The 72,089-nt window shown below is 40.7% G+C and overlaps 4 protein-coding genes across 4 annotated transcripts in view; 3 read left to right on the top strand and 1 right to left on the bottom strand.

The window, feature by feature from the left end:
- LOC103176569 (TGF-beta receptor type-1) overlaps positions 1–10,348 on the top strand; it is a 14,878-nt gene extending 4,530 nt beyond the window's left edge. The window contains exons 2-9 of the mRNA XM_042336144.1: positions 1,260–1,505; positions 2,387–2,626; positions 3,377–3,607; positions 5,473–5,640; positions 6,306–6,462; positions 7,433–7,557; positions 8,544–8,674; positions 10,217–10,348. Of these exons, the coding sequence (XP_042192078.1) occupies positions 1,260–1,505; positions 2,387–2,626; positions 3,377–3,607; positions 5,473–5,640; positions 6,306–6,462; positions 7,433–7,557; positions 8,544–8,674; positions 10,217–10,345 (1,427 nt within the window). The 3' untranslated portion in view covers positions 10,346–10,348. The remainder of the gene's footprint in view (positions 1–1,259; positions 1,506–2,386; positions 2,627–3,376; positions 3,608–5,472; positions 5,641–6,305; positions 6,463–7,432; positions 7,558–8,543; positions 8,675–10,216) is intronic.
- A 10,997-nt stretch (positions 10,349–21,345) lies between these two features.
- On the top strand, positions 21,346–26,886 carry LOC103176406 (cytohesin 1 interacting protein). Its single transcript, XM_007889915.2, has 8 exons — positions 21,346–21,622; positions 22,283–22,332; positions 22,757–22,811; positions 22,914–23,016; positions 23,128–23,221; positions 24,001–24,067; positions 24,516–24,582; positions 25,923–26,886. Exons 1-8 carry the CDS (start codon positions 21,440–21,442, stop codon positions 26,378–26,380), a joined length of 1,077 nt encoding a protein of 358 aa, XP_007888106.1. The 5' UTR covers positions 21,346–21,439; the 3' UTR covers positions 26,381–26,886.
- Positions 26,887–41,863: 14,977 nt separating this feature from the next.
- On the top strand, positions 41,864–44,498 carry LOC103176407 (ermin). Its single transcript, XM_007889916.2, has 2 exons — positions 41,864–42,851; positions 44,155–44,498. The coding sequence occupies exons 1-2, from the start codon at positions 42,083–42,085 to the stop codon at positions 44,496–44,498; spliced, it is 1,113 nt and encodes a 370-aa protein (XP_007888107.2). The 5' UTR covers positions 41,864–42,082.
- Positions 44,499–47,142: 2,644 nt separating this feature from the next.
- On the bottom strand, positions 47,143–60,546 carry LOC103176570 (polypeptide N-acetylgalactosaminyltransferase 5). The gene is given in 11 exon segments (XM_042336537.1): positions 47,143–47,172; positions 48,180–48,527; positions 49,829–49,909; positions 50,265–50,600; positions 51,259–51,376; positions 51,834–51,953; positions 52,878–53,013; positions 53,383–53,433; positions 53,436–53,501; positions 57,254–57,420; positions 59,777–60,546. Coding segments are annotated over 10 exon segments (1,767 nt in total). The 5' UTR covers positions 60,217–60,546; the 3' UTR covers positions 47,143–47,172; positions 48,180–48,275.
- Positions 60,547–72,089: the final 11,543 nt, after the last annotated feature.

Here is a 72,089-nt window from a genome sequence, read left to right as displayed (position 1 = left end):
AATATAAAGGCAGTAAATTGAGCTCACAAGTTTCTAAGAGAGGTTTACATGACTAAAACTATTGATCTGACCCTGCAGAATATCAATTTTACTGTCTTCACATTACAAGATCATGTTGTTTCTACCCATTATCCTGCCCTCGACTAAATTGTGAATAACCTGATCTGGCAGATGATGGCTTGCAGAAATACACCATGATATTTTTGTACACTGATAATAGTTTAGGTAGTTTGATTCATATTAATGTAATAATCCTTGCATTTGACATAGCGCCTTATCACGTCTTCGAGATGTTTCAAAGCACTTCACAGAATATACTGTGAACTGAATGAATTGGCTGTATTTTGTTGGCGAGACGCCACAGCCAGTGGCGCACAGCAGTGTCCATAAAGTGACAGTATGAAATTATTATGTAAGTGGATTTGGTGATGTTTGAGACATTGTTCGTGCGCAAAACATCTAGAAGTTTATTTTCCTCATTATTACAACCAAAATAATGTCAGCGACAATATTAAGGAGTCTAAAGGGAAGTGGTTGAATCTCGAGAGCTTTTCAATAATTTCATTATTGTTACGAAATTCAAAGCCGTGTTTATAGCCCTGCAAGGCTATAAGACCATATGACATAGGCCCCTCGAAACTGCCCCGCCATTTAATAAGATCATGGCTGATCTTCCAACCTAATTCTATTTACCTACCCTATACCCTTATCCCTTAATCCCTCGATCCTTTAGAACACGCTGCGGTAATGTTCCTGATTCAAGCCCTTTGCTCAACAACAACTGCCATTTATATAGCTCCCCTCACACAGTGGAATGCCTCAAAGCGCTTTGTAGTGGCTGGGTTGGACATCAAGCGAGGAGGAAAGTGGGGTGGGGGCCAGGTCAGAATTTCATGGAAAATGAATATACATTCTTTGTCCATTGACACAATATTGGTGCCTTTGGTATGAAAATGTTTTCTACATCCTTTGCTTGTTCTTCTCTCTTATCCGTTCAGGTGACCATGAAGTTTGACAGTACAATGTCTTGTCATTGCATGTCTTTCCTAGGATCATTAAAAACCCTCTTTTAGAGAAGAGAACTGGAAAACCTATGAAGACTATCTTGATTAACAATGGTGGTGGATCAGATTCTTATATACTCAGCTTTGAATTCCTATATACTCAGCTTTGAATTGTCCCACTTTTGAGGTATACTGAGAAATCTGCGTAGAATTTAACATTCTAACTCAGTCTGTTGTTACTTTCCGTTCCTTTAGGCCTGAAGTGTTTCTGTATAAGCTGTGTGAGCACCAACTACACATGTGAGACGGACGGCATTTGCCTGGCTTCTGCCACCCTTTTTGGTGGAATAGTAGAGCAGTGGAAGACCTGTGTGTTCCAGCGAGATATGATGCCTCCAGGGAAACCTTTCTCCTGTGCTAATTCCAAAAACGTGTCGAAAACATTCTGCTGTAACACTGACTATTGCAATAACATTGACATCACGTTGCCCATTCCCAAAGGTAAGGACTACAGTCAGACTGGATTCTGCAAAGTGCTTTGAGATGTCTTGAAGATGTGATAAGGCGCTAAATCAAATGCAAGGATTATTATTATTACCATAGTGACCTAGGCTAGAAAGTGTGCTTAATAATAATAATAATTTGTAAACGCTTTGATATTGATGTAAAGACCAACTGTTATGAGCATGAACCAGCTAAACTGACATCTAAAGGTAATGTCACAATAAACTGGGACTCACAAGTGCATATGGATAGAGCAGTAATGTATAATAAACCAGATACCATCATTAAAAAAAATAGATTGATGTAGTCGTTCCAAGTGACGAGGTACAAAATAAGGTATCGAAATAACTAGTGAAGATCAGGAAGTGTGTTGACCTACAAATTGAATACAGACGCATGTGGCAGTACAAGATGATCATAATTCCTTGAATTACTGGTGCAACTGGGACCTTTAATAAGACAATTCAGAAATGGCCTGACAAGATACTTGGTGCACAAAATATCCACGTTTTACACCTAAAAACGTAGTTATTTTGGGAAGCTGAAATACTATCTACTAACCTGGCAGTGTTATCGGTCTGGCTGATCCATCACTGAAAAACACTTTGAAGCTATCTCTACAACAACAATAAAACAAAATTACATTTGTAAAGCAATCACTATTAATAATAATCCTTGTATTTGGTATGTCGCCATTCACATCAGGAAGATGTTCCCAAAGCATTTCATGGTTCTCTTTTCAGCATTTCATACAGTTGTTAAGTGATTTGGTTCCAATAAAAATTGATTTGTTTGTTCTCCAGTAATAGCTACTTCCAGAATTGTTTCCCCAACACCCTGCTACCATCCTTTAAACTACTGACCCTGTTTTTCAATAGAAAACCATCTTGGTGGATCAGGTTGGGGAAACATAGAATTGGCAGCTGCGATAACTGTGCCAATGTGTCTCCTGTGTCTGGCTATGTTAGTGACTGTCTATGCATTTTATGGACGACCGTGTGCCTATGGCAAAGCAAAAAGGCAAAGAGGTAATGTTGAGGAACCTGTTTGTAGCGATATTACAGAGAGAAAAACACTGAAGCATCTCATCACTGATATGACCACAGGCTCTGGCTCTGGTAAGTCTAGTGTTGTGTGTGCGTCTGTCTGTCTGTCTGTCCCTCTCTCCTTCTTTTCCCCACCATCATATTTGTGTTGAAGCTTTTCACAACATTAATGTCTCAATTGCAAAGCTATTCTGAAAATTATCATCTAATCAGCTGAACAAAAGTATACTTAATTGTGAGCATTCCCTGTACTGGCATGATTTAATCATTCTGCCTGATCATTTTCAATTCAAATGGTTCCAAATTCAATTCCTGATTGAAGAATCTCCACAAAGCTTCCACCACTCTTTCAAGGGGTTCCTAATGACTATTGGCAAGAATCAACTACAGTATTTCTGTATACTCTCTACGAGTGCCAAAAATGATCCATAGTACTGCTGATATTCTTTACAGAAATAATGATTAAAAATACTTCCTTGCCTACAGCTTAGTGGTTAGAGCACTCACCTCGCAAGTGAGAGGACCTGGGTTTGACTCCCGGGCAGAGCGAAACATTGGGCAAGTTTCCTTACTCCACACTCCTCGGTTTACCAGCAGTAAGTAGGAACACGGTTGTTTTGTCGATTTTCCGGGGATAATAATTCCTTAAAAAAATCCATGACTGTTTGTAGGACACTGCTTTGTGCAATTGGCTGCCGTGTTTTTCACACAAAATACCTAGTCGATCCATTTCAGTGTATTTTGTGAAGAGCTTTGAGACGTCGCAAAGATGTGATAAAGCGCTATATCAAATGCAAATATTATTGTTATTATTATTGCCAGGTTTGCCACTCCTTGTCCAGAGGACAATCGCCAGGACAATTGTTCTCCAAGAGATTGTGGGGAAGGGACGGTTTGGCGAGGTCTGGCACGGAAAATGGCACGGGGAAGAGGTAGCGGTTAAAATCTTCTCCTCGAGTGAAGAACAATCCTGGTTCAGAGAAGCCGAAATCTATCAAACTGTGATGTTACGACATGAAAATATCCTGGGATTTATCGCGGCTGACAACAAAGGTAATGACAGTTCCTCATGTTTTAACCCGAGACATTTTTCGAAAGGAAAGTGTAATTACTTGAATATATAGAAAATATACTGGGATCTGTTCATGAAATTGTCATACATAGAATTTTATTTCATAGAATATTACAACACCGAAGGAGGCCATTCGGTCCATCATGCCAATGGTCTCCTTTTGTGCTGCACTATTCTATGAAGGGCTCTTTGGAAGGGCTACTCAATTAGTCTCACACTCCCGCTCTTTCCCCATACCCCTGCAAATCTTATATAAAATGTGTGAAATATCAAAGGAGGGGAAAAAGCATGCCTGTTACAGTACCTTTATTTTCATAGAGATGTCACACCTCTCTAGTGCTTCACAAGCAAGTGCTTTCAAGTGTGCTGACTCTTTTGGGGGTGAATTGTTGTAGGCCTGTTTATGTTCAAGGACAGCAAAGTCCCATTGCGGGTCAAGTTAGTGGTATATAAGACCTGTGTGCAAACAATCTCCTTTATGGATCTGAGCTTCTGAGGAACCTGTTTGGTTTGGATGCTCTTTGAGTATGGTGATGGGTTTGTGTCAGACACCCGACTGATCAAAAAGGAAACTGGAATCAAACCTGAATGGTAACATTCAGATGGGGCAATTATTTGCTAGTTTCTCTCCATGGCAATGCCAAATAATAGGTTGTTGAAACCTGTGCAGAAAGGCTGAAGTCATGGTAAGTACTGTAAATGACCACTTTTCTATTTCAATAATTTTCTCTTTTAAGTTATTCAATTTGTAGACCACATCTATACTTCTGTGGTTTGGCCCAACTGGAAGACACATTTAAGAGATACTAATAATAATAACAACAAAAATAGCAATCCTTACATTTGATATAGAGCTCAGCATGTTGTTGAGACGTCTCAAAGCCCTTCATAAAACTTACTATAAAGTGGATTGACTGTGTATTTTGTGGGTGAAAAGCGGCAGCCAATTTTATTCTCTCCCCCCCACCCCATGGCAACATGCAATTTATTACAAGTCATTTGGGAATTGACAACACGCTTTTGCCAAAGCTTTGTCGAGTTGAATTCGGATTACTGATTGGACGTGAGGAAACGGAATTAAATTGAAATATTTCTGATATCCATGTTCTTCAATAATCTGTTTGGTAAAAGAAAGCAAAGCAAAAATGTCTAAGGTATTGTAGTCAATTGTATTTTGGGATAAAATTTGCTTAATTTGGATTATGATTTTCTTCTGTTAAAGAATATTATAGCTAATAACAAGCCTTCTGAATACTTGTCATCCAAATTATTTTGGAAATCTGAATGATTGTGTTAAATGAATGAATGGTTAAATAAATGCTTTTCAAGTGGAGTTATATGGAACTCAAAATCGTATGTGAAATATTGAAAAACCACTATGTAAAGCTTTGAGAAATGAAACTGAGTTGGTACATTAAAGTCAAATTTTTCATAAAACTCAGAGTGTAAACCTAATCTTGCTTTTGTGCTTTATTTTTTGAATAGGTCACCATAATAATAATAATAATGATGAAATGTTCATTAGCAAAAAGAAAAAATCCAAGTCGGCATTGCTAGATTGTGAAATTGGAATACTGTAACCTCCACTGTTTGGGAATCTGAGATTTGGATATTTCACCAATTCTTTAAAGAAATTAGCTCACGTAACTCAAAAAATGGAAGACAACACGTTAATAAAAATTAAGGACTTATAGGTTTACCTTATGATTTAACTTCCAGTGATCTTTTAGCAAATAAATGTATATTCTTACTATGTGTGCCATGTAAGACACATGATATTAAATTGTGTTATCGGAGATTATCTGTGTTTAACATAATATAATTTTTTCTACTTTTTTTCTGTCAGATAATGGGACGTGGACTGAGCTTTGGCTGGTGTCAGATTACCATGAACATGGTTCATTGTTTGAGTACTTAAATAAATACACAGTGACAGAAAGTGGCATGATAAAGCTCGCCCTCTCTGCAGCTAGTGGACTAGCACATCTCCACATGGAAATAGTTGGTACACAAGGTAAAACATTCACTCTTCATGTCATGTTCATTATTTAAATCAGGATCGAATCTGTGTTGCGGAGAATTGGACCCCGCTGTGAGATAATTAAATTCTACAAATCATTCTTCATTTGCTCATCGTTCCCTTACGTTAACGTCAAGTGGGAAAAACAACTTCCAAATTAAGACCTGAGTTTGGAAATTTTTCCACAATTTTTGCACCACCTTAAATTTTAAGACAAAAATATTCTGCGGCTAGGTGTTATTTAAAGCCTCTGGTTGTAAAAGGATGGACTATTACCTGTATTGGGAATAGTATTACCGCCTGTCCCCCTACATCCTCTCTTTTAGATCACGACTGACAATCTTCCTCTTCGACCGTGCTTACGGTCACCTCCTCCCTCGCCCCTCCGTTGATGTTAAGTGCTCTGAGACGCTAACCCACGTGAAGGGCGCTATGCAAATGCAAGTTGTTGTTACCTGTATTATTATTGAAAGTGCTTGTTGCTGACACTCAACTAGCCAGCACCGACAATCCTACGTCTATGATAATTACAAAAAAAATAGATTTAACACTGATAAGAGTATTGACTTTTAAAATTGTCAAACAATTTCTGAGATTCAATACAATGTACGCGCCTGTGATGGGGATACGACCTTTTAATAAGTTATTTCTTCTAACAGGTAAACCTGCTATTGCTCACCGGGATCTCAAGTCGAAAAATATTCTAGTGAAAAAGAATGGAACGTGTGCTATTGCTGATTTAGGCTTGGCAATTCGGCATGATTCAGTCACTGACTCCATTGACATTGCAAATAATCACAGAGTAGGAACTAAGAGGTATTGTGAAAATCATATCAAATATATAGTATATATTTATATGTGGAGTCCTGTAAAAAACTATATATGTGGAGTCCTGTAGCTCAGTGGTTAGAGAACTCGCCTCACAGGCGAGAGACCTGGGTTCGATTCCCGGCATGGCGTAATCTTGGGCAAGTTTCCTTACTCCACACGCCTGATAATAATCCTTCAAGAAAAAAAAACGAATAAATTGGTCACTTCAATCCACGACTGTTTGTGGGACGCTGCTGTGCGAAATTGGCTGCTGTATTTCGCCCACAAATATACAGTCAATTCACTTTACAGTATATTCTGTGAAGCTCTTTGAGAGGTCTAAAAGACGTGATAAGGCGCTATATCAAATGCAAGGATTATTATTATATAATCGTATGCATGAGTGGTGGTTTTGTATGCCTTTAATTTGCTATTCTTTCTGTATTATTTTGGAATTCCTTGCCAAACTAGAAACAACTATTATAATAATAATAACATTAGTTGCATTTTTATTATAAAGTGGGTTAGCATTGGAAAGAGAAGTTGTAAATTCAATCCAGGTTTCAAGTAACATGAAGAAATGGAAATTTGTTTTGTGATCAAGCGAAGCAGTGACCCATGGAATCGTATCTGAACGGATATGAGAAGCGATGTTATTGGGGGATGAATTGAGGGCTGAGTCTTTCTGAGTATGCACAAAGTGTTTTGGGGAGCTCTTTACTGCTTGTGGCATTTGCTAGCTTTCTCCAAAAAAATGCTTCCTTACTTCCATAGTGGAAGGTGAAGGCATTCCACCTGCTGCTCCCGAGGCAATTACACCCTGCGTGGAGCATGCTATATAAGTGCAAGTTGTTGTTGTTGTTGCTGCTGCTACATTTTGAGTAGCTCCATCGAAGTGCATTGCTGTTTTCAATATGTTTACTTGGAGAAAATAGCCTCTTAACTTACATAAAGTTCACATATTGTTGTATTTCAGGTACATGGCACCAGAGATTCTTGACGACGCTATGGAAATGAAGAATTTTGACTCGTGCAAACGTGTGGATGTCTACGCCTTAGGCTTGGTACTCTGGGAGATAGCACGCAGATGTTCCATTGGAGGTAAAAGACAGAGAGATACTTCATTCATAGAAATGTTCATTCCAATGTGAACTATATACCCATATCAGAGTTGTTGTGCATGGGCTTATGTCAGGTCCTTGACTGTGTAAACGTTATATCTGTAAAATGTGAACTATAAATCTCGAGCCATTTCATATCATCTTTTGAAACATAATTGTGAACTTGCTATTTTGTTAATCCTTTGGTCTGTAAATCTTCCAGTTTGTAGGCCTGAAGTTTATGACAAACTTCATATGTTTGCAACTGGACAAATCTATCATTGGCAATCATGTGAAAGTATCATTTTTTTGTACTGATTGCCCAGCGCCTTGGGACATCCTCCTGACATGAAAGGCATTATTAAAATATAATTTTATTGTTGTGTTTTCAGTGTTCTTGATCATTGCAGCAGTAGAACAGGAAATAGGATGTGGCAGTGGTTTTAACGTAAGATTAAAATTACATTTTATCTGGCCTATCAGTGTACTATGATTTCTGCTCAGAATGATGTCTGTGAGGAGGAAGGTTGCTATAGGAAGCAAGCCAGGTCTGATGAAGCTTCATTCATCTTGTAGAGCCTGATAGTGGCAACAATGCCAGTAAAACTTACTTAAAACTTACTGGATATTGATGGATACTATGTACATTACATTTATTTGTAAGAATCTGTAAATGGCATGTTATTTATTATCGATATCTGGTTCTAGGGGGTTGGAAAATGGGCTTGTTAAAATAATAATAATAATAATAATCCTTGCATTTGATATAGTGCCTTACCACGTCGTTGAGATGTCTCAAAGCGCTTCATGAAGTGGATTGATTGTGTATCTTGTGGGCGAAACCCGGCAGCCGATTCCTCAGAATAGCTATATTAGAATTTCTGTGTTTGATAAAATTAATATGATGTGAACATGAAGTGTTTATAAGAAAGCAGTATTTTGTGGCAATGGCATTATTAGTAATGAATATGCTTGCATTTGACCTAGAAATCCACGATGAGTACCAGTTGCCTTATTATGATCTGGTTCCTCCTGACCCCTCCATAGATGACATGAGAAAAGTAGTCTGTGATCAAAACCTTAGACCAAGGGTTCAAAATCAATGGGAAAGCTATGAGGTAAGACATACTCTATTTTATCAGTTAAATGTTTGTAACTTAAGTAGTTTAATGATGTACGCTGCTACAGTTTTTAGTTAAGTCCTATTCTGCAACATATTCTAAAGCATAGTTTGAATGATCTACAAACATTTGCAATCGTGCAAAATGTCTGTCTCTTCTTGTTCACAGTTCGGATGCTGTGGCCTTGTATAAAGTTCACACACAGCCTTTCTGATCCCTTGCCTAAAACACTAGTTTTAAACACACTGTCTGTAATACCAGTAACCTGCTTAGAAGAGCCTTGGGTAACCTTACCTTGATGTCAAACAAACGTTACGTGCAGTAAGTAGAAACCCGGTTGTTAGTCGATTGACGGATCCCTTTCCGGAGGTAATAATCCCTCCTTAAAATGAATAAAGAAATAAATTTGGATTACTCAATCCACGACTGTTTGTGGGACGCTGCTGCATGCAATTGGCTGCCATGTTTCACCCATAAAATATGCAGTCAATTCACTTTACAAGTATATTCTGTGAAGCGCTTTGAGACGTCTCGAAGATGTGATGAGGCGCTGTATCAAATGCAAGGATTACTATTATTGTCTATACATGACTCAAACTGGAGCAATGCTTCATCCTCTATGTTATTAATCATTATATTAAGGTTACATTTCATGCTCTTCTAGTTAGCTGACTAAGAATCCTAGATACTGTATTATAACATTTTAGACCAGTTAATAATAGGGTCTCACACAGTGGGAGGACATCTCAAAGTACTTCAGTGTAAAGAGTGACTGTATTTTGTAGGTGAATGCAACAGCCAACTTACACACCGCATTGCCCCACAAACAGTAAATGACTAATTTTATTTGGGGGGGTGCAGGATCATGGGAAATACTCCCTTCTCTTTTTGACTTGTGAATAGGCAGATGGGACCTCGGTTTAACATCTCATCGCTCTTTCCCTTCTCCCACTCCAACGCTGCAATGGAATGTCGACCTAGACCATATGATTTACAAGTGCTGGCCTGGGGTTTGAAACCCACAACCTCATCACAAAGATAGCTGAAATATCTTCAACGCACAATCACCAATATGTTAAATTTGTTCAATCACTGAATTCTCTGGTCATTTGTTTCCTATTCCTAATGTACGTGTTAGAGAAACTGCTTTCAGGTCAAATGGGGTGATGTTCGGTGAATATGATCTTCCAAGGTTCTTTTTAAAGCTCGATTTCTCAATTTAATCCATGTGACGAATTAAATTGAGATTATTATTATTATTATGTGCTGGGTAGTACTGTATTATCAGCTGAATGCACTTCCTTTGTGGCAGAGAATACTGGGAGATTTTTATTAGACCTTTTATACCAGTCTGATTTGTTTCTGTAGTACCCAAACCAGGTTACCTTCAAGGCTAGCTTTTGCAAAGAACATACAGATTATTTTCCATTGAAACCAAATAGCTCAAATTATCCCCAATGCAATTTAGTGGCACCAGTAAACCCCGGCTGTATATTATATGAAACCAAGTTGGACTTTTGTTTTGTTTTGTCTTTAAAGGCATTACGGGTAATGAGTAAAATCATCCAGGAATGCTGGTATGCTAACGCAGCAGCTCGACTCACTGCACTTCGGATCAAGAAAACCCTTTCTCAATTAAGAATGGAAGACGTCAAAATTCAGTTGTGAACCTTTTTGACCCAAGGCAAGGACCAATGGATATTTTTGTATAACCTCATGACAATCTCCAAGTGCCCCAAACCTCTGAATTGATGAGTTTTTTTTTTACAAACATGTAAAATCCTTACAAAATGTAAAAAGAATTATCATAATTATTACCGTTGAGAGGCAGCTGTTATGCAGGGTTCTTATTTATAAAGGTGTGTCAATGTTTAATCTGATCGTAGAACATTTTCAAAGATATCACACACTATTCTAATGTAACCGGCATAATATTCAGTGGTCGAGAGTAACTCTTACAAGTGAAGTGACCCTTGGGTTAGCTCTAATAATTGGAGGAATGGTTCGACCAAACTCTAGGTGTATTACAGCCATTACTTGTGTTTTTGTCCATGACATGGCAAGTTGACACGTTATGTTACATGCTACAGTTCAGTGTTACTTTATTTAAACTATTAAATTATTTTTATTAGAATTATTGCTGGGATGTGTGACGGTTTTAATGTGCAAAATTATGGATGCGTACTGTTTGAATGAACACCACCTAATTTATTATAGTGTATGTATAAACCCATAATATTGTTTGTGTGATTAGCATCCTTTATTTGTTTGATACTGTATAATTGAAGCATGGAACGATATGGAAGTGGAAACATTGAGTGGGATATTTCTCTGTGAGAGAATGCTGCTGTCTTTTTCAAACCTTCAGTATTTTAAAGTAACTTTTTCTCTTGTGGTTTTCTTTGCAAAAACCTGGGTTATTCGGGTTTGTCATGTGACAATTAGTGAGCTTTTCATTATGTGTTTAAAATGCGATTCCATTAATGTATAAATTATATATCAAGTTTAACTCATCATATGAATATTTATTTTTTGTGAAATAATATATTTAGATAAAATATATTTGTATTGAAATGACAGGTGTAGCAGTGAATGACTATCAACATATTTTTCTGAACTTAGAGTGAATTATTAATCAGTGCATTGTCTTATAATTGCATAGAATTGGGTCCATTGCTTACTGATCACTTAAAAATATCCCATTATAAAAAGTGTAACAAAAAACTGCCATTTTTAGTGATCAGTATATGATAGACCCCAATGAATTCAGATTCAGAAAACTGGCCCAAATTATATCCGTTCATATCTGGTTTCTTTAAAAAAAAGGGTACATTTATCTCATAATAAATAATAATAATATTAAATTGGTCATTCAATCCACAACTGATTGTGGGATACCGCGGTGTGCAATTGGCTGCCGCATTTCGCCCTCAAATGTACAGTCAATTCACTTTACAGTATATTCTATGAAGGGTTTTGAGATATCTCGATGATGTGGTCATCATCAAATGCACTTAGAATTATTATTATTATTATTATATTTACGTTCCCAAACATGTCATAACTGGGTTTCAGAATGCTCAATTATTTTTGAATAATATGTTGAAGCCATATTTGACGCACTTTTAGGATTATTGTAACTTTCATTTTCCAACCTGGAAAAGTTTCAGTGAAAATTCAGTTGATAACACTGGCCTATTTTATTTTTATTGATGAGCTTAATATTTGGAACAGAATACTGTGAAATAGTAATGTGAATAATGATGTATCCCATGAGATGGCCACCAGTGATGTTCACCTATGAATATAATATTGTCTCTCTACATTATGTTTTTTTTTAATTCTATGAATGAAATGTTTTAATTGAGCATTTGAAAGGAAACCCAATGTTGCATTCAAAACAGGAAACTAATATTTCTTCTCATTTATGTTGACATTTTAAAAAAAAAGTGCAGTTACTTCATATATAGTTTGTTTTTATCCTATATATATATTATTATATAATATATGTGTTTGTCAAATTCACTACCAGAGGTTCGATAAAAAGTTGTGAAGTTAGACCATTGAGCAAAGTAATAGTTGCTCAAGAGGTTTCATTTCCATTCTCTCTTTAGTAAGATACTCTTTCTTTGTCCATATCCACATTTAAATGAGAAACATAGCCTCTAAAATTGAGCCACGCACAAACTTCACAGTTTTAAAATCCTTTCTTTTAAAAAAAAACCCTAGTAAATCTACTTTTCCAAAACGTTTAATTGTCACCACAGCCTCAAAGGAGATACAAGTCATAATGTAGTAAACTGTATGTTGGTGTTTGTGAAGGGGAGAGGAAGATCATTCGATCACCGTTTTCAAAAGGGGAATGAAAAATAATAAGACCTATCATTAATGTTTGTTTCCTATCAGTAATGTTTGTGTCCTATACTGATGTTCTTCAACGCTAAGCAATCCTACTAAATTATAAAGAGAAAGCAATTTGCAAGCTGTTTGTGGTGGTCCATAAGGCATTTTTTTTCCCCCTCTGCCTGCTGACGTGGAAATCTGTGGTTTGGATACTCTTGAGTTTGCTGGATGTTTTCCACATGTGGCTGATCAAAACCAGTTGTGAAAAGAAAGCCTTTAAGTTATTTGTAATAGTCCATAACGGCATAATAAATGAGATCTTGTTGAGTAATGAATTCCTAAGAAATAACTGCGTTTATTTTAGCTCCTCTATTTATCGTTTGAAAAACACAGAGCCTCTTAACAGTATTCTAATAACATTGCAATTCCAACAGCCAATGTAAATAGTCGAATGATTGTTGAGCCCATTTCTTAAAATGACACGTTGTTGTCCTATTATCCAGTGTTATCTCAAGTAATTTTGCACAACAACTCTGTATGTATTAGCATTTTGATATAATTGGGAGCAACGTTGTAGCTTTTAGTGGAAAAAATAAAATATTTAATAAATGGTAGGGGTGACATTGGTGGTGTTGCTTAACTCAGTTGTCTGAAAAATAAACGAAGAAAAATCAATGTGGAAGTTATTCGATGTACCAAAGTAAAACATTGTATGTAGAGAATTTGTCTTTCTCTTGTATCAGCAATTGTACTCAATGCGTTTTGAATGTTTTATATAAAAAAAAGTCTGTAGAGGCGTGATGCTTTCTATTCGAAAAAACATTGGACCAAATGCATCTGATAAACTGGTGGAACAAACTGAATGGCCTCTTCTGTTCCTGTTTTTTCCTACGTTCGTCAAAGTGAAATAAATACGATTTGAAAAGGAGTGGTTATGTTTTGTGTTTGTATAATGATAAAAAATCTGCGCTTGCGTATGTGCGTGTGTGTGTGTGTAATATATTAGCTTTTTGATATAATTGGGAACAATGTTGTAGCTTTTGGTGCAAAAACAAAAATATTTGATAATGATACACAGGTGTCTCTCACCAGCACCGCTTTCTTCCACCTCCGACGGATCTCCCGTCTCCGCCAATACCTCTCCCCAAAAGCCGCTGAAACCCTAGTCCATGCCTTTGTCGCCTCTCGGCTGGACTGCTCTAACGCCCTCCTCTCCGGCCTCCCCTCCACTACCATCCATACAGTCCAACTTATTCAGAACTCTGCCGCCCGCACCTCACCCGCACCACACTCCGCTCCCCGACCCCCCAAGTCCTGGCCCTCCCCCCCCCACCCCCACACTCCGCTCCCCGACCCCCCAAGTCCTGGCCCTCCCCCCCCACCCCCACACTCCGCTCCCCGACCCCCCCAGTCCTGGCCGGACCGCACTGGCCTCCTATCCCAGAGAGGGTCCATTTCAAGACCCTCACCCTCGTATTCAAGTCCCTGCACTCCTCTGCACCCCCCCGACCTCTCTGACCTCCTCTCTCCTCAAAACAGGACCCGTTGCCTTCGTTCCTCTGGCTCTGGCCTCCTCCTTGTCCCCCGAGTCCTCCCCTCCACCCTCGGCGGCCGTGCCTTCAGCCACTATGCCCCGAGGCTCTGGAACTGCCTTCCTCACTCCCTTCGTCTCACCCCCTCCCTTCCCATTTTCAGGTCTCCGCTGAAGACCTTTCTTTTCGAGCGCGCCTTTGATCAGCTCCCCCCCCCTCCCCCTGGCCCCCCCCCCACCCCGGCATGGCCCCGGGATCCATTACTGTAAAGTGCTCTGAGACGCCATCCAGCGTGGAGGGCGCTATATAAATTCAAGTTGTTATTGTTGTCTGTGTTTCGGCAATAGCTCAGCTAGGAAATTTATTTGGCGAGTATATGTCATTAACAGTCTTCCATGTACCTCAATGCTCGCTAAACATTGGGTTTACAGACCTCTGCAGGAGTGTGCTGGAAATCCAGTCACTGCTTTAACGGCAGAGTTTCTCTTTGTAACAGATGTTAATATTTGCATATTATAAACCATCTGTTCCATTTGACACCGGTGGCAATACTGCTAAATATATACAGTAGCATTGGTACATCATTGCCGCCAGTAAACATTTGTTCCTCGGATCATCTTACTAGTTAGGGCTTTGACTTGCACAATTGAAAACGTGTCTACATCTTCGAGTGTCAAACAGGCTAGGCAGCTCGATTAAACATCGACTGTGCCATGAGTTAATGCAGACTATGTTTGCAATGTTCAACCCAAGTGAGACCTAACACCCTCTTGCCTGCAAAAGTTCTTTTTTTTAGCAAAAGTAACTGTGACTTGTGTTAGAATCATAGAATCGTACAGCACAAAAAGAGGCCATTCGGCCCATCGAGTCTGTGCGGCTCTTTGAATAGAGCAATTAATGTCAGTCCCACTCCCGGCCCTTTCCCCATAACCTGCAAACCCGTCCTCCTCAAATACCCGTTCACCGCGTTTTTAAAAGTAGTTATCGAATCGGCCTCGACTGCCCTTTCAGGCAATGCGTTCCAGATTCGAACAACTCACTGCGTGAAAACATTTCTTCTCCCCTCCCCTCGGCTTCTTTTAGATACTATTTTGAATCTGTGACCTCGAGTCACCGACACTCCCACCAATGGAAACAGTTTTTCCCTTTCTAACCCGTCAAATCCCCTCATGATTTTGAAGACCTCTATTAGGTCTCCTCGTAACCTTCTCTGCTCCAATGAGAATAATCCCGGCCTCTCCAGCCTCTCCTCATAATCACAGTCCCTCATTCCTGGTACCATCCTCGTAAATCTCCTCTGTACCCTTTCCAATGCCTTAACATCCTTCCTACAGTGCGGTGCCCAGAACTGGGCGCAGTATTCTAACTGAGGCCCAACCAGTGTTTATATGGGTTAATCATAACCTCCTGACTCTTGTACTCTATGCCCCTATTTATAAAGCCCAGTATCCCATATGCCCTTTTTACAGCTGTATCTCCCTGTCCTGCCACCTTCAAGGATTCATTTACCTGCCCCCCCAGGTCTCTCTGTTCCTTCACCCCCCTTAAGATTGTATTACCGCCTATATTGCCTCCCTTCATTCTTTCTACCAAAATGCATTACTTTGCATTTCTCCACATTGAAACTCCTCTGCCATGTGTCGCTCATTTTACCATCTGTCTATGTCTTCCTGCAGTTGGCTGCTATCCTTCTCACTGTTTACCCCCTCCCTAACTTTGTGTTGTCTACAAACTTGGAAATGGTGCTTGCTATACCCAAGTCCAGATCATTTATGTATATTAAGAAGAGCAGTGGTCCTAATACAGATCCCTGGGGGACACCACTGTACACTTCCCTCCAATCAGAAAAGCAGCCGTTCACCACAACTCTCTGCTTTCTGTCTCCCGGCCCGTTCTGGGTCCGCTGCCACTCTCCCTTTTATACCATGGGCTTCTATCTTTCTTACAAGTCTTTCATGTGGCACTTTGTCAAATGCCTTTTGAAAGTCCATATAAACTTTTTCAAACCTCTTCTGCACTTCCTATATTCTATTTTGTTGTCTTCTGTGTCTTGAGTTTGACATTTGTCATACGCCTCCTTTTTCTGCTTCATTCTAGATACAATTACCTTTGTCATCCAGGGAGGTTTGGAAGCCCTACTTTTTCCTTTTGTGGGAATGTATTTATTCTGTCCCCGAGCTATCTCATCCTTGAAGACTTCCCACTGCTCTTTTGTTGTTTTACCTGCCAATCTTTCTTTCTAAAGTGTTATTGACTTTAAAAATGGTGAAGAGCCAAGTTGGCCCATTTGGAATTGAATCTAGATTGGTCCTAAATTTAGTGCTCAATCAACTAGCTGAATAGTACATAGAGAGACTCAAACGGAATGAGAATTCAATGTAAAACATGTTATAACCTAAGAAATGAATAGCCCCTTACTCTCCTATTCCCTCTACTACCCTCCCTTGCTATCTCATTTTACCTTCTGATTCCTTCCAACTTATTCTTTTCGCTGACGTAAATAACTTATTTTGAGCACCCACAGTTTGAGTCAAACTACATTGAAAATGAACGAATAATTTGGCCAATGTAATAAACGGCACACAGTATATCTGAAGCATGCTCTGTGTCTCTTATTCACTTCATTAGTGAAAAGGATATTGAGGCCATCAGCAAGCACTGGTTCAATAACTAAAGAAAGAAAAAGCAGGGAGTCAAGGTAATGGAAGTGAAGGAAAATTCCAGAAACATAGTGGAGATTGACAGCCCATTGGCATCAACGCTGACCGCTAAATTGGATAATGCAAGATATGGATTCAGAAGTGATCGATGTCCTGACAGCCTGCCTGTTTGACATTGAGTCCTGGACGAGAGACAACTTTCTTCAGCTCAACGCGGGTAAAACTGAGGCCCTCCTGATTGGCTCACGTCAGGGCCTCCACACCTCAGGCGCTGACAACATCAGCATCCAAGGCCGCACTCTCCACCTCTCAAAGCCATCAGGAACCTCGGTGTTCTGTTCGACCCTGAGCTGTCCTTTCTTCCTCATATCTGCGCCACAACTGGCACCGCCTTCCATCACCTCCAGAATATCGCCAGACTACGGCACTACCTCACCCCTCACGCGGCTGAAACTCTGGTCCACGCCTTTATCACCTCAAGGCTGGACTATGGGAACTCTCTCCTCGCCGGCCTTCTCGGCACCTCCCTCCACACTGCAGGTCATCCAGAACTCTGCAGCTCGTGTACTGTCCCACACCAGACACCGCGACCACATCACTCCCACCCTCTCCCTCGCCCCCCTCCACTGGCTCCCCATCCCCCAGAGGATCGAATTCAAGATCCTCATCCTCACCTACAAGGCCATTCACGGCCTCACTCCCTCCTCCCTCTCTGACCTACTATCCCCCTACCTACCTGCCCGTACCTTCCGTTCCTCTGGCTCCGGTCTGCTCCACATCCCCCGCCCCAACCGCCCCACCATCGGTGGCCTTCAGCCTCTCAGCCCCGAGGCTCTGGAACTCCATCCCCAGTGCCTTCGCCGCTTCCTCCCTTTCCTCCTTCAAGGCCGGTCTCAAGACCTTTCTCTTTGACCTTCAGCCTTCAGCTCCGCTCTCGACTCTCTACCCCCTCCTCGCTCCCTCCCTTCCCTCCCCTCATCCTGACCATTTCCCCCCAATGCTCGGGTCTTGACCCAACTGTACAGCGACTTGGGACGTCCTCCTGACGTGAAAGGCGCTCTATAAATGGAATCTTGTTGTTGTTGTTGTATTTTTAGAGAGTACCTTTCATGTTTGAGAGGATATTTCAGAATGCTTGACAGGACACCTCACTGTATTTTATAGGCATAAATGGCTGCTAATTTGGCCATCCATTTCATCTGGGGGATTTATTGACCAGGACACTTCTTTTTTCGAATAGTGCCTCGAGATCTTTAAAGTCTACCTGTTCTAGTCCACAATGTAGAAAAGTACTAGAAACAGCAGGCAAGACTTTGACAAAACAGTGAAATTATGTCAGTCTGGAGAAAAACATAATACTCAGAACCTGCTCTTTATTTAGAAAGGTAGTTTGAAACTGAAATGGCCAGGATATCATTTAACAGGTATCTGATTTCACGGATCTGGATAATGCGCTCCATTTAATCCTGCCTAAACCAGTGATGGATCCTGAATGATCCTGAATTACCTGCAAGTATATATGTAGGTTGGATATCAGGATTCACGGCATTACTGTTTGTACTTGGAACAAACACCAAGTCATAGCAGCCACAGAATATCTATTGACGGGGTACAGCACAACAAGCCGTACATGTTTAAAGGATTCTCCAAGGCAAGAGGTGAATGATGAATAAATATCATGCAGTAAACAACATGGACACGCAAGACGACAATCAAAAACTGCTGCAAACCCACAGCAGATCAATTGGCATCTGAAAGAGAGAGAGCTCCTATTTTGGGAGGAGCCTTCATCAATCATGGGCACTGAGCACGAGTCATAGACACAATTACTTGCCGATAGAAGCAGAAAATGTTGATTCTTTCAGGAACAAATGAGCTAGATTTCTGTTAGGAAATAATATCTGGGGATACAATGTTTAGTTTGGGACATGACATGTGCATGCGACTGCCAGGATGGTGGAATGCAAGTTGATGGATCTTGGTCTTCTTTCGTCTTAGCAAATTCTTATGTTCTTATATTCAATGTTAACCTGTCTTTCTCATTCTGATGCTGAGCGACCTGTTGTGAATTAACAGCACTTTTCTGTTTTTATTGCAGATTTCCAGTCATGGTGTCTCTTCTGTTAACTCTGTTCCACTAGATGGCAATAATGCATAGAATACTGTCCCAAGTCTCCAATGAATGTATACAAATTGCATAGGATGCGAGAATTAGGGTTAGGGTTAGGGTTAATGAAAAAAAAATACCCATTTTCCCTCCCTTTTTAAAATATCTACCTAACTGTCGCCCATGATTAAGGATTTTCTTAAATTAGTCCAGTTTCATGACCTGTTCCAACTGTGAATTACCTAAATGCTATCTGTTGTAACATTGCCGAAAACGGCTCTGAACCTAGGCTAGTTCGTCCGACTGCTTAACATATCTGTAATTATTGTTTTTGATTTAGCATTTCAGAAAGGGTCTCCGGAGAGTGATGAGTTTATGTTAGGGAACCTTATTAAGTCTTCTATAACCGAGGGATATTGAGGTCAACTGCAGCTTATCAACTGATACTGCAATTAAGATCAACTAAGTTGGCCCAGAGTGGGCTTTGAACCTACAACCTTCTAACAGTGTCCCACTAGAACAGGGTGATTTGTAGCGTAATGGTTAGCATGGTCGCCTTGCAAGTGAGAGGACCCAGGTTCGATTCCCGTGAGGGGTGAACCATTGGGCAAGTTTCCTTACTCCACACGCCTCCGTTTACGTAGCAGTAAGTGGGAACCCGGTTGTCAGTCGATTGGCGGATCCCTTTCTGGGGGGTGATCATCCCTTAAAAGAGAATGTTTTTGTCAACACCTATATCACATCACCTGCACTGTAATCTCTCCATCACTGCTCTATCCTTCCTGTTGTGTGGCGATTCAAATTGTATTCTGAGACGAGAAAAGTAAGGGATGGATTTGAAAAGTAGCTTAGTAAACTGAAATTTATCAATAATTGAACCTGTTTCATAGTCATTTCAGTTCCCTTTGAAAATGACCACACACATTACATGACTCATCTTTTTGGTTTTTAAGAGTATGTCTTATCTGAATTGGCAAAAAAAATCTGAGAAACTTAACACCGTTCCAGTAACAAAAGCCACAAATAACCTCTCGTAGTAAAATAACAAGAGTTCAATGTCCCACATCTTGCCGAATCTGAACTGCATGCATTTATTTTGTTACAGGGTTTAGTTCAGTGTGTAAAAGATAAAGACCAAATAGCTTCAGAGAAATCCTAACCAGCATCCTCAATGTGAGGTAACACACTGAATGAAAAGCACTTTCTTAGCTGACATGGGGCAGAACAGTGTCAATGCAATGTCACCAAGTGTTTTCACTCAAACATGATTTAAGGTTGTTTCAAACTGATAACTAATAGCTTTGCAGGTAAACCTATAAATAATAATAATCCTTGGATTTGATATAGGGCCTCATCACATCATTGAGATGTCTCAAAGCACTTCACAGAATATACTGTAAAGTGAAATTCACTGTATATTTTGTGGGTGAAATGCGGCAGCCCAATTGCACACAGCAGTGTCCCACATACAGTCCTTGTTTGAATTGACAAAATTAAAATTGCTTTTTTTTTGTGAAGGGGTTATTACCCACAGAAAGTTATCTGGCAATCGACTAATGATATCATTATGACACAGGTGCACAGAGTGAGAGAGCATGTCCCTTTCTACTTATTTAAAATTATTGAGGCAAAACATTTCATGCATAATTGTTCATATCCATGAACTGATCAACTAACAAAAGGGCTCTTCAGTTTGTCTGTCTTGCAAAACTTAAGTCACTATTTCAATTGATTGATTTCAAGATCCTCATCCTCACCTATAAGGCCATCCACGGCCTTGCTCCCTCCTACCTCTCTGACCTACTATCCCCCTACCTACCTGCCCGTACCCTCCGTTCCTCCGGCTCCGGTCTGCTCCACGTCCCCCGCCCCAATCGCCCCACCATCGGTGGCCTTCAGCCTCTCAGCCCCGAGGCTCTGGAACTCCATCCCCAGTGCCTTCGCCGCTTCCTCCCTCTCCTCCTTCAAGGCCGGTCTCAAAACCTTTCTCTTTGACCGAGCCTTCAGCTCCGCTCTCGACTCTCTACCCCCTCCTCGCTCCCTCCCTTCCCTCCCCTCACCCTGACCATTTCCCCCTCCTTGCTCCCTCCCTTCCCTCCCCTCACCCTGACCATTTCCCCCCTGCTCGGGTCATGACCCAACTGTGCAGCGCCTTGGGACGTCCTCCTGACGTGAAAGGCGCTTTATAAATGGAATCTTGTTGTTGTTGTTGTTGTTAATTCCACATTTCACTGTATAAATATATTACAGTATATTAAACACTGCCCTTTTAAAAGAAAGAGACATTGGCTTTTACAATTAAATTGAAAGTGTACTAGTTATATAATAGTTGGATTGATTGACTTGCTATTGAAAGGTTAGTGAATGAGTCGATGCCTTAAGTCTCGCCGCTCTGACTTCTGGTTTTGCAAAATTCTCAGGCCAGACAGTAACAGAGATCAAAAGAGATTTATGTAAATTGCCACCCAGACTGAATATACACGTGATAGGATTTCTGTTGTGACACTTCTCTACGAGTCTGAGGGGTGGTGCTGAATTGAGCTAAAGTTCTTAGTTTGATTTCACTCTAACCAACAGCTGCCTTGCACAGCAATGAGATTCTGGCCTGACCTGAACAGCCATGGCTTTGCAAGCGGCAGTGGAGTTCAATGGCAATGCGAATTACATGGCTGTGAATGCTTTGTCGTCCAACTACGATCCTTATGTCGAGGTCTCCAACAGGACTTTCACTGTGCAAACTGACAACAAACGCCTCAATTTAATTGCTAACACATTGGGGACATTGCCCCGTGGCCATAGAAAGGTAAAAACTTAACCCAGCCCAGTAAATACACACTTTGTTAGTTAGTTAGTTTGTTGGTTAGTTAGTTAGTTAGTTAGTTAGTTAGTTAGTTTGTTGATTGGTTGGTTAGCTGTAATAACTCATTTGATTACTGTGTATCATCGTGTTTTCTAAAACAACAGTGTTATGCAGGAACTTTGTTTTGTTTTAAAGTTTTTTTATTGCAGCCTAGTTGTAATTATTGAATGCTGTATGTGGTTATGGTTTCTTTGAATACCTTTAACATATGTCCTGTATAGTACTGAACACAAGTGGGTATTAAATGAATGAAGTTGGAAATGGTTAGAAATAATGAACCTTTATATGTACTCCTGTTTTTAATTTATTCAATAATCAATGAAGATTTCTGAAGCAGTAATAGATTTATAATGAACTTGTACAAAATGATCCATCAAATGGTCAATAAAGAGTTCAGCCAAGTAATGATCTAAGAAAATAAATGTTTCTTGATTGAATATTTCTTGATTTATGGCATCCTCCCAATGTGAATGGCGCTTTATGAAATACAAGGATGACTATTCTTATTATTAATAACACCTGTCCAGGCTGATAGAGGCTATTTGTCACTTAATCAAGATTTCAGTTGTTAAGCTGCAGTTATGTTGATCATTTATTTTACAGCTTGCTTTGACCAGATCCAGCTCTTTGGCAGATAATTCAGATTCTGAAAAGTAAGAATATTTACTACTTTATATTACGGTATTCACATAATTTAAGTCGCTGGGAACACTCAGCAGGTCAGGCAGCATCTATGGAGAGAGGAAAAGGAGTTAACGTTTCAGGCCGATGACCTTTCGTCGATGAAAGTTCTGACGAAGGTTAACTCTCTCCATAGATGCTGCCTGACCTGTTGTGTGTTCCCGGCCACTTCTTTTTTTATTTCAGATTTCCAGCATCAGCAGTATTTTGCCTTTAGTAATTTAGGCAATTTAATTTATGGTCTATATCAATAAATGGAAGGATGTAGAGATATCTACTGCAAGCATTGTTCCAGCGAGTTGCATTCAGTTGGGTCATGCACTCATTACTTCTTTTACTGTGCAAATAGAATAAACATGTCAGAAATAAACCACATTCATTTTTTCTCCCAAACAGTAGAGTCGTGATCCTCCACAAACAAGACAATGAATCTTTCGGATTTGACATTCAGGTGAGAATTTCAAAGAGTTATATTGTATACTGGCTTTTTTTTATAAAATTGCTCTTCAAGTTGTTTTTTGTAATAAATCGTACTTGTGTGTTTTACTGTCAGACCTGTGGGTTGGGCCACAAAAACACAAATGCACTGGAGATGTGCACCTTCATATGCAAAGTACACGATAACAGCCCATCACATCTTGCAGGGCTGAAGGCGGGTAAGTCCATACTTCCTCTTTTGATTGCCTCATTTGCTGTTTTCTCACGAATGTGCATAAACCGCAATTTCAGATGGTAGAGCTCAATCTGATTTTCTTTTAACCAAACAGGTGATATACTAGTTAACATCAGTGGAGTGGATACTAAAGGATTCAGACACAGAGACATTGTAAACCTAGTCCGTTCGGCTGGCAATTTTTTGAGGTGAGAATTAGGGAATGAGGGTTGTTCCTCTAGGAGACCATACCCATGTGACACATTAACATTTGTACTGTGTCGATCGTATTTTCCACCGCACAATTTCACTGAACCATTGTCTTAAGAAGTATCCACACCTACATTGTAATACAGTAAAAGTCTCGTAAGTCTGATCTGTATAAATTGTGCAACCTAAATCATACATCTGCCCAAGTCCCCTTTAAGAGTTTATATTCTATTCAAAGTTTGATCCCAACTGCTGATTCCGAGCATATTGAGGTTACTGTGCGTCATCTGCACACATAGTAACCTCAATATGCCCAGAATCAGCATCAATGGGCAGTTACATGTATTTTGCACAATCATTTCCTGAAGCAATCTCTACAAAAATGACATGTCTGCTCCCATTGCTATTGCAAACTCCCTTCCCTGGGCTTAGGCATGTGATGTCTCATCATAGTCAAACTGACACTCGCTGTCAATAGACTCTACGTGGAGAATGGCCTTGCTCAATATTACCTCAAAGTAACAAGTTTGGGTAGTCTTAAATCTGCAGTGAATATATATTTACTATTGTTTGCTCACACTTGACACATGTTCAAATGCTCAAGAGTCTTAACAATTTTTTTCATGTTTTTGGGCAAAACGCCCATCATGGTTGACATCCAAACTGCACACATTAATTTGGATTAAGGTATTTCTCCTTATTTTCCTCTTAGTTTTAATACAAACCTCCACTAAATGGTGTTCGCTCCATCTGCTGATTGAAGTCTCTCCATTTACAGGCTGGTGACTCTCAATAGAGTTTCTGTCAAGAGACGTGAACTGGAAGCAAGATTGCACAATTTAAAGGTATTTAATCCAAACTTCATCAGTCGAATGGTGAAGCGATGATATGCAGAACATCCACACTGTCAAAACTGATATGACCTGAGAGTTCAAATAAACAAAGCAGGATGCTGGAATTATCCTTCTCAGTAATGGAAGTGAGTTTGGTTCAACTGACAGACACTTGCACCTTTTCCTGATAGCTTCACTGAGCAGATAGAAGCACAATAAAGCCGTCAAGATTATCAAACTGTGTCCTACCGCTACTTATTTTCATTTAAGTAATAAGACACCTTAAAATGTCCAAGGACATCTATTGGAAAAGTGATGTTGCTTAAAATATTATCTCACTCTGTGTCTTCACTAGATTTAGCACTGTGCCCCTTCATTTCATGCAGTGCAATAAAGATTTCCAGAAAGTGCAGGATATAACTTGTATTTTACCCACATTCTATCTTCCTGTGCCTCTTAGCAAACGCTTCAAGATAAATGGGTGGAGTACAGATCACTTATGCTACAGGAACAACGCCTAGTTCATGGTAAGTTCCTGTTTGGAAACCACAATGCAGAAGATGTTTTAACCATGATCTAAAATTGAACATCTAATGTTGAAATGGCACAGCAACTTTTTCCACATTGGTAAGGTCTTGTTTAAAGAGTTTAAAGAGATGGGAAATGAAAAGATGTAAGCGAGAAACAAATTTTGCAATTACTACCATTGTGCAGAGAAGTGTGTGTGTGTTTGTGCTAGGCTTACATCAAACTGAAGTATCTCAGCGGTGGTGAATGAAGAGTTAGTACTCCTAGATCTGAGTTCAGCAATGATCATGCCAGACTAGTAAATTGGCTACATAATGTAAAAACTGGTACAAGTGCACCAATGTGATTTTTCCTGCAATAGGTCAAATGGCCCACTTCAGAGGGAATGATACTTGATTTCTGTCTCATGTAATTGTCCTCAGAAAACTTGTAAAAATGTTTTGACCTCTTTAAAGGAGAGGTCTCCCAGCTCCCTGAATGACTTACTGGGAGTTGAATTGTCTCTGTCTGGGTGCTGTGTTTTTCACTCACAAAATATACAGTCAATTCACTTTCCAGTATATTCTGTGAAGCACTTTGGGATGTATCAAAGATGTGATAAGGCGCTGTATCAAATGCAAGAATTATTATTATTAGAACCAGCAATCTTTGAAGTCTTGGGTGCTGCTCTGTAATCTGTAAAGTTTAATACTGGCAGAGTCTTCTGTCATTTGGAATCGTAGAATCGTAGAGGCCATTTGGTCTATTGTGCCTGTGCCGGCTCTTTGAAAGCACTACCAATGAGACCCACTCCCCCGCTCTTACTCCAGATGCCTCATTTTGAGAGGCTTTTTTTGTCCTCTAGAACTCTGGAACTCTCTCTCTCTCTCAGTCCCTCTGCCTTGCCCCCTCCCTCTCCAAGTTCAATTCCCGCCTAAGGAACTTCCATTTTGATCGTGCTCACAGTCACCTCCCCCTCTCCCCTGTTTTGGGGTCACACTCCCCCACTGTCCGGGAAGTTACCCCGTGTGAAGGACCCTATATAAATGCAAGTTGTTGTTGTCCAGTGCACTTGGAGGATGTTTCAATTGGCTGTTTTAATTGACGGAAAGAGATGCCAATCTTCTCCGAAAAGACACTTAATAAAACATTTTTATTTTTGCTGTCTTTCTGAGGGAGATGTGTGTGTTTTTAGATTGATGGCTTTGCTGATTAGGCTAACATTCCCTTTTGACGACTCTCATTTTTAAATATTTCAACATTATTCGAAGCTTACATTGGAATTGAGGAGACCATTTGCAACAAGCAAATAAATAAATTTTTCCGAATGTTTTGGAATAAGTTTTTATTGTTGTTTCAGGATTGACGACGAGTAATAGCGCAGCGAAATCTCCAGGATCTCGTCTCTATAGCAGTGACTCTGTGTTCACCTCAGCCTTAAGGACCAAGGAGAGGTTCTCAAGTGACAGTAGCTGCAAGAGCCAGCTCAGCGTATGCACTGATGATAGCGAGGATGGAGAATATAACCTCTGTGTTTTTGACGACACGGCCAATGAAAGCCCCATCAGACGCAGCAGTGTGGATGAGGAGTGCCTCTTCAACAGGGAAGACGACTTTTTCAAATTGCCAAAAAGCCAACTGAGCAGGAGTCGGAGTGTCAGCATGAGCAGCACGAGCAGTGGACCTGTGTCCCCATCATGGGACACACTCAGCTCCTGCGGGATCCTTCCTCGAAAGTCTAAGAGCGTTAGGAAGCGTATCATGAAATTCATTCCGGGCTTAAACAGAGCAGTGGAAGAGGATGAAAGTCGATTTTAGTGTCGAGATTTCAATGCAATCAAGTCAATTCCTAACCTTAAGGATCAAAGCGTAGTATTAAGCCATAGCAAGTCTAATCTGAGCATAAGACTAGATTTGTGTGCGTCAGGGAAATACCACAGAACCTCTTTGAGGATCGATGCAGGATTTCATTCCTCTTTTATATGACTTAAGAATCCATTTCCCTTATTGTAAACAACATTATTGGGAACTAAATGTTGAGGGTGGGGTACATCAAGCAATAAATTCACATGGCCTTTCAAAGCACTTCTAGGTTCCACTCACAGCGGCTCATTTTGTAAAGCCACTGCCTTGAGTGAAACTGGGAAGCATTGCAATGCCCTAGGTTTGAACCTCAGGCTGTACTTGCAAAGCTAACATCAAGCTATAAGAAAGTCTACTCAGCTATGTGCTGCTATAAGTTTCCTATTGTACTTGCTCGCTTCTGCTGACCCTCCTACTGTAGCACTCTCGCCTCGCAAGCGACAAAACCTGGGTTTGATTCCCGGCACAAAACCTTAGGCAAGTTTCCTTACTCCACACACCTCTGTTTACTTTGAGTGCTTTGAGACATCTCAATGACGTGATAAGGCATTATATCAAATGAAGGTATTATTATTGTCTCTCTGATCTCGGGAAGGGAAAACCTCAGCCAGTGTTCCTACTCCTCATCACTACCTGCTAGAAACCACTTTGTGTGTCTGTGGCCACGACTGTAATATACTTAGATATCGGCCACGACTGTAATATACTTAGATATCACCCCTACTCCCACGCCATGGTCTAGCTGTTTACAAACCCTATACCACTTCATGGATGCTTCTAAAACTTTGACCTTTGCAGGATTCTGCACCCAACACATTCCCTGAGCAGCTATACATCAAGAGAGGACCTAACTATTTGTACTGGATTGATGTACAGTGTTGTTGCTGTACTGAAACACTCTCCCTCAATCCCTTCGCCTTGCCCCCTCTCTCCCCCTTTATCAAGTCCCACCTGAAAACCTTCCTCTTCAACCGTGCTTATGCCACCTCCCCCTCCCCCCACTGTTATTCACAATTTACATTAACAATTTGGACTCAAGGATTGAAAGTACAATTTCAAAATTTGCGGCCGACACCAATTTGCAGGGGGTGTAGTTAATACTGAGTAGGACTGTAACAAATTACAACAGGGCATTAATGAACTCGCTGAATGGGCATTTAATTGGTCAATGAATTTCAATATAGATAAATGTGAGGTGACACATTTTGGTAGGAGGAATGAGGAGGTCACATACTGCCTAGAAAATAAGAATCTGAATGGGCTAGAGGAGCAAAGGGATCTAGGGGCACGGATACACAAATCGCAGGTTAATAAGGCCATAAGAAAAGCAAACCAAGCACTGGGGTTCACTTCTAGAGGGATAGAAATGAAAAGCAGGGAAGTTATGATAAACTGCTATAGAACCTTGGTTAGACCACACTTGGAGAACTGTGCACAGTGCTGGTCCCCATATTATACAAAGGATATAAAGGCACTGGAGAAGGTGCAAAGGAGATTTGCAAGGATGATACCAGAACTGCGAGGTTATACCTATCAGGAAAGGCTGAACAACCTTGGACTCTTCTCTTGAAAAGAGAAAGGTGAGTGGTGACCTAATGGAGATCTTTAAAATTATGAAAAGTGTCTCTATAGCCATAGAGAAGATGTTTCCACTTGTGGGGGGAGGCCAAAACCAGGGGCCATAAATATAAAATAGTCACCAATAAATCAAATAGAGGGAAATCAGAAGAAACTTCTTTACGCAGAGAGTGGTGGGAATGTGGAACTTGCTGCCACAAAGAGTAGTTGAGGCAAATAGCATAGATGCATTTAAGGGGAAGCTGGATAGGTACACAAGGGAGATGGGAATAGAAGGTTCTGCTGATAGGTTTAGTTGAGGAAGGGCTGGAGGAGGCTCATGTGGAGCATAGATGCTGGAATAGACCAGTTGGGCCGAATGGCCAGTTTCTGTGCTGTGTATTCTATGTAATTCTATGTAAAAAGGGCTAAATGGATAAGAGCCCATTCCTATAATGAATCTTGCATTGAGTTCCTTTTTACAATTGTATTTTTGTTGAGTAGAAAGTTATTTGTCTTGCTACTGTCATTAGTAAGCTGTCATTACTACTCTCAATGCTAATGCATGATTTAAGTACAGTACTCATTTCGATATAATTGCTAGCCCAGATTACTAGATAAAGTCTACACGGTTTGGATTATATACTATCTGTCTGTCAATATCTCCCTTCCAAAAAAGCAGCAAACGGATAGGAAATCTACATATTAATCGGACTATTTTACATGGAAGAGTTAGCTAGATATTCTGCCTTCAACCAAAGATACCATAAAAACATAATCGTTCTATCAGAAAAGCAGAATTCTGATAACATTAATGAAGCGCCAATTGATTCATATTGAAACTCATGTGCAGATGGATAATGTGATAATGTGATTCCGTTATTTGTAAGGGCGTAGAATGTAAAGTAACTGAAACATTTTTTTTCACACTTTCAGAGTTGCTGAGATCTGGGTATTTTTTTTCACAGCGTAGGAACTATTAGGTGTCATTTACGTTTGGTAACCCCTGCTTAAAGCACCCTGGGCTGGGCTAGATGTTATACTAAGGCATTAGCTGTTGCTGAAATAATACTGCAGCAATCAGCAGTCTAACATTTAAGAAGTTGCACACGGTGTAGCTTAATGTGCGATTTGTGTGTTAGCCCAGCATTGGCAATGTAATTAAAAGGTTTGAACCTTCCCTAAAAGCAATGTTAGACCACTCTTTCCAGAACAAAACTCCACACAGTCTTTGGGCTATCGTCACATTTAATATTCACATTTGAACCCAATTATCTTTTTTTCAATCTCAAAATGTTGAGATGGAAAGAGTGTTCCGAATTCGACTTCAGACAAGACTTTTAACTCTAGCTCTTTTCACAATGATAATAATAATAATAATAATCCTCGCATTTGATATAGCGCTTTTCACGTCGGGAGGACGTCCCAAAGCGCTTCACAGAACACACTGTAAAGTGAATTGACTGTATATTTGTGGGCGAACGCGGCAGCCAATTGCGCACAGCAATGTCCCACAAACAGTCGTAGATTGAAAATGACCAATTTATTATTGTTTTTGGTTTTGGAGGATTATTATTAGGCTCTGTGTGGAGTAAGGAAACTTGCCCAAGGTTTCGCCCTCTGCCTGGAATTGAACTCAGGTCTCTCACTTGCAAAGCGACTGCTCTAACCACTGAGCTACAGGACTCCACGATGTAATGAGTGAGGATCCCACTGAAAATGAAGTTGTCTGAAAGTATAAAGAGCTTGTGGGCCCTGAAATTTCTCACGGTCTTAGCCTTGAGACCATTGTCTTCAAATTTATGATGTGCATAATTTTAATTTTGAAGCCAACTTTCTGCAGATTGCTTTTAAGAAATGCAAAAAAACGGCTTCCAAAACAGAGACTGAATTTAGGAATTGTTCAGAAAATTCTGCACCATCATAAAGTTTAAGATCTTGATCTCAAGGCTTAAAGAACATGGGAATTGTCAGGCCTCTGCTGTTCAGCCCAAGTCTATCTCAGTTGAAACCATGTCAATTGAGGTAGCGACAAGTTAAACTGTATATATTGGAGGCTGGAGTTCTTAAATGAGCCAAAGTGCAAAGTAACAGAAAATGGGTATCTTGCCCAGATTATTTCTGCAGACACTGAGGAGCAATAGAGTAGCCATTGAGTAACATTTTCTCCCCATGATGGGAAGAGTGGTTTAAATGAGAACATTTTGTGCCAAACTCTCCTCAGAGTAACTTGGATGACATTGCAAGGTGAAGCGAGGTTTGTATTAATCTCGTTTTTTTTTAAAAAAAGCCCTGCAGAACACCAAAGGCCACAATGTGCTTTGGAAGCCAATCTTTTCTTTGTCGTGTTTTTTCCTGGATAAAATTACTCACAAAAATATATGAGAACCGAGTAGGTTTCAAATCCATTTGGCCACTTGGCAAAAGCGGGTCAGTGGTGACATAAGTATCAGTTTTTTTTTACTCTTTGTGTTTTGAAATAAATGTTCTTCATGTTTCATTGTAATTTTTACTTGTAGTTGAAATTCATTGGCTCCCTTATTGTAAACACCATTCATACACACCGGGATGTACCATACAAAATGACAACACAAAATTACATTTATATATCGCCTTTCACCTTGGGAGGATGTCCCAAGGTGCTGACAGTGAAGGTTTGCATCCGAGATCAGAGGTGGAGTCGAGAGGGTGGAGATGGGAGGATGATCGAGGAAGATCTTGGGACAGGCCTTGAAGGAGACAAGGGAGGGGCACGATGGAGGGGCTTGGAAAGCATTGCAAGGTTACAGATGAGATGGTAGATTGAGAAGAGAGATGGATCAAGGGAAGGTCTTTTGAGGGTGGTGTTTATTACGGCTGTTTTAAGGGGTTTGGAATGGTGCCAGTGGACAGAGAGAGTTTGACGGCGGTTGTTAATAGGTGAGCAAGGAGATGGAGCTAGAAGATAAGGAGAGGGCAGCACATTAAAGATACATTCAAATTAAACAGAACATTTCAGACACGTTTTCATCATTGGTCTTTGCACCCACAGTCTCTAATCTCCGGTTTGTATATCATTTAAATCAAACCAGCATCTCTATACTTCATCAAAACAGGATGTGGTGCAAACATGTCATTAGTCTTAACCGTTGCTCTTTTTCCAATGTACTAACAATTGATAAGCATTACTCTTGCTGAGGTGAGACTCAAATCAGTCAATGCATGAAATAATTCTTTCAAAACTATTATTTTTGTTCTTTTAGAAATGGATTGCACATCTTCACATTCTGCGTGTGTGATTCACAGACAATGGAAGAATTCATGCGAATGATTTTGTCTGTTTGTCTTGTCTCATCTGAACCTGATCCTGTTTTTCCTCTGCTGCAATTTTTCAGCTTTTTAAACTTCTTAAAGTTGTGGTGTATGTGGTTTCCTGTAGGTATTCAGGTACTCACTGCTTGCTAGGTTACAAGAGAGTGCTATCTGTTGTACTGCTGTTGTTTTTTGAATGATCCAAACTCAACAACAACAAATTACACTTGTATGGCACCTTTCATGTCGGGAGGACATCCCAAGGCACTGGACAGTCAGGGAATGGGACCCCGGCTAGGGGCTGGGAGGGTAAGGGTAGGAGGGTGACCGAAGGTGGGTTTGAAGAGGAGGGTCTTATAATAATAATAATCTTTGCATTAGATACAGCACTTTCCATGCCTTCTAGACGTCTCAAATCGCTTCGCAGAATATACAGTAAAGTGAATTGACTGTATATTTGTGGGCAAAACGCAGCCCCAATTGTGCACAGCAGCGTCCCACAAACAGATGTGGATTGAAGTGACCAAATTATTATTTTATTTATTTTTTCTTGAGGGATTGCTATCAGGTGTGTGGAGTAAGGAAACTTACCCAAGGTTTCACCCTACCGGGAATCGAACCATGGTCTCTCACTTGCAAGGCGAGTTCACTAACCACTGAGCTACAGCACTCCAAATGGGCCTTGAAGGCGGCAAGCGAGGGAACAAGACAAAGGCACTGTGGAATGGAGTTCCAAAGGGTGGGGGCAGAGAGGCTGAAGACCCGATTGCTGATGGTGGGGTGGGCTGGATGAGAGACGTGGAGCAGCCCGGAACCTGCTGAGCGAAGGGAGCGGACAGGTTGATATGGCATTAGCAGGTTATAGACGCAGGAGGGAGCAAGGCCATGGAGGGCTTTGAAGGCGAGGACGAGGATGGGGAACCAGTGGAGCCAGGCAAGGATGGGGGTGATAGGGTCATGGAGCCTAGTGTGGGAGAAGACACGAGCTGCCGAGGTCTGAATGATCTGCAGCTTGTGGAAGGAAGAGTTGGGAAGGCCGACAAACGGAGCTAGTGTAGCTAGCTGGGAATCTATTGGGGCTGATGTATGTTTTATGTTGTCAATTTGGGTGATTCTTTTTCTAACAGATTTGATATTACAAACATGCTGTATGTTGGTCTGGCAGTTCAATGTGCCAATGATGTGCTGCATTGTCGGAGGTCCTTCTTCTGAAGTAGATATTAAGCTGAGGTTCTCGGGTCAAAGTTAGAGAACCCATGGCGCTAAAATTAGTCATTCACTTTATGGTTGTTTTTGTACATATTGGAGGCTGTGTTCACTTACAAATACTCAGTCACTCTACTCCACAGCAAATCCTGTGAAGCTCTCTGAGATGTTTCAACAACGTGATAAGGCACAATATCAAATGGAAGCATTATTATTATTATTTAGTATAAGAACTGATTGTGTAAGATTGATGAAAAATGATTTTATTCCTATTGACCGGGTCACTTCTCCTTCAAGCTGAGCTGTGAGGATGGAAACAGCACCCACGCCTATAATGACCACTTTTAAACCTCACTTATAGCTTCAGCAATCTCCACCCACACAAATGTCCTTTCACATTTAAAAGACACTGAACAACAATTAATAAGGAGAACTGTTGTGCTTGTATCCCACTAATCTTTTACCTGGTTAAGATGGAGTTGAATGCACAATTATTGGAACCAGATAGTTTATTCATATCATATGACACATGGTATTGAATTCTCCTAGATACATTGCAAATGATAGCTTTGCATGTATCACAACAGGTAATTTAGCAAGTGACAGATAGATATTCTTAGTACCGTACTTCACAGACAGATATTTTCTTATGATTCAAACAGGTGGCATTTCAAGTGGGAATTAATGATATATAAAGAGGGGTCGAGGAGGAAAGATGGAGACAAGGAGTTCCAGAGATTAGGGGTGTAGTGCCTGTGGTAGCTGAGTGAAGATGGTGAGCCCAGGAGTAGGGTATGAGCAGGCCAACAACAACAAACAACAACTTACATTTACATAGCACCCTTCACGTGGGGTAGCATCCCAGAGCGCTAGACAGTGGCGGTGTCTGTAGGGAGATGTGAGGGCATGAAGACATTTGTACGTGAAAGTGAGGACCTCAAAGTCAATTTTAATTGAACGTTTGTGACTGCAGGACTAATGCCATCAGATCTTGCTTTGACTGGCCTGTTAACATCAAATATTCAATGGTTTGAAAAGCACATAACACTAAACATGTAACTGAATTCTACCTGGTCGTTGAATCAAATTCATTGATGCTCCTTTGCTGTGGTGTAGTCTGGGGTGTTTATGGAATATTTTGGGAACAACGTGAACTTAGCCCATGCTGTTTCCAATAGCAACCTCATCTCTATCTGATCACCTACAGCTTCCCTGAGGAGGATTGCATAACCTACAGTTACTGTGGAGTTCACAAATAGCAGAAATTAGCCCAGGCCTTCATCGCAGCCTGCTTTCACCTTGGTCACTCAAAATGATTCATCGAGATATTCAAATCTATTGCTAACTGTAATCAATTGAGATCTTATGTGTGATAAATTTACGAACAAGACTGAAGAAATGTTTTACTCTTAGAAAGGGCATACAAGCTATTCTACATTCTGCCCACGCTGATATGCTTTGGTCTTCTAAAGGAGTTTGGGCTATGTGCATGAGATTAAAGGAACTGGAGCGAAAATTAAATTGAGCGTTTAAATTCTTCAAAGTGTACACACCTAATTTTGTGAGGAATAGGTCCAATTTGTGGCTGTATGGGGTTACTGTTTTTATGGATAGTTCAAACCTGAATAAAATTTGCTGCAATCCATTTGATTTTGACTTTCTAACTTTACTTGTTGTGGAGTCCTGAGGCTCAGTGGTTAGAGCACTCGCTTTGCAAGTGAGAGACCTGAGTTCAATTCCAGGCAGAGGGCGAAACCTTGGGCCAAGTTTCTTTACTCCACACAGAGCCTAATAATAATCCCTCCAAAACCAAAAACAATAATTAAATTGGTCATTTTCAATCTACGACTGTTTGTGGGACATTGCTGTGCGCAATTGGCTGCCGCGTTTGCCCACAAGTATACAGTCAATTCACTTTACAGTGTGTTCTGTGAAGCGCTTTGGGACGTCCTCCTGACGTGAAAAGCGCTATATCAAATGCAAGGATTATTATTATTATTTGTTATTATTTACTTGTTTTCCCAGTAAGATACAGCTCTGTAGTATATGTTGTTGCCAAGATGGTTTCTATAAATGATGGGCTGTCAAGGTTGGTTCGGTAAATGTCAGGGTTTTCTAAATACACAAATGCGAATACTGTAGTTTATTGTGAAATAATATGAAATGTTCAAAGCTGATCAAGTCATGCTTTTTTGTTTGTTTGGTTGATATTACCCTAATTATATCACTAAATATCACAATGTTCTAAAAGCAACATCTCTGAAATTCACTGTTAAAATATTGGATGCCGTACCAAATGTGCATTTAAAGTTGTGCTGAGTGCTTTTCTCTGAATGGTGAATTTTTGTTGCTTTATTCATGATTATGGTAAATGTACTATTAAGTTGAATCGTATCAGGAAATATGCTTTTGCGTTGGTTATTTCGGTTTCATTCATGATGTCTGAGGTCACAGGCTGCCTTGTTGCCAAGGCACATGATCGGTTGATGTGTTGTGGGTTTAACGGCAAAATGAGTAGCTGGAGAACGAGATACATTCATTTCAAAAACTTAAGCCCATAAAAAATATGTTAATATTGCAGGCAAACCTTTCTTCCTTCCTGTGCACCCAAAGGCCTTTCACAGAAATGCATTTTACGGCAGACTCTATCAGATATCATTCTTTTAAAGTAAACTCTTGAATCAATACCAAATTCTATACTTTCGACAGCAATTGCATTTACAGGTGATAAAAGGCTACACACACATACACGTGTGATGTGTTAGGTGTACATGTCCATTCACTGGTGTTCCAGTGGGTGTATTTATCTGTTCGCTGATATTCTGCTGAATGCATGTATCTGTTTCCTGCTAGTTTAGTGAGGGTACATTCGGGTCTTGGTTTTATTGCGTGCCGTGTTTCTTTAAACATCAATACCAATTTTTTTTACTGACTGGGTTCTGGAGAAAGTTATCACAGTACAGGTCATTTGAGCTCAAGTAGAGTCTTGTTATTAATGTTCCTGCATTCAAGAGTGAGTGTTGCACTGTTTTCACATTCAATAGTGACGCACGTCTGAGAGACAAACTCAACCGCTCATTTAATTATAGCTTGAGAGGCTCTGCTGGATGAGCAAATACCGCACTCAACTGGTCATCAGAGTTACCATGTCTTTCTGATGAACAATGTTAGCAGTTGCCTCTACCTCAATTACGGTGAACTCACTCTCAGAGCGTGCCAGATGTATCCTGCACAGAATGTTCTTCAGAGGTTTTGTATGACTATCCGCAGCTGTGTTTTCCAATTTTTCTAACATTGGAATGTATGAAATGTTTCTGCTCGGAATGTGGTACAGCTACGGTTGACTCTGATGAACACAGTTTTAATGGCACTTCAGATCAGGAAATTGTTCTCCAATTTACAATGTCTCAGAGAGCCCTATGTAGAAATTCAGCCCAAAAGGCCAAATAGTATGTTTGACAATGCTTCTTATTGTCTGGTGGGTGTTCATCATCATAAGTTGCTGATCTAAATCTCTTCAAATATAGTATGGATGACTGAAGAGAAATGGCACACAAAAACACACACACAATTTTGGAGTTTTGCGAATGGAATGTCAATATCAAATTAGTGAACAGACTGCACAGCTCCCAATCACCTTGAATACGTTTCTATCTTAATAGGGAAAGGCCAGGATATGTCATAAGACAAGATCATGGAATTTAAACAATATCTCTATGTGGAAGATATGATGTGGATGATTTTCATGTATTATCTTACTTGACTTAAAATTTTATAATGTCTGAAAGCCTAGTGGAAACAGATTCAATTAACAGCTTTCAAAAGGGAATTACATGGGTACTTGAAAAGGAAACATTTGCAAGGAAATGGGGAAAGAGTGGGACTGATTGGATAGCTTTTCCAAAGAGCAGGCACGATGGACCGAATGGCCTCCTTCGGTGCTGCAATATTGTATGATTTTACAATGGAGGGAAAAATGGAAACAAAACATGGATAGTGCCATGGGTGATGGGATAAAGATTTGATCCTCTGTATGGTTGAGTTCCTGATCTCAGTAGAGAGGTGATGAAAGAAGCAAAAGAACCTCAACCACATAACAAGCGAACTGAGGTCAGAATCAGAGATGGACTAATCTAATGTAAGGTGATTTTATTTTGGTCACAGGTGTCTGACACATGTGGAAACTTATTACCATTGCTTAAGATTTTCACCCACAAAATATACAGTCAATATACTTTACAGTATATTCTGAAGACGTGAAATGCGCTATATCAAATGCAAGGATTATTATTATTATTATTAAGAGTATCCAAACCAAACTGAGAATTCCATGCATCCCAAAATACACATAGAAATCCCAGAGATAGATTGTTGGAATGGAATGCGCTCTCTCTCTCTCCTTACCTAATTCCGGTAAGCATTAGGTGCAGGTTGACAAGAGCTAAGCAAACATTGAAACAGCAAGGTAGAAGTAGGGAGGCAAAGATCCTCTCTACTTCCTGCCTAATTATTATAAAGAGCAAAGCAAAAACATCCTAAGTACTCTATAATATGTCCTTGTTTTACTAGTTCACGTATTAATAAGCACCCCACAGTTATTTGAAGTAAAACTACAACCAACCTATAAAAACATTCAAATATGCATCAAAATACTTTACATATTAAAATCTACTATTGGTAATTCTTCATTGCAGATATGACAGGGGAAATCTCTTTGCATCAGGTACTGACCCATTTCACTAACCCAAAGACTGAACGGAAATACGACAGTTAATGGAAACTGAGAAAACAAACTGTTTTAGAAGCAGTTATGTTTACAGAGCCATCTAGAGGAATTGTAGAGTGCTTTCCTGCCCTAAGAGCAATGTCACTGCCAACATTTAACTTTTTCACACCTATGTGCTTAATAAGAGTTGACATTTTCAGACCTCTGTAGACCACAACGGATGAAACCAAGTAGTTTATTGAATTTTAGAATCACTGAACCAGGGCACTGCTGCTCACTGATAGTCTCTTACGTTTGAGATGTACTTACAATGCTCAGAGGTATTTTCTGAGCAATGTTTCAATAGCCTTTGATCAGACATTGTAAATGGATCGGGGGAGTTTGAGGATGATGCATTATGCCTGCAGTTGTCCAATTTCCTTCCGCAACTCAACTCCATGCAACTCAACTCAAACTTTGCCTTTCTATTAAGCCAAATGGTGGGCAGGCAGCAATTCAGGGTTAGGGCTAAATCCCTTAGATACATAAAACAACAACCCCGCAACAAGTTGCATTTATAGAGCGCCTTTTACGATTGAAGGATGTCCCAAGGCACTGGACCATGAAGAATTTGCTCCTGAGCTGGGGGTTGGAATCCAGAGGGTTTGAGGGTAGGGGGAGTAGAGCTCGGAGTGTAGCCAAAGGCACGGTCAACGAGGAAGGTCTTGAGACGGGCCTTGAAGGAGGTGTTTTTCTCACAACAATTCAGTTAAAAAAAGCATAACAGGTGTTCCAACCATGTATGCGTTGCTCGGGTCACATAGAAAATATCACTTAACAATGGTAGGTTACTACAGTATGAAGTGGTGTAAAATGATTACGTCATTAGTTGAACCGTGTGGTTTATAATTGAGCAATCTATGCAGGTATCATTGAAAATTAAGCTCTGGATCGACGTGGAGATCATTTGTGAAACATTCATACCTAACTATTATTATTATTATTATTAACTTTACAATGTGCTTAAACTGGTTCTTGATTACTCAGCCTCTTCCTAAGACTTGACTGCTGAAAAGACAAAATTCGCTCAGTACAGCTCACAACAATTTATAAGGAGATCTCTGTGTCTGAAACATTTATTTTGTAAGGATAATCCCACCTGAGGTTCTGTAAATGTGCTAATTTGTTTCTTTTATCCCTTTGTGCAGTGTGTGATGCAATCATATTCATGGATAATCTCAAATCACGGTAACTGTTGATAAGAACATGGTGCTTCACTTTCTAATGATATGATTTCTATTCACTTTGGTGGGCACATAAAGAAAAATTGTTGTCTTTTGTGGTGGCATGCTATCTCACCCAAAAGAATACTTGATCTGTCTCAAAGCACAGAAACATAGTGTATTGTTCAACTGTGCCACATACACTCTGTATTGCTTCACTGCCAATTTTTGAGTCTGTACCAAGAGTGAATGATCACAGAGTCCCTTTAAAGCCAAGTGGATGTGAAATAAATGCAAAATACTGGAAATCCAGACAGACCCATCAGCAGCTGAGAGAGAAAATAGCTTGACGTTTTTCACCATGAACTTACATTTATGTTTTTATTTCCACCCTTCATATTTCTGTTAGTTTCTGAATTTTTTCTAAAAAAAATTATACCAAAACCCCTGTCTGTCTATTGCTCAAAACATTTTATTGAAGAATATTAAATCGTTCTGCACACCCAGAATAAGATCTTAGCCTCACTAACCGATTCTGGAAAGTATCAGGCACTTTCTGAAACTAGGAGGCAGTTTTTCGCCCAAAGGGTCATCTGGAACTCTCTCCCCCAAAAGGCTGTGGATTTTGGATCCATTCACATTTTCAAGACGGAGGTGGATAGATATGTGTTAGGTCACGGAATTAATGGATACTGGGCAAGGGCGGGTAATTGGGCTTGAGGTACAGATCAACCATGTTCTTATAGAATGGTGGAACATGCTTGAGCAGCTGAATAGCCTCCTCCTGTTTCTACGTTTGTAAGAGCCAAGGCTTGGGGAGTGTGCGTTGGGAAACTGCTGGAATCTAACCAGCTAACACTGCATAGCTTGCAATGCCAACCAAGACAAGGATACCAAGTCAAGTCTTTAAGTTGAGCACACTGTAATATTGCACTAAAAGGTCTACCCTTTACCCTTGTATCTTTTCTCCTTGGTCTGCATAAAAGACCAACAGCTTGCGCTTATATAGCGTCCTCTACACAGGGTAGCATCTTAGAGCACTTAACAGTGGCGGAGCCTGATGCTGAGCCGGGAGTTGAGGGTGGAAGAGGTGACCATAAGCACGGTCGAAAAGAACTCCATTATGTAATGCTAATCCAGGCAGCAGGAATTTTAATCAAGTTTACAAAAAAAACATCCAAGAGGCCCTTCATATCTTACCATAAATCATTAATTCTCCACTTTGACTTAGGTCCAAAGCATTAAATACTTCTAAGTAAACATGTCGCAGTGTCAGGCATATTGCTCTGTTTTTTTTGTGCGTAAGATTATAGTAGATTTCAAAACCTAGTGACACATACGTTTTGGTAAGGGTTGGAAATGCTGAGGCTGGATTGAAGTGGCAGAGATCTGCCATGGTATTTGTCAGGTGATAAACAAGACTCTCACTTCAAATGGAACCTGTTGATTGAAAATCTCCCTGATGATTGCAATGTTAAGCAGCAATATTTTTGAACACTGTAATCTCACTGCATTCGGAAATAAAATGTCTCAAGGAAATCTACGTTGCCTTAAAACTTTTACCGAGGTCAAATATAGATGAAAAACAAAGTAGCCTTATAGACATGAAACACAAAGCACTGAATGAAGTTAATTACCAGAAAGTAACCCATAATTCAGGTCTACCACTTAAATAAGGTATAAATGGTTTGTATGAGAAATGGGAATGACTCAATAATGCAAAAGAAAGCTTTAACAAGTAAAGATTTAACTGTTTAAAGGTGATGGCAGGGAAACCAAAGTGACCAAATATACCTTAAGGCAAAATACTGCAGATGCTGGAAGTCTGAAATAAAAACTGAAGTGGCTGGGAACAGGCAGCAGGTCAGGCAGCATCTATGGAGAGAGGAAAGTCGATGACCTTTTGTCTTTAGTTTCCTTTTGCACCATATGCTGGCAGGGCTATTCAGTCTGAGACAGCCAGCCTTTTGCTACCAATTAGGCCCTATGTGAGAAAAGGCTGAATATAGCTGGCATCTGTTTTCTCTCCCAAGATAAATGTTTCAGACGTTAGTATGCTTGATTGAAGACTCACCACGGGGAAATGCATCAATATACTGTTTGACATGCTGAGTGTTCCCAGCAACTTCTGTTTTTATTTCAGATTTCCAGCATCCGGAGTATTTTGCCTTTCATCAATACATTATTTTACTTTGGCAAAACTACCCTAGGCGACTTAGACACTGTTAAAAACATTTCAGACTTGCAACAGTTCATTGAATCGCTAAAGTGTTTGAAACTTATTTGGTGAAAAGAAACTCATCACAATCACAAATGGATTATGGCATTCATTGAAACTGGCACAACGTGTGAAGGGCTTTTATGGGAAGAGAAGATAAAATTGAAATGTGACCATTTGCAATTTGCCACCGTTATTGAAAGCTTCACATCTCTCTTTTGACCTCACAGAATTAATATAAGAAAAAAGCACTTTCTACATTTCTACAAAGCGCCCCACAGCTTTGAAAATTGGGGCATTGGGACATGCTGTTAGCAAGTGGAACTTATTTCCAGTTACCAATACCAGATATTTTAGGTCAACTGATTTTTTCTTGTTTCCAGAAATTTTTATATTGAGTTCAAAACATATGATGCTCTTAAGATTTCAACTTACTAGAAGAACTAGCAGATCAAATCGACTTGTACATGAAGAAAGAAAAACGGGTGGGGTTACCGGAGGAATTGGGCATCCTGAAGTATATTGTCATTCTAGTCATTGCCTTTAGGATAGAGAGGGGGAAAACTACAGGGCAAATAACAATAACAACAACTTGCATTTAAATAGCGCATTTATATAATACATATAATTCACTCTTTAATTTGCTGCAGTCTGCTCTCACTCTCCATAATGATTTCAAGAACATTTAATAAAACCTGACATTTGTAGATATGATTATATAGCTAATAGTTTTCAATACAGTAGACCCATAAACTGGTGTGTGAATCTCTAGTTGATTATTGATTTGAATAATTATATTGCACCTCAGTTGAGCCTTGGTGTTTTGTACGTAAAAACATCTAAACATCAGAGGAATTTACACCTCCTTCGAACCAGCTAATACGGTGACTAGAATTTTACGAATGCCAGCGTGGCTGGGAATTTTAATCTGGCTGTATTATTGCCTGACACCAGGATACAATGTGATTACTCATAAGGGATTAAAGATTTGGAACAATCACTTCATTTTTCAGAGACCAAGACACAAAGAGCCAATTTATAACCTACAAGTGAAGGCTAGTGTTCACCACTGGCTCAGTCAGTAAGTAAGTCAGGCAATACAAGCCACCAACTGGCCTGGGCAACACCTAACTGCATAGATTGTGCGTTAATTAATTAAATTGCAAACTGGAACTTTCTCCCCATTGTGCAATCTAATGAATTGAATTAGGACATGTGATTTATGAGTGAGAGTGGGCAGCTGCCTGAGCAATGGGCAGAGAATCATTTACTTGATGGTCTTTTAGCTCGCAGTGTCTGGTTGGAGTTGACAGGATGAACAGCATTTTACATCATCTTGTATAGTCTTCATCCATTTCTTTGCCCAACATTCACATCTGAAGCATAACCCTACCATCACAATTACTCTCGAAGGTTTATAATCTATCCGGACCTTACTAACAAGAGTAGAGCTGAAAATGACTGAAGAAAACCCTACTTTAGCTGCTAACTCAGTTGACACTGCTGGGTCTAAGGTTGGTATAAAAGAACAAGGGGTGGTTGATGTTATAGAGGGGATGGTAGACACTATTCCCTCAACAGAAGAAACAATTCTACTTAAACAGGAAAGTAAGTTACCTGCTAAATCCACCGAGGACAGTTCATCTGCGAAAGAGCCCATTTCATCCACTGAAATCACCAGTCCTGTGCTTGAAGAGCAAATGGTGATAGCCAGTGTGGAATCCAGTTCAGCTGCAGAAGTGACTGTTCCATTGAGTGTGGAGATGAATTCACCCGCAGAAGAGATTACTCCACCCCTTGAGGACACCAGTTCACCTGCAGAGAAAACAGTGCTAACCTCTGTGCAAACCAATTCACCTGTTGAAGAGATTGTTCCGCTCAATGTGCAGACGAGTTCACCTGAAGAACAAATCGTTCCATCTGCTGACGAACCCAACTTGGCTACAGAGACTGCATCAGCTGCAGAAGAGGCTGAATTGCCCGTTGAGGAGAACATTACAACTACTGAAGAGATTGATCAACCCAGGGAAGAACGTGTGTCATCCCCAGGAGCAACCATTCTCACCACAGAGGGGATTATTTCTCCTGTGGAGATTATTCAGTCTGAAAATGCAGAGAGCGAAGCAATCACAACGCATCCTGAAAAAGAAGAAATTGAGGACAAGGATACAGTGCAAGACAACAGGGCCAGGGAAATCTCTGCTGGTGTGAAGACCAACGAAGCAGGTAAAAATCATTGTTTAATATAATCGCTGGCAGAATGGTTAATTGTATTGGATCAGTTTATCATCTATTATTCTTGAAAAGAAATACATCTAATTAACTCTTCGCCCACAAAATATAGTCAATTCACTTTACAGAATATTGTGTGAAGCGTCTTGGGATGTCTCCAAGACGTGATAAGCCGCTATATCAAATGCAAGTATTATTATTTTCATTACTGCCTGTTAATTAACATTGGTTGGATCTTGAGCAAGCAATGCAACAGACAATTACCGGTACAATTTATACAGCTATCCAATATAGAGTAGAATACAAACGTAAACCCCAAATGTAATGGAAAATTGGCTCGGTTTTGAGCTACAAAGAAACATCTCTCTCAGCAGCAAAGTACTATATATTGAAGTAATTAATAAATTACAACATTTTAACAGGGAAATGGACAGTAATGGACAAGACTTTCAATGATGCTTAAGTTTAATGAAATTAACAATTATATTAGGAGCTGCAGAACCCAGTTTTGCCCACAAAATATACAGTCAATTCATTTTCAGTATATTCTGTGAAGCGCTACATTCTTGAAGACGTAATAAGGCGCTATAATCAAATGCAAGGATTATTATTATATTAGAGTCTAGGATCACATTATAATTCTCAAATCCTGCAATCCTGCTCTTAACCCCTTATATATTCTTACACAAATTAGGACAAGAACAGGGTCATTGCAAGACAGTTAAGGATCATGTATGGGTTTGAGTTTTATATAGTTTTCGTTTATTACACGACAAACTTTTTTTCTGTCTGTTTTGGATTGAAAACCTGTACATAGAAATATTTGAAGTGACTCAGAGTATTTTTTTGCAGATATTGGGAATGTGGTGGATTCCCACATGTGGAAAGGGGGAAATGCTCCTTTTTCTTGTCATTTCATCTTACTAGAAGACACCCTGTTTAATATATTCCATACAGTCCCCAAATGTCCAATCCACAACCTATAACAAGAACTTCACACGGGGCAGTGTCTCAGAGCGCTTAACAGTGGCGGAGCCTGACACCGAGCTAGGGGGAAGGAGAAGGTGACCGTAAGCACCGTCAAAGAAGAAGGTCGTTAGCCGTGATCTAAAAGAGGGGAGGGAGGGAGGGAGGGGGCAAGGCAGAGGGGGAGAGAGTTCCTAAGCTTTAACCACCGCTCTGACCAAATTTAATTTACAATTATTCAGCTACTGAAGCGTTCTGGGTTTGGAAGCCAATTTCGGCTGCTGGGTTTGGTGACGAATTAAATAAAATTAATTTTAAAAAAATATATCAGTCCCTGCAGGGAAACCTTCAGAAGAGGTTGTGCCATTAACAGAAGAAGATTGCAAGGTGAATGGAGATGGCAGTGTAACAGAAGTTGATGATGATATGGAGGCAGACGAAGAGGTCTATTCAGAGGAATTCCAACATGAAAATGGATCATCGGTATCTCCTTCAGTTAGTCCTGTTCTCAGTTATCAACTGGAGTCACCAACCAGCAGCGACTGTACTGGGAGGAAGCTTGACATCACCAAGCACAATTACTCCAGGTATAACACAGTCTCCTACCGCAAAATCAGGAAAGGAAACACTAAGCAGCGAATCGATGAATTTGAGTCCATGTTGCATATTAATTGAATACCGCAAGCAAACTTACAAAGATAACCACATTTCTCTAGTTTAGTTAATGTAATTGGACATTGTTTTCACTTCTGAAGCTAATATATATATCTATATATAATATATGAATGTAAAGTAATCGAAATACAGAATAAGCAAAAGTTTCTTGGGTTCAAACTTGGAAAGTATATTAACTATGAGTTGGAATAGGAATTTTGCTAATTAGGATAGATCATATGTCTCGCTTTACAGCATGACCAAATTGCTTTTGTCATTTTTAAATTCAGGAATTAATATATAGCTCGTCATATACTCCTATTTCAAACCTATCTTATAATGTTATCGATGACTATCCTGTTGTATCTTAAAATGTATCTACACAGCGTGTGTTAGTGTTAAGAAAAAAACATTCCCTGCTGCGTAAACCAAAACTTTGCATGGTTAGCACAACCCAAAGCAGTGAATAATGCTGTAAGGGTTAATTGGAAAGTATCAGAGCTTTACATCAAAGTACAGTGCATTTTTCTTATGCATATAAATAATGAAAAAAATTTATAAACACATTTATGAACTAGTAAATATACAAATGATGTCTCAACGACATGATAAGGCACTATATCAAATGTAGGTATTATTATTAAATAGATAATCAGAATTATATTTTATTCCTTTCACCCAATCGCAGTTCGAAAGGTCAAAGGGCTATTTACACGTGTTGCTTTCTGAAGCGGTAAATTTAGTAGCCTTTTTCAAGCATTAAGTAAAGTCATTATACTGTCATACTTTGCTTGCAAACTGTTGTAATAGGAAGAAATTGTTAATTCTTGATATGTTTGGCACTATTCCCTTCAATATTCCCAACTAGCTGCAATAAACATTCATTGATGTGCGATAGAATTCCTAATTTAATGGATCAGCTATATTGCCTTTTCCTTGTTGAGATCATTCTGTGCTTAAAAAAAAACAATAAATTGATGCTTCAAGGATTTTACACCATTTGCTTTATTGTCTTTTATTTGCTTTGGTATTTATTTTGGTAACGCCATACTGCTGTATATGTCACACAATGCTAAAGGATACCTATTGTACTTCTGTCCTTCACTGCAGATCTGTAAGGAAGCCCAAAATGGCCTTATTGAACCTTATTGAACCAGCCCCGTGTAAACAATTTAATTACTTATTCAAACTCACGGAATACAGATACCGATGTTTAGACACAGCACTGTTTGCATTCTTTTATACACGAGAAGAGAAACTCTGGTGTTCAAAGTGAGTAAGATCTTATTTATTCCAGTGATGAAAGGACAGTTTGTTCCAAACCAAGGCTGATAAATCTATTCTTCAGTACCATTCCCATGCACACAATATCATTGGGAAGATGGGAATAATTGTCCGATGGTTCTTGCAAAGGCCAAACACATATTTAATTGTTCTAGTCCGGGAATTGTTTACGGTTCAGGGAAAATGATTTGGACAAAAGTTCTTTATCTCAGAGAATTGCAAGTGTTTCCTGAGTCAGGGTGTTGGACTGACTAACACAATCCTCTGTATTGCTACACAGAATTATTCACAGTGAAACAGTGTCCTCTTGTGGCATTCTGGGCCCATAACCACACCATTAGCTGTTACTCCGAACTAGAAATACTCTTTCCATTTGAGAAATGATGTCTAGCCTATCTTATGCACAATATCACTGATGCATTGACAGTCAATCAATGTATGTAGATGGTATATTTTGTGTTTTGCCCACAAAATATACAGTCACTTCTTTACAGTATGTTCTGTGAAGCGCTTTGAGACATCTCGAAGATGTGATAACGCGCTATGTCAAATGCAAGGATTATTATTATTATCATCATCAAAAGTGGTTCAATAAAACAGTTTCTAACCGTTTGAAGCTGGTCAGGAAAAAAATATATACAAACATCTTTAGAATTGTCATACTGCTTAATTCACTGGATGTTAAATATAGTTCATTAAAGATTAAAAATATCTATTCCATATATTCTGTACTGCAGAAAACTACATCCACATGAAGTCAATCAAAAATATTACATTTAAAAACTTTTTTTTACCATTTTAATTTGTTTTTCTTACAATACAATTCACTCGATCCGTATCTGGTCTGGAACCTTCTGGAAGGTTTCTGACAGAGGTAAGAAAGAGGAATTCTAAAGCTCTCAAAATCAAACGGAAAAATTCGCAAAATTTCCCAAATGTACAGTACCTTGCATTCACCATTTCCACAGTTTTCAAGACAAAAGGTAAAAATAGATTATTGCACCGTATTTGCAGGTTAAGAAAAAGAGGTCTGATGTAAGTGTCCGGGTAGGAAATTATTCTCCGCACAAGAAAGGAAAGGTGTACGTCCACTTCACTTGTACTGCAGTTTTTTTTCAGATTCTCGTAGAGAAAGACTTGTTCTGAAGTCATCTGCCCAGGACGCAGGAAAGGTGGAATGTCCTTTGAGGTTATTGGCCCCTGCACACATCCAATATTATTTCAAAGAGCCACAGGCACGGATGCGCGAGTTTGTGTACCGACCCGTCCATCATTCCTTATAGTTGTTGGTAAACTGCCATTTTTGGTAAACATTCGCTGGATCACAGGTATTTAGTACCAGACTTTTTCCAGAGCTTCTGCCTTCCAGACATAAAGAAAGCTGAGAAATCTCCCACAGTATATGTTCGACCTAAAAATAATTATAAATATGGAATAAACATCATTGTAATTAATTTATTTTTCGCTCACAAAATACAGTCAACCCCTCCTTTACAATATATTCTGTGAAGAACTTCTCAATGATGTGATATATCAAATGCAAGAATTATTATTATTATCATTATCATGGCACAGAGAACTCGAAAAAAGGGTCATTGTGTTAAATTATAGTGGAATAGTTATTGCAGTTTTTTTTAAAAAAGTGGCAGTATTGTATTCTATTGCATTTTCAATAGTTAAAGTTAAGAATACAATTCGCTAAAGAAATAACTTTGGTGTTGAAATTATCATTAGTGAAATCAAAACATACTTTTTTCTCAATAGCAATAGGTTGAGCTTTCTCCACCCGAGTCCTGTCTGGCTCACAGTACAATGTTGTTGAAGCCCCGAGGGAGTCCCATTTTATGAAAAAAAATGGAACTGCATTTTGAAAGGGACTTTTCCCATCGAGAAAGTTTCAAAGCACTTCCCAAGCGATTAGTGTCCAGTGTAATGAATGTTCTTGTCAGCGAAAAAGGCAGCCACTTGCACCAACATGTCCCACAAACACCCACGAGGTGAATGACTCATTGCCCTGAAGGATTGCTAGTCAGAACACAAAAAAACCTTTTCCTTTTTGAAGTTTCACCTGAATAGTTCAGCGTCTCTCACAATGGGGTACTCCCAGGTACTGCACCAGAATGCCAGCCTAGACCACAAGCTCAGATCCTGACATGAAGCCTCTGTGCTTGTGCTTGCGTAATGAATAGAGTAGTAGAGATCACTGCTTACAGGATAAAACAACACATTTCAGCTTGTATGATTTCATCCCAAGGAACTCAAAGCATCTTCCTCCCTACTCCCTGAATCCTTCCATGTAAGAACCTACCTTCCTGAATTCCTAACTGCAGTGGGATACAGTTGAGTGCTATTTTGTTAAACAGAAATTAACGTGAGACATATTTTAAAAAGAAATTAAGTCGGATAGCGACTGCATACCGCATTAATATCCTCCAACTTGCTGTGGTTCTCTTGTTGACGGCCAAAGTAAATATTTGCAGTAGTGTGAAGTGTTTACACAGCAGACATTAATATTTAATCCTTTTCGATTCTATTGCAGATGACAGAGAATACCAGAACACCATCATGTGCTGAATGACTCAGTTTGGAAGATATGCAGGCACTTACCAGTGCTGGTTCAGCTACAAGGGATTGGTGGAGCCACCTCTGATTATCCTCTTTTTTATCACAGGGTTTCAGTCCTACTTGTCGTACTTTGTTCAATAAACTCAAACACAAATCCATCTGCTTAATCAAGCTTAACCATGTGTGGCTAAAGTTCTGGCTCTGAAAGAGACAAGACAGTTATTTCATGATTTTCTGGCAAATGATATTGTAATCATTCCTTTTCAATAATGTTTCAGTTTGTGTTGGCGTGGGGCATTTCTATAAAGGCCACTCATGCTCAATCTCCGCAAGATTCATTTCTCATAAATTTCCAATGAAAACTGTTGATTTGAGAACGGTTTATTTTGTGTCTAATGTTGGAACCAAATGTTCCTTCCAATCATTCCTCCCCTCCAACTGCTGAACTTGAGGAATTTAAAAAATTGCTGAAGAATGCTTTGCTGTTAAATGCCTTTTGTCCAAAAAGAAGGCATAAGAGAACTCACTTCTGTTAATTTATTCACTTGCTTCACTTCATGCCTTTTGGGTATCTAACTAACTTTAATTTAGCCAATTTAACAGATAACATTGTTATCAGGCTTTGCTATCCTTTTTGCAGGTTATTGCTGTTAACCCCAAGTGCTTTGTTTAAGATCCTTGTCCTCCCTTTTAAAGCCACGGTCTTGCTCTGTGACTTATTAGCACCATAACAACTTGTCCGCTTGCTCCGCTCGGCAGGCACCGCCCTGCCCACTGGGCCTTCAGGCTCTCTGTCCCCACCCTCTGGAACTCCAGCCTGGAATACCTCCGTCTCGGCCCCTCCCTTACCTCCTTCAAGGCCCGACTCAAGACCTTCCTTGATGGTTGGAAATAAAGCAAATAGCTTTGGCCCAACTTGCATTAACAGAACAGATTAACTGTTGTGCTTTCCCAATAGTTGGGTTCAAGCATCATCAAATCAAAGAGGCTTACAGGACTTTTGTTCCATGGTAATAAGTCTTACACACGAGATGTATTGTTAGTGGAACTTAAGGAATTATCCCTTGAGGTAACTTGGCAAAAGTTGCTGCCAACTTGGCCCCATTTCAAAGCCTGAAAATAAATGTGCTCCCAAACAATGCTCTGCTTTCCTTTAATGTTTCTCCAGGAAGCAGTTAATTTATTTTTATGGGATTATAGTAGTTACTGCATCAGTTCCCAGCACTATACAGGCGAGTTGGCCAAAATAAGGAGATGTTACACCTCGATTTTACTAAATAAGCTCAATGTTCCTAAAGGGGCAAAAAGCAGATCAGTTTTCAATTGCAGAGTATATCAAGGGCATACATACAATGAATTGAGCATTGAGGAAATCATTTAATTTAAATATAAACTCTTGTTTCATATCCAATATCACTTCTATTCTTTGTTGTTGTTTCAAGTATCATCATCACATTAATTCCAATTGGGATTTAGTGATAGAACTCGAATTGGTGGCTTACCTGTTTCTTAACATTACACAATTCGAACGATATGGTTCCATTCTCAACAGCAAGGCACTTTCGTATTCCAACATTGAAAAGCTTAAAAAAAAGATAAGTCATTATTTCAGATGGAGAGAATCCGTTACAGAACAGCACCATCTATTGGAATTCATGACATTTATTCCTATATACTAAGTTCTCTCCTACTAAGCTTCTTTTCCAAAATTGTATTTCCAGGGGTAAAGAATCCCTTAAAAAAAATAATAATAATTTGGTCACTTAATGCACGACTGTTTGTGGGACGCTGCTGTGCACAATTGGCTGCCAAATTTCACCCACAAAATATACAGTCAATTCACTTTACAGTATATTCTGTGAAGCGCTTTGAGATGTCCCGAAGATTTGATGAGGTGCTGTATCAAATGTAAGGATTATTATTATTACGAGAACTTACCAAGCCATTCGCTCTGACCAGAGGCGCCTGTAGGTCAGGGTAGACATTTTCTAAATACCATTGGAAGCTTTTACATTGCAGCTTCTTCCGAAGTTCCTTCTGCTGTGTTAGATCTCCGATGTTGAATTCCACATTATTCCCGTTAAGTAGGTGGTGATAACCGTGGCCATAGAAAACATCAATGTATTCATCTAACCAGACCTCAGCCACACGAGCCAGGTTCCGTTCCACTGTCTTAATCCTGTCCTTTGGGAAAGTGTACGGGTTTCCATCACGGAAAATGTGACCCACTCTTGAGCATGGGATGATCTCAATCTCTCCTCCGCACATCCAAACCTGTTCCATAAGCATTGGGAAATATTTGAGTTGTATTAGAGTTTGTGCACATACATTGTTCTTTGAAAGGTTGTTTGTTATGGCAAATTGTGATTTTTAAAGCTATAATAATACTCTCAAATAATAGGTTACACACCAAACGCTTTATGGTTACAAAACGTTCAATGTAGCTTTGCATGTGTGCGTATGTGTGTGTGTGTGTGTGCGTGTGTGTGGATGGATGGTGTGCAGGGGCCTGATTGTGTGTTTGTCAAGTCTCTGTTAATTAAGATTGGCAACACCCTGAAGATAAATATACAAGAAAAAAATGACTTATTGTTCTAACGACTGAGCATTTTTTTTATTGGCATGTGTCAAACACTGGATAGTATAGTTCCTCTTTCGATAATAATTCTGTCCTGTTTTCTCCCTCTACTAGAGGGATGTTGCCACAGATGTGTGAGCCTCTGATGGTTAACGTTGGCAGGTTATTTGACCACAATAGAGTGTCATAGCCAGGCCCAAACTCAAGCTCATATGGGTTGTTTGGCAGTGAATAAGTAAGTGCAAGAATGTTGACTGATTTCCCTGGAAATCGAACCCAGGTCCTCTCACTTGTGAGGCGAGTGCTCTAACCACTAAGCTACAGGTGGACTTCATGAAATGTCTGTATCGCTACCTTAAAGGACAACTCCATGTTTTCTCCACCCCAAACTTCTAATCCTGGATCATAGGCTCCAAGTTCATAAAAGTATTTCTTGTCAATGGAAAACAATCCTCCTGCCATGACTGGACACCTGAAAGAAAATTTAAGAGTTAATCTGAAGCTGATTTGAAGCTGTTTAGCAAAGGATTCACAAGGAAACTAGGAAAGAAACACAAAGGAAAAATTAAAGGTTTAGAAATGTGGAGATTAATGCACAAACATTACATATATCTGAGTTACTTTGTTTCTCATCTCAACAGAGCTGGACTTATTCTGTTTTGCATTCATTGAATTATAATGGGCATTAGACGTGAAGATACATTTATGTATTTTTCTTTCTGTTATTTCTTTCTGGTATTTCTACAACGAAAACTACAACAGATTGCATTTATATTGCTCCTTCACATCTGGAGGATGTCCCAAAGCACAAGGCAATGGAGGGTTTGCAACAGATGCCTTCGATTAGGAGCTTGAAAATGATGATATCATAGAAGTTTCATGACCATTACAAAAATAAAATTTGCTAAAAATAAAATGGAATATCTTACCTTATTGGGTCAATTTCTTTTAGATTGTATTTTGTAACGATTTCACTTGGTATTTGCTTCCACCCAAAATTCATGGGCCATGTAAATATTCCTCGTAGAAAATTGTATACGCCCATGTAACTAAATTAGAAACAAAAATTGATGTATTAAAATAATAATAATCCTTGCATTTGATGTAGAGCCTTATCACGTCTTCGAGACGTCTCAAACCGCTTCACAGAATATACTGTAAAGTGAATTGACTGTATTTTGTGGGCAAAATACTGATATTTACTGCCCAGTAAATAGATTAGTTAACACAAAAGGGATACATACATCTGAATTTTACCTCTCTTGTTATTTTAAAGATTTGAAACAAGTTTCCCTCAATCCTGCGCTCTACAATGAAAAGAGATTTCAGCTCTGTGAGTCCTGTGAATCACTTGAAAACTGATTCGTAGAATCATCTTCCCTGCTCTTTTCTGAATTGACTCCATTGCATGAATATCCTTTTGAAGATAGTCTGCCTAAAATTGCACCAAATATTCCAAATATCCTTCACCATCAATCTATAATAATAATAATCCTTGCATTTGATATAGCGCTTTTCAGGTCGGGAGGACGTCCCAAAGCGCTTCACAGAACACACTGTAAAGTGAATTGACTGTATATTTGTGGGCGAACGCGGCAGCCAATTGCGCACAGCAATGTCCCACAAACAGTCGTCGATTGAAAATGACCAATTTATTATTGTTTTGGTTTTGGAGGGATTATTATTAGGCTCTGTGTGGAGTAAGGAAACTTGCCCAAGGTTTCGCCCTCTGCCTGGGATTGAACTCAGGTCTCTCACTTGCAAAGTGAGTGCTCTAACCACTGAGCTACAGGACTCCACAAATCTAACGTTAATGTTAAGTCTCTAAACCAACCTAATGTAGGTGTGAGACAGATTGAGATGGACCCAGGGGTGAAACACTATTAACAACAACTTGCATTTATATAGTGACCTTCATGCAGGGTAACATCCTGGAACCCTTGTAAGCTATTAAACATATCACTGAAGGTTACCTCATGTCCTCATCGCTGATCACTTCGATAACAGGACAAGATACTGTTGTTCTTTTCAAATGGATCCTTTCTAGGAGTGGCTCCAGCCAACCAACATTGCATTCAACATGAGAATCCAGAAACGTCAGCACGTCACCTGGGAAGGGAAAGGTTGTCAGCTCCAGCGATAAACTGCACACGGCAACCCTGACTCTATCTCTGGAATGCTACCTTAAAGGGCAGCTGAGCACAATTCCGCTTCTTGTTCCATGTTTTCCTCTTTCATCAATAGATTTCAAGGGAACTCTCTCCCCCACCCCACCCCTCCCATCTTTTAGATCACGTCTGAAGACCTTCCTCTATGACTGTGCTTATGGTCACCTCCTCCCACATCCCCCGGCTCGGCATCAGGCTCCGCCACTGTTAAGCGTTCAGTGTTAAGAGACGCTGCCCCATGTGAAGGGCGCTATAGAAATTAAGTCATAAAAAAGAAACAATTCATTGACAGGACAATAACACAATTTACCTGTAGCCACATCTGCACCTGCAAGTCTAGCCTGGATTAAGCCATGCCGGTCTTCAGGTGAATAATACGAACCTTAGGGAACTGTGACATATACACGTCTAAATTCTCTTTCAGGTATTCTGTGTAGAAATGGGAGAAAAAAGATAACTTATTTGTTGAATGAATTTACGTTGACGAATAATAAATCCATATGTTTAGACATGAGACGTTAAAGAGCAAAGGGTCAGCGCGTTATTACTTTTCTTGCTTGGTGCAACGCAAGAAGAAATGGTTTTAAAAAAAATTCCATCCTAAATCTGTATTTTGTAAAAGTACACATTTACACCACAATAGCTCCTTCAGATCAAACAGATGTAAGTGATTACGTCTCTCCATTTAGATTGTTTAGATTTTCTGAGTAAAATAAGTGATTGATTTGTACAGTATATTGATTTAAATCTCTAATTCTCTAGATCCTTGCGTTTGATACAGAGGCTTATCAAGTCTTCGAGAAGTCTCAAAGCGCTTCACAGGATATACTGTAAAATAATAATAATAATCCTTGCATTTGATATAGCGCTTTTCACGTCGGGAGGACGTCCCAAAGCGCTTCACAGAACACACTGTAAAGTGAATTGACTGCGTATTTTGTGGGCGAAACACGGCAGGCAAATGCGCACAGCAGCGCCCCACAAGCAGCCGTGGATTGGCGTGACCACATTTCAATTTTTTTTTTATTTTATGAGAAGAAAAAGGCTCCAGGATGAGAACTTTAAAAGCAGAAGAGAAAAAAAAATTGTGTAGATTATGAAGGCTAAAAAGATGGTTAAGACTTTTGTGGTTTTGGTTTGTAATGTCATCCTAACCTCTCAATCATGTTATAACCTAACAGGCTCCCAGAAACTGCACAAAACCAGATCAAGAAGGTGCAGTTGCAATGTTATTAAATGCTTGCGGACTCTCTATATGTGCCTTGTTCACGGCCTTGAAGGTAAAGTTCTTACTGAAGATCCAACAGCAGTAAAGACCGAGTGAACTGACATCTTTACAGTCTAATGCCCTGTGCCTGAGAGAGGAAGGCCACTGTAAGCTTCGATCTAAAAAACTTGCAGAGAAAGGTCACAAAATGGGACTTCGTAATATCACAACGTCTTTGCAACGGGAATCCCCGATTACTCAGGAACCCTGGCGTCCTTTGACTTCAGTCAAGACAAATGGAACCTATATGTTGAGGCTGTGAAATTGCTCTCAAATCCTGCCAACCACATCTCACCAGCCAACCAAAGTTGGCGAGTTACAATAAAGCTGCTCTGATCAGTGATGTGTCTGGGGATGTCCTGAATTCATTTGTTAATCAACAGCAGGCTGAAGGTGAGAACCTTTGCACATCCACGCTTTCTACACAAATCCCTTCAGGCACACCCGGGATCTTGTACTTTACCAGCGGGAAGAATTTATGCGGAGGGTAGGTATTCACCAGAGGCACCGTAACAAACATGTAGGTGTATAATTCTCCTTACAGTGAGTTTTAGATTTCAATGGGCTGTTGTCCTAAGAGACATAGCAGGGGGAGAGAAAATCACAACAGCACTGACAGCAGTTTAACATATTCCTTGTAGACTACTCTTGTCAGTGAATAGTAGAAAGGGTGCTCAAATAAAGAGAGGATTTTAAAAAAAAGGAATGCAACAAGTAAATGATTTTAAACATTATTTATCAAATTAAGTAGTGGAAGGCTTTATCCTGTTTGACAAATCTAATAAGATTTACTGAATGCAACCAATGGATCATCTTTCTATTCTTTTTGAGGTCTACATCTGCAGCTTACTGATATAAATTACAGAACAGAATTGCGTCGGAGCATTTTGTTTTATTGTGCAAGTTGACAGCAAGAATAAACTAATATTTTTCCCTCAATTGCTGTCCTCTCGCTCAGTATGTTCCTAGTCCTGGTATGTCACTCTCCAGGTGAGACCGGCCTCCGGTATTTGGCTCAAATAGCCATTATTCATAGTGCGAGTCTTAACAGTGAATGCTGATGGAGCAAAATTCCACAGTGTAGATAGCAACGAAACCTAGCTCAATCCTGTCCTCATAATAATAATACTCCTTACATTTGATACAGTGCCTCATCACATCTTCGAGTCGTCTCAAAGCGCTTCACAGAATATACTGTAAAGTGAATTGACTGTAAATATTGTGGGCGAAAAGCGGCAGCCAATTGCGCACAGTGGGTCCCGCAAAACAGTTGTGGATCGAAGTGACCAATTTATTATTTTTTGACGGAATTATTATCCCCGGAAAAGGAATCTGCCAATCAACTAATAACCGGGTTCTGACTTACTGCTAGGAACTCAGAGGCGTGTGGAGTAAGAAAACTTGTCCAACGTTTCGCCCTGCCACACAACGTTAACACAGACTGTGGTTGGGGCGGTTGCTGGAGTTTTGTCAAGAATGTGAATCCTATATGACTTTCTTCTTCCTTCCTAACCCAGGTCACGGTGTCGAATTTCCCAAACCTCCCTCTGCCTCCTCAACAGAGGTGCCTGACAAACCTGCAGTGTCTGCGCTGAAATAATAATACAACTCTAGGTTAGTCTGTCATCCACAAAGAGTGATGTTTCTTCATGGATTATAATGTATGAATTAACCCATTCAATGTATTAAGAAACATGCCATATTTCGTCCACAAAATATACAGTTAATTCACTTTACAGTATAGTCTCTGAAGCGCTTTGAGACGTCTAGAAGCTGTGATAAGGCGCTATATCAAATACAAGGATTATTATTATTATTAAATACACGCAGTATTTTCAGATCCTTATCGAAATATGTTTCTCAGCTTTCACACTGCTACCAAGAGTAAGTACTTTATAGAGAACAGTAAGAATATTATTCAAGTTCCCTTGTACACCTATGTTAGTGAAGCAACACAAATGTCTGTGCGTTTTGTGAACACAAAGTTTAAAAGTCAGCAACGAGCAGTAAAGTCTGACAGGAAACAGAGAGCGGGAGGGATTAGCATTTCATCTTTGCTGGACTGTAATGCTCTATACATCTAAGTATGGCCAGTTACCTAGAATAACATGCCCTCTGCAACTGAACAGTGCAGTCTCTAGCATTAGCTGTATTTTGATTTAAAAACATGCCAGCTCTGTACAAGCAAGGGTTCAGAAGTCCACATGGAAACGTGTCGGCCATATACCTTGACAATATCACCCTTTATTTTAAGTGTTATCATCAGAGCTTTGGAATCTGTTTGAAAGGATTAAATGACCAAACTTGAATAGTATTAGGGAAAATCATGTCACCTTTTCTGATACTGTATCATAGAGATTTGGAATATGTTGTGTGTGACATTTGCTTTTGTTAATCACTGACTCCCCCCATCCCCCCCCCCAGCACCCCACCCCCCCCAATAAAGTGAGATAGATTCTCAGTACAACATCAACAAATAACTAACTTGGGGACTGACATTGTAACCGACTCCAGGTCTTGAACATTTGAATGGATCCAATGTTAACAATAATCGGTTGTTAGTCGATTGGCGGATCGCTTTTCAGGGGGTAATAATTCCTTCAAGATATAATAATAATAATAATAATAGTAATAATTTGGCCACTCAATCCACGACTCTTTGTGGGACACTGCTATAGCAACTGACTGATGCATTTCGCCCACCAAATATACAGTCAATTCATGTTACAGTATATCCTGTGAAGTGCTTTGAGACGTCTCGATATGGTGCTTTATCAAATGCAAGGATTATTATTATTATTATAATTCAGCATCGACAGCCTTTTGAATGATGTAAAATAAACAATTTAAAGTATTGGTGAATGTACCAATGAATGAGCAACATGTGATGGTGTTGGAACCCTTTCGTTCTTACCTTTGGTGCTGAAGTCGTCCACTAGGATGATCTCTGTGATGAGATGTGATGGTGATCGGTTCAGAATGCTGTGGACTGACCTCAGGAGTGTGGACCACACCTCGTCCACAAAGCACATGATGATGCTGGTTGTTGGCAGTTGGCTGTGGACCAGCTGGTTTGCGCATCTATAACAAACAGAGAACCCCGCTCATGTGCATATCAAGACTGTTTGTGGGACGCTGCTGTGCGCAATTGACCGCCCACGTTTCGCCCACAAACACACAGTCAATTCACTTTACACTATATCCTGAGAAGCACTCTGAGATGTCTCAACGACGTGATCAGGCGCTATATCAAATGTAGGGATTATTATAATTATTATAAAAATGAGGGACACTCGTTTTGTTTGGAGGCTCTTCACATGTAGATTCTACGCCCTGCAGCAGAGTATTACAATACAATGGGATCGTGCTTAAATGCAGTTTCTCCAGCTGTTCAGCTTTTAACATATCCAATTACTTTTACCAGACCACTTGCTTCCATATCTTCCCCAGTCTGTGCGTGTGTGGAGCACACGTGTAAGAAAGGATGATCAGATTTCAGAGCGACTGAAATGTACCTCACCAAAGCTTGAATGAGGTTGTGCAAAAACACTGTACTAAATGAAAAATTTACCACGATGTGAGGAAAGAGCGGGGGTGTGGGACTGATTGGGCAGCTCTTCCAAAGAGCAGGCACAGGTACGATGGGCCAAATGGCCTCCTTCTGTGCTGTAATACTCTATGATTCTATGTGTACAGTCATAATTTGGGTGTAATTGCCTATTGACTTGTTCCCACGAGTTCCTTTTACCTCAATTACTTGGATTAGAGTCAGCAATGTGGTCTGTAAATAATAGTGAGTGCTGCTTCTCAGCACAAATCAAATACTGTTAAATGGTTCACTTCCCAACCTAAGCATCGCTAAACTTGATAAGAGAGAACAGGTATTGGGGAGGAGTTTTCCTGTTTGAATCAGAAGCATATGGAATCAGATAAACTCCCATCCACGTCACTGAAACAACAAGCACATCCTATTCGAACACTTAGAGCAGGGTTAATGTAGGAGATTATTAACTCAACACCCTCTTCCAGAATGCAAATAAATCCTGTTCTCACAGACTGACCCAAACGCAGCTGGGTCGACATGTACAACCTGCAGTGCTTCATTAATATGATGGAGTGCGAGTTTTACTCAGTGCGCAGGCACGGAGGATGTTTCCAGATGAATAAGAATTCCAAACATTCATCTGTTGAACCTACTTTGAACAAGCTGTGTCAGGGGCATTACGTCACCTCAGTGAAATATGCCAATTTTTTTATTATCCATCCACACCTTTAAACGGGCTCCAAATGTCCTTATAGTAGTGAAAGTTATTTTAAATCCCATTGTCTCCGTTGGTTGTGTGTCAGTCACCTGCTATTTGGGTTATGCGGAGCATAAGAGAAACCGAACGTACAACAACAACAGCAACTTGCATTTATATAGTGGCCTTTACGCAGGGTAATGTCTTGGAGTGGATTGTACATGCAATGGCATCTACTAGAAAGTTTACAACTACTGTATTGTTTCAGTTACTCTTTGATTTAGACTCCACTACTGCGAATACCCCACGTGAAAGGCACCACAAGTTGTTGTTGTTGTTGTTTGACTTGGTTTGAGTTTTTAAGGCAGGCAGTTTCTAACAGCACTTCTTAAGGGCACCTTGGAAACGTGTTGCTTTTATGTCTTTATAACAACAGGGCAGTTCCGGGATTCATTGAACGAAAATTCAACCAACGATGATTACAGCAGCAAGGTTCTAGAAATAGATAAACATTTAGCATTGTGGCATCTCCTCAGGCAAGTTTCCTTACACGCCTCTGTTTACCGAGCAGGTAAGTAGGAACCCGGTGGTTAGTAGATTGGCAGATCGCCTTCCAGGGATAATAATCCCTCCACAAAAAAAGTGGTCACCCAATCCACGACTGTCTGCGGGACGCTGCTGTGTGTAATTGTCTGCCGTGTTTCGCCCACACAATGCACAGTCGATCCACTTTACAATATATTCTGTGAAGCGCTTTGAGACATCACAATGTTTTCGATAAGGCGCTGTGTCAAACGCAAGGATTATTATTATTTACAACTCCAGGCAGAATAGAAATTGTAAACGGTATAGGTATCGGGAAAATCCTTTTTATAATAAACTTTTAAAAAAAAAACACAAGATGTTCGGACTTCAGTCGTGAGCTAAAAGGGGGGAAGGAGAGGGAGGGGCAAGGCAGAGAGGTTGGGGGAGAGAGTTCCAAAGCTTTGGGGCGTAGTGGCTGAAAGCACAGCCGCCAGTGGTGGAGAGTAAGGAACGAGGGACAAGCAGGAGGCCAGGGCCAGCCGAGCGGAGGCAGCGGGTAGCGGAGTGGGGAGAAAGCAGGTCAGAGAGGGAGGGAGGTGCCAGGGCGGGAAGGGTTTTGTAGAGGAGCGAGAGGATTTTGAAATTGGAATTGAAATACTAAGCGATCTTACCCAGCAGGTCTGGTATCAGGGAGAGCTCTGTCCAGAGGGATCAGCTCACTGAGGTGCACATTGAAATGTCCTTCTGCCCATTTTGCCTTTGCCACCTGCTCCTGTTCCTTGGGCACTTTTGCCGCCCGCCCAAACTGGCCAACGGCTTTGGGGTCCCGTGGAGACAACGTCATGTCCAGCGTTAAAACACGGTGCATCCCTGGTCTGGGTTCCAGAGCATCAGCTGCCCCACGCTTCACAGTACTGTTTGTCTGGGGGTCTTTTGTTTGATGGACCTTAAGAGCTACTTTCACCGCAGTGTCTTGTAACGAGGAACTAATCCGCTTTATACCAGTTGAGCCGTTCATCTCCTTTTCACCGACTTCAATGTCTGTAAACTTGTCGGTGATATTTGCTTTACCGCTCAGCACGGGCTTTTTATGTTCATGTTTGTTAAACATCCCGTCTTTCGCTCCGCCATTATTAACACCATCAAGTTCGCTCTTGGTTTCATCCAACGCCCTATTGCCCACAACTATTTTACTAACTGAAGGTTGTTGCACTGAATCCCTGGTGACTATGGGAGCAATACTCTTGCTGGTGACTGCGACAGGCACCTCATTGACACGCGCTGATTCCTCCGCCGGCGCTTTCTTTGGAGAGTTAAGTCCGGTTTCATCAGCTGTGGGAACAATCTCTTCATCTTGTGGTTGTTTAGCAAGCTCAGCCTCTCCGGGGACCCCCTGCTCGTCCCTCGGCCCCTCCGCTCCACCATCGGCGGCCTCGCTTTCAGCCACTGCGCCCCGAAGCTTTGGATCTGTCTCCCCCAATCCCTCCGCCTCGCCCCCTCCACCCCCTCTTTTGGGGGGCTTGGCTTTCGGCTCCGAGGCTCGCTCGCTGCTCTCTCGGCGTGGGTCCACGCGTGTGAGTTGCAGTGGCAGGTTTTGCCCAGGGGGAGGCAATATGTCACCCTGGGCTTTCCCTGTAACCACAACCCGTTTGACCAGGGGCTGGAGTGGGGCTCGTGCAGTGGGGTTGACAACCTCAGGCACCTGCCCCAGACCAGGGGGGAGAGGGGACATGGCTGTGGACTTGCCCTGTGGCACTCCACCAACTTGGGGGACTCTGGCGACTTGTCCCACCCCATGTGGAGGGTGATGTCCACCTGCAGCCTGGACAGCCCTGGGCTGCTGGTCAGGATCCGTGTGTGAGGCTGCTCCAGGCAGGACCCGAGCTCTCTGGAGATCGAGACCGGGGGGTGGACCTCTGGTGGGTTCGTGTGGCTTCAGCTCACCCGCTCCCAGCCCGGGCTCCATGGCCAAAGCCGGGGAACTGTCCCCGCGGCGGCTCGGGGTCCCCCCCCTCTCCCGGGGGTCTCTCTTGGCCTCGAAGCCCACCCGCCTCTTCTGGAATCCCTTGTGGACCTCCTTGTCCTCCAGGACCCGGGTCCTGACCAGGTCCTTCTTGGAAAGTTTGCCTCCGGGGCTGTCGGTGAAGGAGAACCTGAGGGCTGCCATGTCGAACATCAGCCAAACCACTGAAGCCACGAAGATGATCCCCAGAACTCTCCCACTGCCCCTGAACACTCTCCTCATCCTCTGCTGCGCCTTTGTTGCCCCTCTGTTGCAGTGTTGTAGGTTCCTCTCTCCTCTCTCTCTCAATGAGTGAGTGAGTGTGTGATCTCAGGGCGTCTCTGGTGCTGACACAGTACTACACTCACTCACACACACACACACACCCATATGTATATGTGTGTGTATGTGTGTGTTTTCAGGGTGGAAGCCCCAGCCCAGACCCCCTGCCCCGGGGCTGTTGGCCCCAGCACTGCCTGCGTGGCATTCCTGCAACTTCAACCTCTCTCTCTCTGTACGTCTGTCTGTGGGGATTTGCTTCCTCCAAAAACAACCCTTTGCAGCTTGTGGTTCATCAGTGCACTACAGTGGGGGGGTGGGGAGGGGTTTGGGGGGTGTGGGGGGGGGTTTGGGGGTGGGGAGGGGGGTTTGGGGGGGTGTGGGGGGGGGGTTTGGGGGGTTTGGGGGGTTGGAGGGGGGGAAAAAAGTTGTGCATGTTGTTACCCAAACAGCAAATGCATCAGTTGTTCAATTGGCAAACACTTAAGTGATAATAGTAAAGCATAATAATAATAATAATAATAATAATAATAATAATTAATAATAATGATCCTGACGATCCTCGTCATAATAATCCGCAACCTTAGGCGAGTCTCCTCGCTCTGCCTGTTGTACCGAGCCGCGTGCGTAAGGAGCCCCCGCACGTTAGTTAGTCGATTGGCGCGATGGCTCTTCCTGGGGTGGTGGGTGAGGGGGCGGCGGGTGGGGGTGGGGGTGGGGTGTTGTGTAATGCAATTGAAGATATCTTTTTTTTTAACAACAAAATGAAAACGATCAGGTCGCGGCAATCCACGGCTGTTTGTGGGGACGCTGCTGCGCGCAATTTGGCTGTCAAGTGAATCGCCCGCAAAATAAACGGTCGGTTCGCTTGACAGTATTATCTGTGAAGCGCTTTGAGACGTTATTACACAAGATGCAACGTAGCACAATTCATTTAATAATAATGATAATGTTTGCGCTTGATATAGTCACTCACTTCCACGGCTGTTTCTGGGGTATTGTGTGTGCAAATCAACCACCACCTACAAAGTACACAGTCATTACGCTTTACAGTGAAATCCTGCGAAGTGCTTTAGAGACGTCCTTTTGCGTCTTATCACATCGTCGAGAAGTCTCAAAGCGCTTCACAGATTATACTGTAAAGAGGATTGACTGTGTATTTTTTGGTGAAAACCCTAAAAGAAACTTTTTTATATGTGTATATATATATATATATATCTATATTACACTTTGAAAGTGGAGACGGAGTTAAGATCATAAAACCAAGTAAGTGCTCTCGATAAGTTAATAATATCAAGACGTGGCCACTACATGTCAAAGGCAACGTTACATCCTCAGGGAATGAAACAAATCCTGTTCTTGAATCCGTCTGTAGCTCGACTAAGTCCGTGGAAATAGCAGTGGTGCTGGTCTCCTTTTGTGGACTTTTATAACGTTCATTTCCTTCCACGCAGACACACGCACGTATTTTAAAGGTTCGTAACTCTGACTTAAGTTTTACAACTTATCAATCGCATTATTTATCAGCCACACAACGGTGTAGCGCGAGCACAAAGGAAGAGTCATGCAAAACCACCTATTTTGCAAATTATGACAACTTGATTTTTTTTTTCCTTTGGAATGCCATCGGTCTTTACCAGATTTTTTGCGAAAGCGAGTTTGCCACGTGTCCTCAGATGTTTAAAGGGACAGTGCCTTCATGAAAAAGTGTTTGACATTGCACCTTTCACCGCAGGAGGAGGTATCGCTGTAAAGTACAGTGACTGTGTATTTTGTAGGCGAATCTGGCAGCCAATTTGTACACAACAATAGCCAAGAAACAGCTGTGAAGTGAATTACTAATTTTATTTGGGGGATTGTTGGCCAGGACACCGGGAGAGAGAAACTCCCTTCTCTTTTGAATAATGCCATGGAGTCCCGTAGTGTAGTGGTGAGTGCGCTGGCCTCGCAAGCGAGAGGACCCGGGTTCGATTCCCGGGCAGGGCGAAGCCACAGGCAAGTCACCTCATTCCACTTGCAAAGGGTTTCATGTTATAAAGTGCTATAAAAATGCAAACTCTTCCTCGCATGTGATTTCAATGACTTACGTAACTATAATAGACACAATCCTGTTTGCCAAAGGCTGTTTCACAAAGACAATCCAAGTCTAAAATGCACTGAAAGGAAATACGAAAACGAAAGACATTTCAGTGAAAAGTTATAAAATAAAAATAGCAACATTCAGTAAAAACTTTCAGAATTTGGTGATTCAAAATTAAACACTTTATGGATTAAAATTCATATTATTTCTGACAAATTAACAACAACAAAATGACGTGTACAGCGCCTTTCACGTCGGGAGGATGTGCCAAGGTGCTGGACAATCAGTGTTTTGGACCCCCCGAGTTGGGGGTTGGGATCCAGGGGAGTGGAAGGCGGGGGGGGGAAGGTGGGTGATTGAAGGCACGGTCAAAGAGGAGGGTCTTCAAACAGGTCTTGAAGGAGGCAAGGGAGGGGACGAGGCAGAGGGCCTGCGGGATGGAGTTCCAGAGGGTGGGGACAGAGTGGCAGAAGGCCCTCCCACCAATGGTGGGGAGGGTGAGGTGGGGGACGTGAAGCAGGCCGGAGCCCGCTGAGCGATAGGAGGTCGGAGAGTTAGGGGGGAGCAAGGCCATGGAGGGATTTGGAGGTGAGAACCAGGATTTTGAACTGTATCCTCTGTGTGATGGGAAGCCAGTGGAGTCGGGTGAGGATGACTGAATTAAGACTGAATTCCTCCAGTCATATCAATGGGTATTTCATAGAATAATGATTAGCACAAAGTGGCCAGTAAGACAATTCCTATTAACCTTTCCAGAAGGTAGTCATATTGGGGTATTAAAACAACATTGGCAATAACAATAGATTAATAATGCTCACTTTTTTCTGTCTCTGAACTTTGAGGTCACTTTTCTGTAGTTTCTTCAAATAAATGACAAACAACATTACAACAACAACAACAACAAGATTCCATTTATAGAGCGCCTTTCATGTCGGGAGGACGTCCCAAGGCGCTGTACAGTTGGGTCAGGAGCCGAGCAGGGGGGAAATGGTCAGGGTGAGGGGAGGGAAGGGAGGGAGCGAGGAGGGGGAAATATGGTCAGGGTGAGGGGAGGGAAGGGAGGGAGCGAGGAGGAGGTAGAGAGTCGAGAGGGGAGGTGAAGGCTGAAGGTACGGTCAAAGAGAAAGGTCTTGAGACCGGCCTTGAAGGAGGAAAGGGAGGAGGCGGCGAAGGCACTGGGGGATGGAGTTCCAGAGCCTCGGGGCTGAGAGGCTGAAGGCCACTGATGGTAGGGCGGTTGGGGCGGGGGATGTGGAGCAGACCGGAGCCAGAGGAACGGAGGGTACGGGCGGGTAGGGAGGGGGACAGTAGGTCAGAGAGGTAGGGGGGAGCGAGGCTGTGAATGGCCTTGTAGGTGGTATTTAAGATTTGGACAAATTTCGGACACTCTAGCATGGTACATTAATAGAATCAGATAGAATTCGTTCCCATGTATTCTGAAATATATATAATAGGCAATTGTTTTGGTCAGCCAACAAAATATATTTTTCTTGATTGAATATGTGTTGATTTAGATCATCATCTCTAGATCGTAAATCAAGAAATATTCAAGAAAAAAGCTGGAAGCACACTAACATTCGAACGTGGACTTAATAATAATACTTGCATTTGATGTAACACCTTATCACGTCTTCGAGTCGTCTTAAAGCGCTTCACGGGATATATTGTAAAGTGGGGTGACTGTATATTTTGTGGGCGAAATGTGGCAACAAATTGTGCACAGCAGCGTCCCACAAACAGTCGTTGATTGAGTGATCAAATTATCATTAACTTTTTTATTTTCAAAGGGATTGTCACCCAGACAAGTGCAAATGTTCAGGTGGGGTGGGGAGGGGGGGGTGCGAGAACACTTCTTGACAGCCCCAGCACAGAACTGATGGGTGGGACAAAATTTGGCTGGCACTGAGGTTGTGACCTTCGGCTTTTGATGGTATGATTTATGTCGTCACCCAAATCTATTGGGTATTGAGTTTTTCTCTCTGTGTAATTTCTGGCCGCTCCCAGTCAACCGCTTGGATCACTGACATTGCAGATTCTCAACTGTTTTTGCAAACTCTCAACCACCTTTTGTCGTTTTTGCTCGAACAAATACAGCAAACAAAACTTTGTGGAGTGCTATGAGTCTACCCCAAATTATTATCATATTGTGTATCCAAAAAAATAAATTTGCACAGACTTTGTGACAAGCACTGAACCTCAAACCAAACTCAGTGCTGTATTTATTTTGCTATTTAAGTTTGTCGTGTAAACACCAATAGAGGCGTGCGAGTTCCCAGCCTTCTTATAAACACTAGCGCAGTGATTCTCAGAAGCACAAGCGATTAATAACAATAACAATTCTTGCATTTGGTATAGCACCTGATAGCCTCATTGAGACGTATCAAAGCGCTTCTCCTTTCTCCTAGAAAATTCTTACGTTCTTATGTTCAAGACCTGCCATCGCGACTTCCAGATGAAAACACTATTGCTGCCGTGACCGTTTCCCGCCAGAGTGTGGCGGTAGAGTCATAACAGTGCCAACGACCTTCACTCTTCAGTTTGGCATCTGTTCATTTGAGGTTTCGTTGAAGCAAAATAATAAAAAAGGCTGATGCTTTTTTTTTTTACGGACCCTTTGTGAAACTTTTTTTTTTAAGAGAGAGAAACCGACACTGACGATACATCGCCGCAACTCAGCTGCGTGTCCGTTTCTCGATTACAGCTTGTGAAGCTAAAATTTTACAAAATACGGACTTAATCATATTGAGTAACTTAGCAAGCGAGAGGAACTGGGTTTGATTCCCCGGGCAGGGTGAAACCTGAGGCAAGTTTCCTTACTCCACACTCCTCTATTTACCCAGCAGTAAATAGGAACCCGGTTGTTAGTCGATTGTCAGATCGCTTTCCGAGGGTAATAATCAGCACAATTGGCTACTGCCTTTTACCGAAGAACTACGCAGTCAATCCACTATTCAATATATTCTGTGAAGCGCTTTGAGATGCCTCAAGGACTTGATAAGGCGCTATATCAAATGCAAGGATTATACCCTAATTTTACTCCTGCTTAACCGCTTCAAATAATTATTTATTTATTATAATCAGCAATAAAAATTAATTATATATCTACGATATATCTATCGTATTGAATTTTCTCACAATCCGTTACGTGAAAGAATGTTTTCGTAGAGTCATTTTTAACCAGCTTTGCTTTAAATTGAAGATGAATCCCTCTTGGTTTTAGATCTCCCTATTAGAGAAAAGGGTCGTTATCTATTTTGTAATTTTCCTTCATTATTTCAAAGTCCTCAGTCAGATAGCTGATTAATGCCCTCAGCCAACCCAATGCTATCTACGCTCTCATCACAATTCCCCATCATTCCAGGTCTCAGCATTGTTGGATTGCTTCCAGGCTCGCTACATACTTCCTGAAACAGACCTCACAGCCAATCTATCTGGACCTCAGTACTTCCTAAGGAAATCATAACATACAGTGATATTTGCGGGACACCGCTGTCCACAACTGGCTGCTGTGTTTAGCCCACAAAATATACAGTCCGGGGCTCAAGGGGCACAAACAGAGAGCAGAAGCCAAAGTGGCCACTGTTGCTCTTTATACTGAATTGCCTCCAAGTCAGTTCTGCCGTGATCCACCCTTACCCAAGATGTGCCAACTCTTGAAAACTGGAACTGATGGAGAGCTCAGAATTGAAGTGGGATGGAAGGCACTCGGGTTTGGAGTGTGATTGTTGGTACAAAAACTGTTGCAATCACAAAGGGGCTGTTATTATGACACCACCACTAGCAACAGACCCAGTATTTACTGGCATTAAATGGGCTGTTTGAGTTATGATCTATTCGTATGCGAGATAATAATAATAAGTGCTTTGAGACGTCTCAAAGACATAATAAGGAGCTATATCAAATGGATTATTATTATCAATAATAATACTTGCGTTTGATGCAGTGCTTTATCATGTCATTGAGACATCTATTATTATTAATAATATTTTTTAATAATAATATATATATAATAATATATTATTATTAGATTCCAGAGACTGTGCAATAAAGCCAAACCCAACTTGTTATCGGGAAAATGAAATGAAATTATTAAGGTAATGGGAGAGGAAGAATTTGCCTTGGTTCCATTGCTTTTATTTATTAAGGAATGATTTGTTTTCAGTTTAAATGTTGTGACCTTCAAGGATTTGGGGGCTGGAAAACGGAACAAGTTTCCCATGAAAATCCAGTGTCAGAACCAGACGCATTCCCAGATCATGACAACGTTGTTAGATATTGAGTGTCGCACCTTCTAACTCTTACACGACGATATGGCTCAGTCACAACCTCAGTACCAGCTGTCATGCGGTCCTTCTGTGTGAGATTGCTCATTCAATTCAGTGCCACGTTAAAGGGGGAGTTTTGTGCAGTGCAATGAGCTCACGGGAAACTGGAATACAATTACCCAAGCTCATTCCACAAAGGGTCCATTCGGGCCAAAAGATAGAGGGATTTGTGTCATCATTCTGGACGGAATTTGAGACCAGTTTTCTGAGGTGAAAAGGCTAGAATGATACTCACCGTGCCCCCCCGGTCCTTTAAGAAAGTAATTGCTATTAAATTATACCAGCTACGCAAGGAGAGGGGTTCCTACTTACACTAGTAGTAAGTAGGAACCCTATTGTTTGAAATAGAGACTGAAAGCTGCTTCGAAATAAACACTCTCCCACGCTCTGATATTTTGGTACACTCGCTCACTATCATATGTAGCTACAAAATCCCCATCAACGGACCATGTGTGTGGATCCTGTAGCGTGTATTTCACTGTTATAGTACCCCAGAGGAAAATGAACATGAATATCTGGGGCTCTTAAAAGAGCTGCATGTCATAATTAAAATAATTGAAGTCACAAACACTTTAGTTATTTGTTGTCCGGCCACGGAATGAACAGTCTGTTTCAAAAATGTCTTTACTCACTTCGGTTCTATGAAAGAAAAATCAATGCTATTGATCTGATATCTCCCTAATATTGCAACTATTACATTTTGGAATCAGAACTCCGAGGGGGCAATCAATCCCGCCGTGGCATTAATACAGAACTGCAGCAACTTCTATTTTTCTCTTAAAAAAAATAATGACTCAGTAAGTTACTAAATAATAGCCCTTGTTGCTGGAAATTGCAAAGCAACTGTCTTTGATTTTAGCCTTTGCTAACTTTGGGGATTTGAACACATCCCCCCAGTGGGATGGGCACTTCCTATGTGAGGAGAATCGGATATAAACTGGAATCCTGCCAGTCTATCCATAACATGTTATTATACTGCATTCTGCCACTAAATCACGCCCAGCGTTGTAACTTTAATGTACTTGCCTCAAAGCATTTTCCACGTTTTTTTTTAGAAAACATTATGAACAATTCTGAATTTTAAAATAAATCAAAGCCTATGCTGTACGTATAAGTCATTGCCATCTGTCCTCTGGATAGAGGCCGCTTTCTTGTACTTATAAGATGCCGGATAGATTGGCATCTGGCCTCTCGCTTGTCCCTCGTGCCCTCCGCTCCACCATCAGTGGCTTTGGAAGCTTTGGAACTCTCTCCCCCAATCCCTCTGCTTTGCCCCCTCCCGCCCCTCTTTTAGGTCAAGACTGAAGAGCTTCCTCTTCGACCGTGCTTACGGTCACCTACTCCCTTCCCCCCGGCTCGCGGTCAGGCTCCGTCACTGTCAAGCTCTCCCAACACGTTGCCCCCCCACCCCTAAAACAAGATGATTTTGAATCAAAAACCGTGTATCCAAAACATTTGCCTTGCTGCCTTGAGTTGAAAGTGATTGCTTGTACTCATTTAACAGATCACAGGCTCTCGGGATCGGGAATGGTAAAGCATGGATTTCAACGCATTTTTTTTGCTTCCTAGATCACCGTGGCATTTGGTTCTTGTTCCTTTATTGCCAGTACAATCCCTTTATCAATCCGGTCTAATTATCGTGGGTCATCCTGAGATCTGATATGGCTCTCCCACCGATAGGCAAAGCAGTTGAACATCAATTACAAGGGCAAATCAGAATTTTTTTTAATATAATGTGTTGGTGCTGAGTGAGTTCATGGAAGATTTTTATGAATATTTACAGGAATTCCGAATTTCGCTTTGCTTTGCTCACAGCCACGGACCTCCCCACCCTTTCGAGACGTTTCAAAGCACTGTATATACTGACTGTATATTTTATGGATGACACTGCTTTCACTTCAATGCAGACTGTAATTTAATATCTTTTGCAACTCGTTCACCTCCTTTTTTGTATGATTCGCTCTTGTCTACGTTATATTTCTGCCTCCCCTGTATTTGAATCTGTTTTGGGCGGGAATTTAGGAATTGAATTCTCGAGTCTTAGCATTCGGGTCGGATTACAGTTCTGTAAACAAACGGTGAGATATGCATGGACTTTAGGTGGAGGGAATAACATCGAGATGCTTCCCCTCACTAGGAGACACATTGTCTTGTCAAAGCAGCTAATGTAAACCTGATTTGAAGAAGCACAAAATACACGAGGGAGATCAGCAGCATGTGAGGATGTGAAATATTCTTTCTGGGTGGAGTGGTTGAGGCTTCCAAGACAGAACGAGCTTTTAAGAGGGAACTGGATAGACATCTAAAGAAGGGGAACGCGCAGAGGTATGGGGAAAGGGCAGGTAAATGGGACTGAATGGATTGCTCTTCACAGAGCCAGCACGGATACAATGGGCCGAATGGCCTTCTTTGGTGCTGTAAATATGGTTCTTAAAGAGCATTTATTTGCCTCAAAATGCTTGAACGTTATTAAATGGATTAATTTTGCTACATGTCACATAATTTGAAGTTATCAGATGAACACGCTCAGCCAATCCAAGGTCAGGGACATTTTCTGTCCTTATTGAAATGTTTGGCTCGGGAAACAGACTTGTTATGGATAAGGGCCTATTCATTTTCCATGCTTTCAATAAAACAAGCTTTTGTTAAAGAAAATATATACAGTTAGCTGAGACAGGGAACCTATAGAAGAATCTTGAATGAGGAATAATTTTTTGCAGGAAAAGTATCTTTTTTAAATTACGTCCTTTGATGAACGATTCCTATGCTGGACCTTCAACTGATGGAAAAAGACTGCAAACAAGACAATCTTTGAAATACTCTGGCTTGTGATGTTGCCAGGTTAGGCAATGTGATCTTAGCAATAGTTCAAATGAACGTTTGAAGTGGGATACGCTTGAATTTATATGAAAGAGCTGAGAATAAAGAGGCTGTGATTTATGGATAGCCTCAGTCGTGAGTACATTTTTGTTTCTGTTTAAACTGGTGGCAGAACAGTTAATAGATGTTTCGTGATCCCAATTCTGATGCAAAGTGACAGACACATTTTGGCTACTTGCTGTTTCTCACTATAGTGTTATCATTGGGAATTCCCTGATATTCCACTTTCTGTTATGACTCAATAAAGTAAGAGGTATTATTTATTATTTATATCGGGGGTGGGGAGTGGAAAGGTCCAACCGTTTGGCTGTTGAGGACAAGGTACCAGATTTGAGAAATGTCTGGGGTTTGCATAAGCAATATTTTTGCGAACTTGCATTGCATAAGCCGGGCCCCACTGACAACCTACTTGTTGGCGTAAGAATCATTGACAGTGTCAAGTGATTGATGTCTAGCTGCCTGCTTGAATTTCTATTTCAAAACATTGGTAAAAGTCATTTGAGTCATCAAGAAATTGGCTTTTATGTTTGCTGCAATGTAATATCCACTGAGTGAACATAATCTCCAACGTAAGCGGGTGTGAGAGAAAATTGGACACCCTGAACCTATGCAAAGTGGATTGTTTTCCAAATTTAACCTTTTGTCTTCTCATAAGTTTGCGAAAGCAACCCTTGGTTAAAAACACTGTCCGTAAAATAAATGTGGTGGTTTATAGCGCAATTATATTGAATTATTGCTTCCATTACAGTTTTAAACAAATTGGGATAAAATAAACAGAAAGTTCGATTCGATCCAGATTTCCAATTAGCAATAGCTCTTTGCTTTATTTTCTCTATTGAAAGAGTCCATGTATATCATGTGATCTGACATGTACAATATCTGTCCTCGCAATGGAACAAACTGCAAATTAGATTTTCTACAATGCTTATAGCTGTGCTCATTGACAAGTTATTAAAACGGTCACATTCCAGGAGTCGATTCGAATGCCTTCTGTAAAACAAAAAGTGTTTGAAAGTTAGAAGAACTCAAGTTTCTTTTGTGACAAGGATTTTGCGAACCGAAAATCTCGTGACTCAAGTATCTTTTTTCATTTTGATTGGCCGTTCTGTCCAATATGACTATTTTTTTTTGCACTGCTTAGTGTTTCTGTATTTCTGAGGCAATTCTATCTTATCACATGGTGCAGAGGAATGATATGGTAATTTAAAATTAGGTTTAAGTTGTAGCTCAGTGTAAATTGTATGGGATTACTGCCTTGGCTATCTCAATAGAAGAAAATGATTGTAATTTAAAAATTGAGTCAGCCTTAGCTCTAAATTAGCACTTATAAAATGGTTGTCTTAGGATCAAAAGAGGAACAGTTTTACAATGGGACAATGACATAAAGATTTGTAAGAAACTGACAGTGTCAACTTAAA

This window comes from Callorhinchus milii, unplaced genomic scaffold, assembly GCF_018977255.1.
Source record: "Callorhinchus milii isolate IMCB2004 unplaced genomic scaffold, IMCB_Cmil_1.0 Scaffold6, whole genome shotgun sequence".
Lineage (NCBI taxonomy): Eukaryota > Metazoa > Chordata > Chondrichthyes > Chimaeriformes > Callorhinchidae > Callorhinchus > Callorhinchus milii.
The sequence above is the reverse complement of the archived record's forward strand: the minus strand, read 5'-3'. Positions and strand labels throughout refer to the sequence as shown.

Bases quoted from the DNA above. Each gene is read 5' to 3' on its own strand.
- LOC103176406 (XM_007889915.2), top strand. From the start codon at position 21,440: ATGGCTTTGCAAGCGGCAGTGGAGTTCAATGGCAATGCGAATTACATG. The intron at 21,623-22,282 runs GTAAAAACTTAA...TTTATTTTACAG, and splicing joins TGCCCCGTGGCCATAGAAAG to CTTGCTTTGACCAGATCCAG. The intron at 22,812-22,913 runs GTGAGAATTTCA...TTTTACTGTCAG, and splicing joins CTTTCGGATTTGACATTCAG to ACCTGTGGGTTGGGCCACAA.
- LOC103176407 (XM_007889916.2), top strand. From the start codon at position 42,083: ATGACTGAAGAAAACCCTACTTTAGCTGCTAACTCAGTTGACACTGCT. The intron at 42,852-44,154 runs GTAAAAATCATT...AAAATATATCAG, and splicing joins TGTGAAGACCAACGAAGCAG to TCCCTGCAGGGAAACCTTCA.